The sequence below is a fragment of the Cibotium barometz genome, chromosome 39 (assembly GCF_041138505.1).
Source record: "Cibotium barometz isolate CiBa-2024 chromosome 39, ASM4113850v1, whole genome shotgun sequence".
Lineage (NCBI taxonomy): Eukaryota > Viridiplantae > Streptophyta > Polypodiopsida > Cyatheales > Cibotiaceae > Cibotium > Cibotium barometz.
This window is the reverse complement of record NC_141084.1, coordinates 17618002-17690090: the sequence shown is the minus strand read 5'-3', so window position 1 is coordinate 17690090 and position 72089 is coordinate 17618002. Positions and strand designations below refer to the sequence as shown.

Here is a 72089-nt window from a genome sequence, read left to right as displayed (position 1 = left end):
TATCAGCATAAAACCGTGCCCTATCTTGAGCACTCCTAATAGAATCCCGAACTTCGGTCAACATTTCCTGCATATCACGCAAGAAATCCCTCGATGCATCAAGCTCGATGTCCTTAAGACCGACATCAATAGGTGCCCTAGGTTGATACCCATGCATAAGCATGAACGGACTAAAACCAATAGCTGTATGTTTAAAACTATTATAGGTAAATTCTATCATTGGAAGATATTTTTCCAAATTGATGTTTTCCCAGAGACTATTAACGAAGCATATCCTCTACAATCTGATTCATACGCTCGGTTTGCCCATTAGACTACTGTGGATGATCAGAGGAACTCATACTCAAAGTAGTTTCCTCGTTGTAAACCATTCGGAATAAAGTAGGAAAACATGGCATTATAACAACAGAAACCAAGTATCCATCAGCGGCCCGATGTACCCTACATTTGCTCATGGAATTATCGATGTCCCGAGTTACCCATATCAACATAAAGAGTCATCAACATCTCGATGAGTCACATATGTCCATCCATAAACCATCAGGTTGACTGTATAAATCACCTAAAGTACGGAACTAGAGAAAGAAATGCCAACAAAGAAAAAATCCAAATTTCCTTATCCGAACACAACAAAATAAACTCGTTGAACTCTAAAGAAAAAGATTTCAACAAGTGAATATGCCGACGAGATTACGCTCATCAATACATGCAGGCTATAGATAAAAGAAGTTTATCTAGAGAATGCCTACACTATAGCTTTAAATGAATTCTTAAAATGAGATTGTCTTTGAATGTTGAGGTCAACATGCAAAGCAACAATCCTGAGCCCAAATTATCCCATAAGATAATATATGTGAGGGATCGCTCTAGCGTCCCATACCACCATGATACCACCCATACATACCTTAACAATTTGAAACTCCCTAGTATGCCGTCTAAGAAAAATGAATAAAATCCTGTATAAAAGGAATAAGATAGCCTTATCCCAGACTTTCACATACTAATACCTGTCTCTATATACCTTGCTGAGACCACATCAAGGAATAACTCTTTCTAAGAACATCATTAAAAAAGAATTTTGAATTATTTGTGCCTTAATGATAACTACCCAAAACACAATAAAGTTAGGGTAAAAAAATAACTCACCTAGACACATAAGCAACTAGGTATCCAAGTTAGAATATATACAAGAGTATAAGAAATATACTCTAAAATTACAACACATGAAATTATCCAAAAGATCAAAAGATTTTTATAAAACCATGGATGAAAGCATAGAAGCTCCTCGAATCCATGAAAACCATAGTTGATCATAAAAACCAATGCATACCATCTAATGGTCATTAATCATGCCAAAAGAAGCATTAAAATCGATGGCCAACTCATCAATATGAAGTATATGAACATGGTGTCATTCAAGCAAAACTCCAAAGTAAACAAGTGAAACACGTGTATAACACTCAATAAAAAACCCCTAGACACAAGGATCTAGGCAAAACCTGATGAGTCCATATAAAACTGGAAAAACATCCAATAAAATCCACCAAAACAAATAGATCAACTAACCCTTGATAGAATTTGTCTTAGGCTTAGGAAATTAAGCATAGACCACACTTAAACAAGTGCAAAATAAATTATCATGGAAAAGTGTCAAAGGTGAAACACACTTTGAACGTAAATTATAGCCATCAAAAGAAATTTAGGAACATGTCCAAAAGAAATTGCTAAACAATGGTTTAAAAAATCATGAAAATGTCGTTTAGAATAATCTAAACAAAAATAACTATTAATACAAGGTAAAATCGTATTAATAATATGTGAATAACCCGCATCTATCTCTATGTAAAAATAGTGCATTCTCATAAATTAAATCCTAAAGAACTGTGTGCAAAACAAGAAAACGTTCTTCAACATTAAATAACCCTTGAAAATATTAAATTCTTGAGAAAAAAATTATCATAATTTTTTTTCTAATTTTCTCTAATTTTATAGGGCCTCAAAATACGATAATTTTGAATTCCACCAAACCTATCTTATGGCAAAATACCATTGATATTTTAAAAATACCAATTTTTAGGGTTTTTAAAAATAATTTCTAGAATATTCCTAATTTCTCCTGAGAAACCCATCGTCTCACGAAATTTCCAATTCTGCCCGACAATTCTCAAATCCATTGAAAATTTATAATTTTAATGGATTTTCTAATTTTTTGGGTCAAAAATATATATTTTTTAAAGGAATTTGAATGGTCACGGGCGCTCGAATGGACACACCACATGCCAAACACCAACACCACATTTTCCTCAAATTTAAAATAACCTTTGTTTAATTTTCCACTAACTTTTAGGAATTTTTTAAAATTTTTAATTTACCCTGAATGCATAAGAATACGAATGGTCAAAAAATTTTGGAATTCCAATGGTTTTCCCGGAATACGGAAAGCCAAAAGTTTCGGGAAAATGAAAAGACAAAAAAAATCAGAATGTGAAAGGTCAAAAGTTTCCGGAATCCGAAAGGTCAAAAGATTTTCCGGAATTCGGAAAGCCAAAAGGTTTCGGGAAAGCGAAAAGTCAAGAGATTCCAGAAAAAAAATCACCAAAAAGAAAAATCACCAAAAAAATCAGATAACCTCTCTTTTTTCCCTTTTTTTCAAGCTTTTTTGAAAAGCATTGAGAAGATTTTTTTTTGAAAAAAACTCTTTTTTAATATATTTTAAAAGTAAAAACTAAAACCTTTGTAACTAAGGTTTTTAAAAAACCTTTTAAAAAAGAATTTTTTTGGGGGGAGGGAGGGGGGGATTTTGGCACCGCAGGCTACACTGCAGCCTCCCCCCCCGCGTGTGCCAAATTGAGAGGGAGAGGAGACTCCCTCTATCCTCTCCTTTTTCTCCATTCCATTCTCCCTCCACGGCTGGGTGGGTCGGAGGGAGGGAGGAACCGGTCTCTCCCTCATGGTGGCCAATCAGAGCGGGGGGGCAGAGCGAGGGGGAGGGGGAGAGGGAGAGGGAGAGGGGCAAGTAGCCAAGAGGCGGGTGGGGGGGGACGGAGAGAGGGGGACGCTGGAGAGATTGGGAGGAGGGGCAATGGGAGAGAGAGAGGGGAAGTCGGCCGAGGCGTGGGGAAGAGGGGTAGTCGGCCGAGGCATGGGGGAGAGGGGTAGTCGGCTAAGAGAGGCGAGTGGGGGATGGGGGGAGGTAGGGAGCGAGACAATTGGGACACGGGAGGAGGGGCAAGGAGAGGGAGAGACAGGGGAGGGAACGGGGACCTGAGAGAGCAGGGAAAGGAAGGGGGTGGCCTAGAGGCAGCGGGGCGAGACAGGAGGGAGGCGAGGGTAGAGGGGGGGCAGGGGGCAGGGAGGTGGGTGGCTGAGAGGAAAAGGGCGGGAGGGGCGATGAGAGGGAGGGGGGAGGGAGGGGGTTCTTCTGAATGCTGAGTGGGATGTCTAGAACCCTATGTCCACCATGTCTTCAAATGTGATGTGCATGTAGCCGGGAAGACACCGTAGATAGGTGATGATAATACAACATCATGCCTCTTTCATTTGGTCCCGTGTTGATGTCAAAGTGGAGTTATTATGCTTCAAATCCATCATATCTTTCCCTTGGTTGATCATTAAGGACTACGATTAACTTTAGCAATATGACCAGCCATGATGTTTGGATCAGGAATGTGGTGCCAAGCTCTGATCCATGTGAGCCTTTGTTGTCTTTGGCTTATAATATCTGGGAAGGTAGATGGTGAGAAATGGGAAAAACTGTAGTAGACATGATAATCTATTCTCTTTGCATCATGAAATTGTAGTAGCGTGAGCCTCCGGATCCACCGTGTGAGTAGGCGGAGAACATTGGTATTGAGGACTATATTTCAGAATCGTCAGGTATTCTTTTCGCCAATCCGGTTGTAGACCAAAATCTTCAAATGTGGGGATTGGTATCATCTGTTGTGATGGCTATGTAGCCTCCCTTGTATGTGCCTTGCGTCACCTAGGAAAATGGTAGCTAATCATGAAGGTAACAATCCGGTCGGCTAGGAGGAGTGGTTGACTGGCAACCGGGGGAGAGGGACGACGGCCATGATGTGGGGGGGAGGGGCAATCGGCTAGGCGAGGGGGAGGGGCAAGGGGTGGCCAAGAGGGTGACAATGGGTGGGGGGGAGAGGGGTGGTTGAGGGGGGCAATATGGGGGGAGGGTTAGGGCCTAACCCCAGCCTCGCCAATAACCATACCATATTCAAGGGTTTGTGAGGCAAACCTAACCTTAACCTCCGAACATGGTCATTGCAATCATATTCTCGCCAATTACCATACCATATTCGAGGGTTGCAGCGTAACCCTCAAATTTGGTCGCGCCAATGACCATATTTAAGAAAATATGGTCATTTCCTAACCCTTGAATATGGTCGTTGGCAACCATATTTGAGGTAATCGAACTTTGTCACCAAAACGACCATATTCCTCCGAATATGGTCGCCAAAGTGACCATATTCCTTCAAATATGGTGGTCAACAACAACGACCATATTCAGGGCAATCAAATATTCAGGGCAATCAAATATTCAAATATGGTCGCCAAAGTGACCATATTCCTTCAAATATGGTGGTCAACAACAACGACAATATTCAGGGCAATCAAATATTCCCCTAAATATGATCGTCAAGATGACCATATTCCCCCAAATATGGTCATCGAGACGACCATATTCGATCACCTAGAATATGGTCGCCATATATATTCCCTCGAACATGGTCAACAAACCATATTCCCCCGAATATGGTTGTCGACGACCATATTCGGTCACCCATAACAACCATATTCGGTCACCCATAACAACCATATTTGAGGGAATATGCGATTGAATATGGTCGTCAATACCATAATCGGGGGAATATGGTTGTCGATGATGACCATATTTGACTACACCTTCCCTGCCGCCTCTCCCTCTCTTGCCTTTGGCTACTTGGCCTCAATGTCAATGAAGTGAATTTATCATTTGGATTAGATTCATCATCATCTAGCTAGTCCTCCACTTAAACGTCTCTTTAGAAAAGAAATCGTCTAACATTTTGGAGGCCCCTACTTCTTCCATCCAGCTTGTTCATTCCACTCTTTACACTTCTTGATACATTCTTTTGTCGAGATTGATAATAAAGTATTTCTTATGGCCCTGGTCCTAAAGTCCTATAGGTTAGAAGTCCCACTTCTTTTTGTGGGGCAGTTGGTAACTCCTCATAACAATCACACAAGCCATATCTACTAGACACACTGGGAAATCCTTGTGTGGTTTCCCCCCTTTGTTTTATGGGGTGATGATGTCATTGAATTCATCCACAACCACTCTTTACCATTTACCACTCTTTATGTCATTAAATCCATTTAGGACCACTCTTTACCCCTCTTTATGTCATTGAATCCATCCAAGACCACTCTTTATGTCATTGAATGCATCTAGGACCACTCTAGGAATGAATCCATCCAAGACCACTCTTTATGTCATTGAATCCATCCATGACTACTCTTTATGTCATTGAATGCATCTAGGACCACTCTTTACCACTCTTTATGTTATTGAATCCATCCAATACCACTGTTTATGAAATTGAATCCATCTACCAAGACCAATCTTTACCACTCTTTATGTGGTCTTAAAATGTTGCCTTGCCTTGGCTTCTGTACTTCTTTATACGCTTTGCATGATGGTTAGTGGCCTTGGTGCATGTTGGTTATGTCTCTTATTATACTAGTTCTCTCTTTGAAATGGAGTTAAACTAGTACTTGAGCAGCTTTAACCACAAGACAACATGCAATCCTTGGCAGTGGTGGTAAAATTTTGTTAACCCAATCATCGTCGCAGTGCACAAATGTCTTCAGCCCCACTAGTCATATAGGTAGCTACTATGTTGAGGTAGGTGGATTTGTGTGTTCTTCCCTCTTCTAACTATCACCTAGAAGATCTAGTGCCAAATTAATTAGGGTGATGATAACACCACAAACATACTTATACCTACTCCTACTATTCTCCTCACTCTAGTCATATATACATAAATCAACAACTAATACATCCATTTCGTAAATGAGTATATTCTGCGCAAGTGCACCTTTCAAAAGTATGCCATTTTTATTCCTACTTGTTTACAATGTAAAAACACCTTATGATTTTTATATGTATTGTCAATTTGTTTATTTTGTGGTGGTCTTACTAAGAGGGGTCATTGAAACCACAACATGTTTTGGGTGTCATATCAAGTATTCTACAACTTTTAACAATGTAAACTTACCATTATTCCAATTTTAAAGAATCTCTTTCTCTTTCTTCCCTTTCTCTCCATTATTTCTTTCCCTCTTTTCGAGTGATCTTGCATACTCCCTCCCTCCTCTGACTCATTAATAAATTAATATAATACATGATAATATAATAACAAACACATAAACTATATTGATAAACTAAACTATAATATGAATATTAATTTATTATGATAAATGATACTAATTATCATATGTCATTATTTTAAAAATTGTACATTGTATCATTTGCTACTATAACGCATATTTGTTTGCTACATATTGGTATGTAATATAATACATATTTTTTAACTATATATTGGTATGTAATATCTATTCAAATATTATATTTAGTATAATGTAACATTATATTGATTATTTCGATACAAAACTTCGCAGTGCCTCAAATCTATGTAATATCAATTCAAATATAATAATGTAGCATTTTATTAATTATTTCAATACAAAACTTCAAAGTTCCTCAAATCTACCATGCATGCCCTTGCTCTTCCACATTTTTACATTCACAATTCAAAACTTCAAAGGACGTCAAATTTGCCATGCATGCCCTTGCATTTGTACATTTTCATACATTTGCACCCATTATGAACTCCCTCTAAGGGCCCCTTTGGAGTGTCTACATGCATTTGGGACACCTATGAGTAGATGAACTTGTGTGGAAGGTAAGCATAGTTGGAATGTGTCTTCCTACATAAGAGTTTGCTCATAATAAGTTGGTTTTGTTGCTGGCTTGCTATTCGACCTAATGGTGATGATAATGTGCTATAATCTCGTGGGAGTGAGCTTGATGCATGATGAAAATTATTGTGTGCTTGCATTGATTTTCACTTAAACCCTGTGACAATTTTTAAACCTTATTTGGCATGATTAAGGAGTACGTGATGGGGCCTTGTACGACTTGGGTATCCCATTGTGTGAGCAATATATATCTTTATTCGAGGAATAATTTTTAGCAATCAAATTTTTAAAAAGACAAGAGATTTTTAAAAGTATCTCCAATATAAATATATACATATAAACATGCATGCATCTGCATGCATACATCCATAAATGCATATATGCATACGTTCAACCCTCCTCCCTTCTCTCTCTCTCTCTCTCTCTCTCTCTCTCTCTTACACACACACATACACACACACACATACGTTCAACCCTCCTCCCTTCTCTCTCTCTCTCTCTCTCTCTCTCTCTCTCACACACACACACACACACACACACACACACACACACGTGCATGTGTTCATACAACCCTCCTCTCTTCTGTTTCTCTTTATATTTCCTCCCTTCTCTCTCTCTCTCTCTCTCAAGCAAGAGGATTCCATTCCAAAAGAACACTACCCCTTGAAAGATTCACCCCCTAAAAAACAAGAAGGTTAGGTTTTCTCTTGCTCTTTCTCTAAATACACTTATTATGTTCCCCAAGATAGAAATGGCTCATGCATCTTAGTGTAGGGGATCTTGCATCAAAATTAACCCATCCTTTATTGTTATGTCATCTTAGCTCCAAGGGTTATGTATTTAGACCCCCTTAGATAATACATTAGTAGATCACTACACATAATAAGCCATGTACATACACATAAATAAAGACACACACATATGTACATATATACAACATTGAACAACATTCCTACTTGCCGAAAATTCCCAACATGCTTGTATGGAATGAAGCATCAAGAACTAAAAGCAAAAAGTACTAGAAAACAATCACATTTATAAATGGTGAGTTCATGTAATCTCCCAAACTCGAAGAGCTTTGTGAAAGTATACTTATGAAGCTTAGAATCTTCCACTTCATCATACAAGTATAATAAAATTTTGAAGCTTTGAAGCTTTTGATAAATTTCCAAAGCTTTGAAGCTATTGATAAATTTTGTTTGTGCTAAATTGCACAAATCATTGCATTGGAATCAATAAAATACTAATGATATAGGTCGCATCAACTTGTCAAATATATGAAGAAAATTTGTTTGGAAAATGTGCCTGACTAATTGAGAGTTTCACAAAAATGCAAAGTTGGTTAAAATGTCCAGTAATACTCTCTCCCCTCTTTGATACTATTCAAAACATGAGTTGTGATATGCTTGGAAATCTTTAGCTAGGGAGAAGCACTGATCCACATTGCCAACCTACTTGAAAACATACATACATTTAGATGCATATATAAATACATACATACAAACATATATACACACATACAAACATATATACATAAACATACACACACACTCTTTTTTTAAATAGTGAAACCGCTAATCTTAATTAACTTAATGTAGAACTGCTACCACCCAGAGTGGATGGAAGCTAGAAACAATGGGAAAGCACTTCTAAGATATGCAGAGAAATGTCTCTTATATGATAGGCATCATATAGAGAGGTATGCAAAGAATGCCTAAAAAATGCATACGTATGTCTACACATGTGTGTGTGTGTGTGTGTGTGCGCGCGCGTTGAAATACACACACACACACACATACATATATATAGACATATATACATGTGTGTGTGTGTGTGTGTGTGTGTGTGTGTGTGTGTGTGTGTGTGTGAGAGAGAGAGAGAGAGAGAGAGAGAGAGAATAATGATAGGGATTTTACATACTTGAGACCAACTCAAACAACAAATTGTGTGTGTGTGTGTGTGTGTGTGTGTGTGTGTGTGAGAGAGAGAGAGAGAGAGAGAAAGAGAGAGAGAGAGAGAGAGAGAGAGAATAATGATAGGGATTTTACATACTTGAGACCAACTCAAACAACAAATTGTGTGTGCAACGAGTAATTTAATATCTTTTTTGTAGATTCTTTGAAGAACTCAAGGTAAAAGGACATAGCACCCACTTAATAAATGACTTTGCAAAATTAACCATCCAATGATCTAGATTGGGGTCACCTCAAACAATGAATTGTGTGTGCAACAAGTAATTTAATATCTTTTTTGTAGATTGTGTGCGAGGTAAAAGGACATAGCACCCACGTAATAAATGACTTGCAATTAATCCAACGATCTAGATTGGGGTTAGTTTTCCTTCAAAGTTTTCCACTCTACAAACCACCATGCAACCTTGTATCTTAGTTGATTTTGCATGGTATTAAATCATGAGGGCACCTTGCTGTAGGAGTTAAGATATAAAGGTGGTCAAGCAAACCCCTCCACCATAACTATAATTACATTAGTCTCTTGGCCTTTACACCTGTACTACGAACTAATAAATGTAAAAGGCTCAAGGATAAGAGCATAATAGTTGTCCCTATTACAATCTTTTGAAGCTCCTATATTTTGTAAAATTTAGGGCCTCCATGCTTTATCATGCTGCAACAAAATGTCGGGAGCTCATCACACCTCTTAAGATGCAATCACAATCCAACTGACTACAATCATCCAAATGCTAGTCATTATACCTCCACCTTTGCAAGCATTTATAGTGGACACATGTATGTCTCACCATCTTTTCCACTCTCTGTATTGGTTATAAAAAAAAAACCATCTATTGCCTATGCTATCATCATCTCCTTCTCTAAATAGTGTTATGGTAGCATTGCTTCAAAAATTATAGTTCATGATGATCATGGTACCCTTGGCCTTGGCCTTGCCTTAACACCATCTTCATGATGATCATGGCTAACAATTAAATTAAAGTACCCTTGGCCTTGCCTTAACACCATCTTTATCCACACCCAATTAGGAGCCCCTTATCTTTAAGTGTTAAGATTTTTTTTTTCTAGAGTGAGACCCCTTTATTTCACCCTTAGCTCTAGTGCCCAACACTCCCCATCAAGAGCCTCACTTTATTAGATGTATATAAAGACCTTGGGTGAGGATATAACTAGCCCACAACAACCTATGTGTGATAGGAAATAAGAAATGAAAAATTATGAGAGTGATTCAATCATGTGCTATCTAAGGCGATTTTATATCCCTAAGGCTAAAAGGTGAAATTCTCATAGAAGCCCCCTTGCTCACCTTCTCTTGCCCCTTCCTATGACTCGCACAATCCCTCCCTATGATTGGGGCACTTGAGAGAGCAACATGAAAGTTGTAAAATAGTGTGTTGGCAAATTAACTTCAATTGTTGGTCAGCTAGTCTCAAGTATGCAAACATTAACATGTCCACTCTCAGAGGTCACATTGAAGTTATATATAAAATATATCTGTGATTCAGGAAAAAAAATTATTTAAAAAACATCAGATTTTACCTCTAGATTGAAAGATCATTGACAAAATAAAGACTCCAACATTCCCCTCCCCCCTCCATTCCCCCCCCCTCTCCCCATTCCTCCACAATGTCCTCTGAAAGGGTTGTGAGGGGGCATCAATTAAGAAAATATCTAAGCAAATTCCATTCTAGTTTGATGGAGCATATCATATTATTATTATTATTATTATTATTAGGAAGGCTTGAATTTAATAGGAAATATATATTTACACCCATCTTATGTATACCACACACCGCCGTCTGCAAATTGTACAAGGATGTGCATCCACCATAGTCAGTGTGGAAGGAACCTGTCACGTAGGCTGTAATGCCTGTGTGACCGACGGTAGACCGGATGGCCATGTCCGGGGTTCAGTGGGAGAGGACGCCCATGCGGAGTCATGGACGGCCAGGCTAGTGTGGACGGCAGGCCACACACTATATAGCCTGGGGGATGAGGGGCAATCCTCATTCTTCCTCTATGGCTGGGTGGTGAGCCAGAGGCCGTCCCCTCTTGTGGTAACGCCCGTAGCGGCGTTACGGGAATGTAACACTAGTATCAGAGCGTGGTTCGATGGGATTGTCAGAGCCCGCGCGTGAACGGGGGACCAAAGCCCACTCGTCGGTTTTCATCCACAATCTTCTCACCCTTATCTCGAATGGAGGGTGTGGAGGGAGGCGGCCAAGGAAGAATGGAGGGGAAGAACTCTCTCTCTCTCTCTCTCTCTCTCTCTCTCTCTCTCTCTCTCTCTCTCTCTCCGTCACACACAGCAAGCAATGGAGAAGCAATTTTCGTTTTTTTTTCTCTCTCTGCGTTGAAATGGTCTGCAAACTGAATTCGTTTGGTAGGAGAGAAAAATCGACTCTCTATACTGTGTGGGGGAATGGAGGGGGGGCGAAGCAACAGCCCCACTGCGAAGAGAGAGAAATACTCTTGCGTTGAGTGGGGGGGGCGAAGCAACAGCCCACTGCGAAGAAGGAGAAGTCGCCTCTTGCGTTGAGTGGGGGGGCGAAGAGCAGCCCCACAGCCCCACGCTTTTACTCACGATTTGAAGCTGCTGTTGAATGGCCGAATGGAGGGTTGACCCGCGTGTGGGGGACGACACCAACCCACGACTGCTGGCGAGACAACGTTGAGTGGGTGGGGGCAAAGCTGACCCTCTTTGAAAGGGGAGGCATAGCAGCAGACTCCTGCACCGGCGAAGACCACGTCTGAGTGAATGCTTGCGAATTGAAACCTGTGTAGAGGTGGGGGGGCGCAGACCAATCCCACGAAATTAAAAAAAAACGCGCGTGTGGGGGGGGGCGAAGACCACCAGTCCCACGGCTGCGTCGAAGAGTCTGAAGCGTGTGTGTGGGGCGAAGCAAGCCCAGGGCAAATGGCCAGCCCAGGCGGCTACGCAGGCGTGTGGAGCTGCCACTGTCGACGAAGAGCACAAATGTGCGAAGATTAGCAAATCTGCCCCCGTTGACCTGCGTGTGGGGGGCGACACCAGCCCCAAGGCGAAGAGTAGGCTGCGAAGACCTTGCGTCTGAGGGGGCAGATGCAAACGCGTTGTGGAGCTACTGCTGAGGCCCGGCCAAGCCAGCCAGGCCTATGGGCGGCCAGCGGTGGCGGCGGCGTCGGCCAGCCAGCAGCGGGCGGCGGCGGCCAAAGCAGCCCAGCCACCAGCGTTACAGGCGGCCAGAAAAATATATATAAAATAATAAAAATAATAATTATTCATTTTTTTATTAAAAATGAAACGGGCGGCCAGCCCAGCAGGCGGCAAACCAGGCAGGCGGCCAGGCGGCCATCAACGACCACCAGGCAGCCGACCAGCGCACGAAAGGAGAAAATATATATATATATATATATATATATATATTTTAATTGTTCATTTTTTTAAATTAAAAAAATGAAGCAACGGCCCTAAGGACGCTCCCCACGGGCGGGCGGGTGGCCACGCCCGAAGCGGCAAGGGCCAGCCCGGCCCGTTATTTTTTTATTTATTTTTTTTTTAAAAAAACACACAAAACAATGGTACACCCCCCACGCAAACAAATCCAACACGGTCGTCGTGCCGTGTAGCCGTAGTGCCTGTTTTCCACGAGAGAGACCCACTGCACACGACCGTAGCGTCGCGTGCTAAGAGAGAGACAAAGCCCACGGTCGTAGTGCCGAGTTCTTTGAGAAAAAGACGTTCTATGGCCGTTGTGCCTAGTGAACACGTCTATGACCGTAGCACCTCGAGAATAGCACATGTGGTGATCACACATTTGGTTCAGAGAAACTAAATTTAAGCTGAGCATAGACTTAGTGTTGACCATCAAAGTCACGTAGTTTGGCTATAGTGTAAATCTAAAACTGCGGTGTGTTTTACTTGGGCTAAGAGGACTGGCAATGGCATCAGTTGTGCCCAAATTAGACGAAGTGCTTATCACGAGAAATCAAGGTAAGCCTAATTGAGCCGTAGTGCTCATAACCCTTCACAATCTTTTAACAGATGCTAGAAGATTGTGATAAACTTTGGCAAATGAAAACCATGTACAAGCGGAGTCTTGATGTGGTTACGCCTTGTGTCCAAACAAGTTGCTTACTGTTTGTAGCAACAAGAGAGCTTTGGCCCGAAGAGACAAGCTGGCCCTTGTTAAAAGTAACAAAATAGTGTCACTACTTGAGCCTAGAGAGTAGTGACTAGTTTGATTTAGTCACGTGATTGCCTGGTAAAAGTAATCCCTAAGGTGTGTATTACTTGGGAAAAAGGGGCTCGTAGTGCTGCTAGCAGTACTCAATTGAATAGTTTATCTAGGAGTACTAATCTGAGGGATTAGCATACGCCTAGATAATAATAGCAGATTTAGGATTGATTTGTATAAATCAAAGGTAAATCTGAAGGGGTATAGTCTTGAGATGTAATGCTCAATGCCCTTATAGAAGTTGATCGAAGAGAACTGTTATTTAACTTATTAGCATGGTTTTCTCTTCTTTTTATTGCCATGCGTCGACATCCCACTGCTCGAGAGTTTGTGGGGGGAAAGAGCCTTTTTATACGTCACATCAGTTGGTTGGGTGGTAATTTGATGGTATGGGACATCAAATTCTCACGGAATCGATTGTAGTCTTGGTGGAATGGGACGCCAAGGCTTGTGCATGTAACTTGACTCTTTGGCAGGTCTGTATGTACACTTGTCTGTAGTGATAAAGTGTGCAAAATAAAATTTGAACTTTGAAAATTATCAAATATAGCCATAAGTTGGGATAAAACCCAGTTAGAGAGTTCGGAGAAGCTCTAAGTAGCAAGACCATGATGGTGTACTAGTGCTAACAAAGTGATTTAGTTCCGGAGTGATCTAAATCTAGAGGTTAGCAGTAAGACTAGTTTGGTTGGACAATTTCATGCATGGGGGACGCCCTATAGCATTTTGCAAGTGTAGTCTTGCCTATGTTCAACATAAGTGTGCGATTGTGAGCACATTTTAGTCGCTACCATATGAATTTGGGAAATATATTACTTTCCTACATAAGCAATTGTAATATTGCAAGACAGGCTATTTTGCTTACAAAGTTCATGTGCGTGTAAACCCTATAAGTCGTATGACCCCTAGGGAATGAGTGGAGCATTTCTAGGATTTAATAAGGTTTTACATGGCAATAGTGAGTAGTATCTCACTCCAGATGAGCCTGGTTGTTGTTAGTATCGAATCCGACATATGTAGTGTACATAAACTCACGCTGAGTTAGGATAGGAGGCTAAGCTGGAGAGCTTAGTGGTAAATCCTACTGTATCTGTTGAGTTTTGACTTAACCGGAGTGTTAAGAAGTAAACTCAAAGTCTAGGGCTGAACTGGAGTGTTCGGAGGCAGACATATCTTTTGTTAAATCGGAGAATTTAGCAAAAGATGAGCTTGGGGTGAACCATGGTACCCAGGAAAAAAGCTCTTCACACTAAAATAGTGCACAATAATTTTAGGGTGATAAAAATCCATCGCAGGAATGTTTTACAACTTTCCATAGATGATAGATGAAGACCATGTACTTTACGGAGTTAAAGTACATAGGTGGTGACTTCGGCGCCACATTTTTTTGTAGGAAGTCACCAGTGGTGCGGTTAGGTCAGCCGAGACTCCACAAGACCTATGCACTAGTTTTTAAGTTGACCTCTATGATAAGGACGTCCAAAAATTCGTGTTGTAATACCAGAAATTGTACTGCAATGTGCAATGGAGGGGTCAATTTCTATAGTCACTTCTTAGTAGCAAGTGACTTAAACATCTTGTTATAGATGGTTGTATATGGTACTCCCACTCGGGGGAGGTACGCCATTGGGTACGGAGTTACTCACAGACTAGTATGGAGCTACTAGTGTGATGATAGTGGGTACGTAGTTACTCACTACTAATACATAGCTGCTAATAAAATTAAGATCCTCGAGTGAAAGATACTCTAGATCAACATTTTAAATTACCGAACCACAATCCATGAGTATCGAGATACTCATAAATATGTTGACGTTGCTCAAATCGAGGGACCGATTTGTTCGATGGTATGGAATAAGCAAGGAGAGTGGAGTAACTTAAAAGTTACACATCACTAGTCCTAGTGAGTTGTCGAAATCATCCGTAGTTTGATGATCCCCTCTACCTATCAGATAACATTCAATTTTGCAAGCCCTGGCATTAAATCCGTAGTGATTATGAGTTTGGTGTGAGATATGGTTATGAAGTTCTTACAAGAATACTCGTTTATTTGCTTGTCATTGGTTATAGCTTGGTAGAGATTGCCACCTGTGATGGGTAGGTAGCTTTGCCGCTATAATGAGGGGCAGCAAATAATGTTCTCATAGTTATACTTCATACCAACACCAAACAGGGATAGGATGAAATTCCTAAGTTCATCATCACGAAGTACTGTGATGTTTGCATTTATATTGAATGTATGATGTAATGAGACATTGGGCTTGTGTAATTACCATCAATTACCTATGGCTTCGCAGTAAGCTCAGTCATTATCAATTGATAATGTGGTTATTAGTAGTTTGGAATTTTTCTTGATAAATGGTACAACCCACCCAAATGATTCATGAGTGTGTAACCGCTTATGAAGGGTAATAATATGCAACAATGAAGCACTTTGTTACAAGTGTGAAACCACTGATCTGTTGCAAAGCAGTTTATCGATAGTACCACTGATCTGTTGCAAAGCAGTTTATCGATAGTACCACCATATGTGCATAGACACTATACCACATCTTCGTTGCAAGATGTTTAAAAGTTTCTTGGAAGGACTCAAGAATATAACATATGATATTAAACATGGTCTAGATTTATTCTTGGACCTATGATACTAGCGCGTAGTCCGCTTGAGAGTAGAGTTTTTGAGGACAAAAACCTTTCTTGAGGGAAAGGAGGGATATCCTCAAATATCACATAAACTGGAATAGTTGTGTGAGTCCAGACAATACTGGAAGGGATGTGTCTGGTAATAGCAACAAAGAGTTGTAAGTGATTGGATGTAACTCCAGACACCCGTAGTGGTGCAATAATCTTTATCAAACATCTCCACATACTATATGGTCTGCCCCCGCAGATATAGTATGGCATAAGAGATAGGAAGTTTGATTGTTATATTTAAAGGGAAATCTTCAAAACTTACATTTACTCTGAGTTAGAGTGGAGTTTAACCATCCGTAGATTGATGGTAGTTAGAAACTCAACAAGATTCTAGAGCATATGCTTGTGCAAAGATGTTACTCTAAGAGAGAAAGTATCTCTCAACTTTGGAACTAATCCTTGTGATGCATGATTAGATTGGCTCTAGTTTATTTCTCCTATGGCCGTAGAGCTTTCCAAGGAGAAGTTTTAACAAGTTGGTAATGCAACATGGTAGCGTAGTCTACAAATATCTAGTAGCATAGTCTAAGAACTTGCGCTACTAGAGTGCTCTCCAGTACATTAGCTTCTATGTAATGCAAAATCAAGGCATGAAATTTGCCTTAAGGTTTTGGTTGAAATACCAAATCATGGCTTGTGTGAGCATGATCATGGCTTGTGTGAGCATGATCCTGTCTTTACAGAGGTCTGGCGCGCTGTACGTGTATGCACTTTGTCACAGCCTCGCCCACCGTCCTCGCCAGCACGTAATGCTAGTCCGGAGAGACCGGCCGTAGGTGCGACAGGTAGCGAGGCGAGAGTTAGTCCGGAGAGGCTAGCCGAGCCTTCGGGGTATAGTTTTGATAGTCCATGTGCGGGTCATCCTGGGATTCAGAAGACCTATGCACTACTAAAAAGACAGTTTTATTGGCCTAGTTTGTTTAAGAACGTCCAGACTTATGTGCTGAAATGCAGTAAGTGCCAGGTCAATAAACAGAACGTCTTAAGGTTGGAGGACTACTCCATCCGCTGGAGATTCCTCAAGGGAAATGGGAAAGCATTTCCATGGATTTCATTACCGGTTTACCCAAGACGAGTCGAGGGAATGACTCGGTGTGGGTAGTAGTGGACAACTAAACTGGCAAAGTTTATTGCCACGAAGAAAACTGTAAAAACACCAGAGTTGGCAAAACTCTTTATTGAACATCTCTGCAAGCTATATGGCCTGCCCGCAGATATAGTGTCGGATAGAGATAGAAAGTTCAACAGTCATTTTTGGAGAGAAATCTTCAAAAAGTTGGATACTACTCTGGGTATGAGTACGGCAGATCATCCGGAGTCTGATGGTCAAACTCAAAAAAAAAAAACCAAATTCTGGAGGATACGTTGCGTATGTTAGTAAAAAGCAATCTAATTGGGAAGAGTACTTGCCCTTATTAGAGTTTGCCTATAACATCTCCAAACACTCAGCGACTGGATTTACACCATTCATGTCAATGTATGGATTCCAGCCGAAATCTCCGATGGCTGTAGGCCTGGAAAAGGAGAAGATTCAATCTGTCCTCAAGGAGTTCCTTGATAAATGAATGATATGCTCAAAGCTGCACGCGAGAGCATCGTAGCGCACAGGATCGCGCTAATACATTTGCCGATAAAGGACGCAGACAAGTGACCTTTGCAGAAGGTGACTTTGTATTTTTAAAGGTTCCTGCGCAGACAGCAACCATGCAAACGGGAAAGTGTGATAAACTTTCTCCTAGATATTGCGGTCCTTTCAAGGTCCTTAAGAAGATTGGGGACGTAGCCTACAAACTTGAGTTACCGGAGAGTTCTCAAGTTCATCCTGTCTTCCATGTTAGTAAACTGAAGAAATCAGTTCACGGGTTAGAGAACGTAGTTTCTCTAGATATTTTGGTGGAATTGATCACTCCACCAAAGATACCACATGAACCGGAAAGGATTCTTGGGTATCGAGACAGACAAACCCGACATAAAGTGTACCCATAGGGATAAGGAGGTGGCAACCTGGGAACGCCGTAGTGCAATCCAAAAGGTTTCCCCAGTTTGTTTTCGAGGACGGAAACTCTTCTTAAGGGGGGGGTAATGTCACGTAGGCTGTAATGCCTGTATGACCGACGGTAGATCGGATGGCCATGTCCGGGGTTCAGTGGGAGAGGACGCCCATGCGGAGTCATGGGCGGCCAAGCTAGTGTGGACGGCAGGCCACACACTATATAGCCTGGGGGATGAGGGGCAATCCTCATTCTTCCTCTATGGCTGGGTGGTGAGCCAGAGGCCGTCCCCTCTTGTGGTAACGCCCGTAGCGACGTTACGGGAATGTAACAGAACCCCACATTCTCTATAATGTCCTCGGAAAGGGTTGTGTGGGGATAACACTTAAAAAATACCTAAGCACATTTCATTCTAATTTGATGGAGCATATCATATTATTATTATTATTATTTATTTTAGGAAGGCTTGAATTTAATACGAAATGAATATTTACACCCTGCTTGTGTATACAACTCACACACTATTGCTAGTAATTTGTACAAGGATGTGTATCCACCGTATATTCAGTGAGGATGGAACCCAGGACTTTAAGATATCCCTCATCCTTTTCTACCAACAACTGAGCTACTACCATGCATTATTTTTATAATTAGTAGTATATATCTATTCTATTACGCATAGGTTTTTCCCCCTACCACTCGTCACTCTCTCTAGCATCTCCTCTCCTCCTCGTCTACCCATGTGGCAAAGGTGCACAAAGGGGTAGATTGTGCGCGGGTGAAGGTAGTGCCATAAACAGAGTGTGGGTGTAGAACATATGTGTGCGCATACACACAAGTGCACATGACACACATACACACACATACACACAACACACATGCACAACACACACACACACATACATACACATGCAAATATGCGGGCATACACACACACACACACGTGCACGTATGCATGCACACATGCATACACAAGTGCACATGCACGTATATACATGTACACACGCATGCACATATATACACGTGCATCCACACACATGCACGCATACACTCTCTTGCATATGTACACATAGAGATGTATACACGTGCATACATAGAAGCGCATGCACACACAAGCACAAACATAGTGTTGTACGCACACATGGGATTTTGTCGACACACAATCATACGCATGCACATTTTATGCTGATACACAAAGTCTCAACATGAGGGTAATGTGAGAGCCGCCTTTATTAAGGCTTTAATACATAAAGGTGCACTCACACAGACATATGTGCATATACATTATTGACACATAAAGGCCGTGTGTACATAGAGAGTTGGCACGCACACACTTAACACGCACATGCGTACATATGCACATGCATACATATGCACATATATACTTCCACGTGTGTGCACATACATGAACATACATAATCGACGCATGCACAATCACACACACTTGCATATGCACATAAAATCGACACATACACACACATATATGCACACACTTGCATGGTTGCACACACACACTTGCACATATATGCACTACACACATATATACACATGCACATGCACGTGCATGCACACACTCGAGTGTGCAAACATACACACACACACACGTGCAAACACACATAGATATTAACCTCTCTCAAATATTTACTGCTATTCAAATTATTTAAACATTTAAAACACTTTCAACTTCAATATAAGGACTCTCTCAAACACACACGGCGAACACACACACACAAGTTTCAACTATCACTCTCTCTCACACACACACACACACACACACACACAAACTTAAGACACACCAAAATAATTATCCGTCTCGTCCTCTCTCTCTCTCTCTCTCTCACACACACACACACACACACACACACTTTTCCTTTTTGAATAACTAAAATATTTACCCCTCTCAAATATTTACCTCTCTCTCTTTTTCTCATACACATGACACACACACACACTTTTGCTACACAAATAACTAAAATATTTCAAAATACTATCAATTTAGAAAAAAATATTCACTAAAATATTTCTCTCTCATATACATGACACACACACACACACACACACACACACACACATTTTTGCTATTCAAATAACTAAAATACTTTATAATACTTTCACCTTTAAAAAAAACACACAGACACACACACACACACCCCACAAACACAATCACACACATGGCAAAGTTAATGCAATAACTCTCTCTCTCTCTCTCTCTCTCTCTCTCTCTCTCTCTCTCTCACACACACACACACACACACACACACACACACACTTGCTATTCAAAATTTTAAAAAAATAATAAACTTCCATAATATGGCATTTTATTAAAAAACATTTCAATAACTTCCATATTTCCAATATATTTTGAAATTCTTTTACCTTATAAACACACACACACACACACACACATGGCGAAGTTAATGCTATAACTCTCTCTCTCTCTCTCTCTCTCTCTCTCTCACACACACACACACACACACACACACACACACACACACTTGTAGTTTAAATCAAAATTTTTCACCCCCTCTCTCTCTCTCTCTCTCTCTCTCTCTCTCTCTCTCTCTCCCCCCCCCCCCACAAACACACTTTCTATTCGAATAACTAAATTATGTTTGTTTGCAAACAAAAATTATGTAAAAGATTATGCATAAAGTTTTATTGGGGGAGTATTTCACCTCCACTTTAGATCTCTTTCGAAAAGGCATAACTATAACAAAGAAAGATTACTGTCACCTCTTGTGACATTTGACCAACAATTGAAGCAAGCTCATCATGACATAAGGCTGTTACGTATCTCCTATGTCATTTGATCACCAGCTTAAGTATAAATATTAAGACTTGTGCTTAAGCTTAATTTTTAAGCTTTATGGATAAGATTATTACATAATGCATTAAACTATGTGTAAGCATTATGTATCAAGATAATGCACATGTTTGTGCAGAAAACATAATCCATGTCTATGCCTTAGGCATAAGGCTATGTGTAAGCATTATATATCAAGCTAATGCAATGCACATATTTGTGCAGAAAACATAATCCACATGTATACCTTATCCATTACATTACTCTCATGTAAAAGACATGTTCATTGCATAAGCCTAATGCATAATCGTAATGCAAACAACTTATGCATTCCATATTTGGTTTAGGTATTAGCATCATGCATTATGGTAAAGTATAGAACATAATACATATGTATATGTCTTACGTATAAGCATATCTATAAGCATTATGCATAATGCTTATGCATATTCTATCAAATAGAGAATGCATTACACACTACATAAATCTTGTGAGATGCTTATGCATACCCTAATTCTTTATGAAATGAATGATTCATAAAGCTTTATTCACTCATGTATGCATAAAGCTATGGGAAAAGATTTAGTTATAAAGCATAAACCTTAATGAAGCTTCACACATAAGCATGCATAGAGCTCGCGAGTCTAAGAGCATAGTTATATTTGTTTTGTTTACAGAGCATAATTATTCAAATCAAAATTTTTCTGGCTACCGCCTTCTCTGTCTAACCATGCACAACCATCGCCTCCTCTGTCTAACCATGCACGTTGTTGCCTTCACTCGGGAATGAGACAGTAAGAGAGAGCGAGAGGAAACTTACCACCAGCAACAACAACAACAGCACGTCAGGCGACCACCAGTAAAAAAACTTTGAAGAGAAGAGTGCAAGGAGGCTGACCAGTATGAAACTTGAAGCAGAGCGCGAGGAGGCTGACCACCATATCCTGCATAAAAAAGAAGAAGAATTAGACAGCATGGGGTGTGAGAGAGAGAGAGAGAGAGAGAGAGAGAGAGAGAGAGAGGAAATTCAACATGTACATGTAGGCTAACCACCTTCTCGGTCTAACCATGCAAGCTGTCGTAAAGAGAGCAAGAGCAAACTTACCAGTAGAGAGTAACCAGTGCGCAGAGAGAGCGAGGAGTCTCAGCACCGAGTCCTACCAGAGCCTGCAGACGAAAAAGCACAATAGTCTCACCACGACAGAGCCAGCATGGGCTAAGAGAGGGAGAGAGGAACAAACTAGGTATCATGCAGGCGACTAAATCGTGAAGGAGAGGAGTTAAAGGCCGAGGAGCGGGATTCAAATCTCTGTGTTGGCCACCTACATGAAACTAAACGAAGGCAGCTGCTGGCACAATCAAGTTTTGCACATTCCTTCAACCTTCTTCTGCATGGCAGAGGCGGGGTCTCTTCTGCACTGCACAGTCGGGTCTGGGGGCCTCTTCTGCATGGTATAGGTGGCTTGTAGAGGGGTAGCCCAACCGCCTGCAACGTGGCAGTTGGGAATAGCCCTATAATATACAGGGCATAGGGGAGGTGGGGCCTCTTCTGCTCTGTGCAGAAGGCTTGAAGGCGGGTCTGAGAGGCCTCTTTTGCATGGCACAAGCGGCTCGTAGAGGGGTAGCCCAACCGCCTAAAAACGTGCCACGTGGCGATTGGGAATAACCCTATAATATCCTCTAAAAGCCATCTTCTATCCTCTTCAGGCTCCTCCCCTCCCCTCCTGTGAGAAAGTGTAAAAAGGGCATACTGTGTTCGAGTGGCGCAGCGTGCGGGTGCAGAACTAGTTATATATTAAAAGCGTCCTCTTCGATTTTCTTCTGCATAGGCTTGGCACTTGCTACAATGCAGCAGCGCGTTCGAGCAACACCGGAGAGGGAGGTGGCCCATCAGGACACCATGGAACAGGTCGTGGCGCTCAACCCTTACAATCCCGACATCCTCCCTGAACTCGAGACCTACGTGCAGGAGCAGGTGCCCCCTCCTTGTTTTTTCATAGCACAAAAACTAAAAGAGATCGATGTCTCTGATATTGCTAAGCCAATCTGGGCTATGTCAGACATAATAATCTCCAAGGTCCTCTCCCCTAAGCACTAAACGTGTGAGAGGTGCTCAGGCCAAGGGGGTTTTTTTTTTCGGTTTGTTATTCCAAGAACCTTTTTTAATCTTTGCAGGTTGTCTATCAGACTTAGAGCTTGGATGCCAACTTGTTACGCTTGTATCAGGTAGGGGCTTTATCTTCAGAGGCCATGGGCTGCTCCCTTCTCTGTTAGTGCTTTTGTTTAAATGGCTTAGCCATGATTGTGTGCACTTGCATGTAAGTGTTTTGATTATTTTGTTTAGGCTTTATCTGTTTTTCTTCACCGTTTCTTCAACAAGCTTCTGTCTTCAACTGGGTCGCCTTTTACCAGCTGCAAAAATCGAGCTTTCTAGGACTGATTTTTTGTTGAGATATAGGCTCAACAAGTATCTATGAGCAATGTATCATGCGTCATCACTTCAGATATTATTTGCTGCCATTTTTCTGTGCTCTTGCATGGTTGTTCAAGTTTCTTGAACAAATGAATTATCATAAGAAATTTTCACTCATAGCGGAAAGGGCATAAGGAAACATTCTTATGCTACAAGCAACCCTAGCAACATTTTCAGCCCACAGGTGGAACAAATTCTTCCATAAGTGCCATTGCATGCCTCCAAGGGAGAGAGTGTAGTCCTTCCAATGATAACTTAGGTACTGAAATCCTTTAACAGCGTAAGATTGTCCAATGATGATCATTTATCATGTAGAAGTTGCTTGTTGAAGCCATAATATTCCTAGTCTTATGTCATATGGACTTTTTGCAAAAGATAATATTTACATGGAGCTACTTCTTAAAAGCAAAAAACAGGACTGTATTAGTATATGCCACATAACTAGCTTATTTTTTTTGGTGGGGGGGTTCACCATTTTGGACATTTCTCATTTTTTATTTGTGGATGGGCTTTTGAAGGTGTCAAGACATCCAAAGGGCTATGATGTACAACCCTTGGGAATGGAGCATTATCAAGTAACAAGGAGCCAGGCACCCTTGGTTTTGTTGCGAGTGCTTGGAAGGATGACATGGACTTTAGAATGGTAGCGAAGCCTTTGGGAAACTCAAGCGACACGTGGGACGTAGACTCACACATGCATATATACATATCACACACACACACACACACACACACACACACACACACACTTTAATCTTCTAAGTTCTATGATCTATCTAACTTCAAGAGAAAGAATAAGAGTTATACCTCTCAGGAGACAATAATGTACAAGCATCGAGGGCTTCTCCAATCTTGTCCATGAACTCATAGAGGAGGCCAATGATACTCTCCTCCATGTTTGTGAGTCGAAGGACACTATACATGGGATTGAGTGTCTTGACAAGTGCTTGCGCATCATTCCACCAAGTCTCCCTCATGACCATACGAGAAAATGAAACCGACTTTGGTGCATCTTTGTCATCCCATGTTGCCCACTCACGACATACCACTGTGCGCATTAGGCTAGGGCGCACCCTCACGAGCCTCTCCACCACAATGAATATGTAGGCCAAGCGGGTTTTGGATGGCTTCAAGAGCTCAAGATCAGAATTGGCCTCTATACATGCTCAGCACTTTCGGCCTCTTGGGTGACAAAGTTCACCATACTAGAGGCTATAGAAAAAATGTTTCTCACCCAATCCAGCTTTCAAGAGCTCAAGATCAGAATTGGCCTCTATACATGCTCGGCACTTTCGGCATCTTGGTGACAAAGTTCACCATACTAGAGGCTATAGAAAAAATGTTTCTCACCCAATCTAGCTTTCCCACATCTTGTATCATCAAATCAAGGCTATGTGCAGCACAAGGTGTCCATACAATCTTGGGGAACTCTTCTTCAAGCATCCTTCCCATGGAAACACAATTTGATCCATTGTCTGTTATCACTTGCACAATGTTGTCTGGGCCAATCTCTTGTATAGCCTGGCGTATATGCCTGAAGATGAACTCCCCTGTCACCATTGTCGTCGCCACAGAGGCATCAATGGCACGAATAGATAGTGTGCCTTTGCATGAGGAGACTAGAATGTTATAAACACTCTTCTTCACATCAGACCAACCATCACATAGCAAAGTATATCCATGACCCCACATGACAACCCCACTATCATTGGTTGGCGAAGGCATGGAGCACCCATCAACCTTGGGCTTCACACTATCCTCTCTTAGGGGATCGTGAATAACGCAGTCTTGTTTATCTTCCAGCCTTATTGCAGGTGGCACGTAAAATCATAGCTATCCCACTGGCTTCACTTGCCCAAAGTCGTCATCGCCAAGCGACTCCATGTCATTACTATCGGATGACTTTGTGGAATTACTGCGCATTGACTCCATACATTTGTGCAGGAAAAGCAGAAGGGAGTGACGAAGCTGACAAAGGGCAGCCAGGAAGAGGAAAAGTACAAGGATGCGTGCCTTGGGAGAGCCGGGGAAGGGGCAAACCAGGCGTGCTTGCCAGTGGGTTAGAGTCCGGAGAGACGCCATGCCTCCACTTGGTGAAGTACACGGGAGCCCTAGAAGCCCTGTATTGCAAGGGACTCAATGATATGGTCCTCTCCGCGAGAGAGGCCGAGTTGAACTCGATCTGGATGTAGCCGTTGTCGAGGAATTGGATTCCCACGATGTGTCCTTGCTCGCCAACAAGTGTGGCTTGGAGGAGGTCGAGAACCTGGCTATGGGCAGTGATACTGCGGATGCACTTGCAGCTGAAAGTTTCCAACGAGCTTTGGAAAATTTGTAGTTCACAATTATGATAGATCCCAAATTCACTGCACAATTATGGCAATTAGTGTTTTCCAAATTGGAAACAAGTCTGAGCATTTCATCTTCGGATCACTCCGAGTCGGATAGTCAGACAAAGAGGATGAGGCTGACTATGGAGAATATGCTGAGGGCATAGTCACCATTTGGCTGTCCAAGTGGACTTTCCTTGTTTTGTGCCAAGGTATGGGAGGCCAAGGAGATTCATGTCACCTGTACCGAGCCCCGGATTTGTGTCACCTACGGGGGGCTAGGCCTTGGCAACAACGTGGAACCCATTGTCAGGGATCCCATTATAGGCTTCCTAGTGAGCTAGTTTCGTGCGTGGGAAGACCTGCTATTTATAGGTTCCAGGAACGGGAGATATATCCATTGCATAATGCATGTGCACTCATCTTTGCTTGCTTGAAATTGGTTTCGTGTGACTGCGTGCGGCAGGGGACACCCACCCTGGTGAACCGTGTGAATGCCCCGTATTCTGACATGGTTTGTGGTATGTGAACAGGTGGTAAGTATCCATTTAAACCCTTGTTTATTATTCTAAAGGTTTTATAACCTTTGTAGGGCCAGTGTCTTGGACCCAAGGCCCATGAATGGCCAGCCCAAGCTTTTGGCATCCCCTTTGGTCCTTTTAAGCCCTCACGTGGTCCAATTTAACGAGGGGGCACCTTACAAAGGTGGCTTCATTAAAGGTGGGGCCTTGCCACGTGTCACAAGGGAATAGGACCCCTACCAACCTTGCCAACTCTCATCTCTCTCCTCCCTCCTCACGTATCCAAGAAGCAGAACTCTCTCTCTCTCTCTCTCTCTCTCTCTCTCTCACCTAGTTTTTCCTATGTAAATCGACTTCCACAGAAGCTCAAAAGAAAAGCTGCCAGCCTGCACCCTATTGTCGTACTTGCGCTGTACCCAACTGCACCTTACTGCTGTAATATACTGGCTGTACTCGACTGTACTTGCTGTCCTACTGCCCATGGTTGTACTCGAACTGTACCTACTATCCGTACTTCGTGTACTTGCTCTGAACTAGCCGAGTCTGCAATTGTATCTGTTGTGTACCTGTTGAGCATGCATACAAGCCTTGTTGTACTGATCCACAGTCCTAAGCCTGATTAAAAACATTGATGCTGATTAAACATAATTAAGACAGAGGAGAGAGAAGAAGAGAGAGAGTGGTGTCAAGGTTTTTTGTATTTTAATATGGTACAAAAAGGTTGCATAAATGCTTGTACATGCTTTAGGCCTTGGTCAGCCCCATAGGGGTGACCTTGGCCCCCTCTACATATTATGCTTATATATGTGTGGGATGCTAGTCGTGTACTTGGTGCTCATAGTAGCTAGGAAACGCGTTTCCTACAGGGAAGGAAACGTGGAAACGTTTCCTTGTAGGAAACACGTTTTTTTCAAGCAAATTTTGTGACTTTTTTTTTGCCCCAAATCTAACCTTGAAATTTGTTTGACTCTTTTGATAAAGTTTTTTCTGGTTTTCGTGTGCCGCTTTCCCTCATCAGGGCTGATTTATTTGTATTGTTTATGGACATTGGGCCATGACTATTGATTCATTATGATTCATGTGACATGAACACTTTAAACTTATAAGTTTTAACCTATGTAGTGTCATGTATGTTTTTTTTTGTGTGTGGCATGGAATGATGGATGATTGGATCATGGATCATGGATTATGGATAGTGGACCATGGTCTTTGAATCATGATCATTTGACATTGATGATGGATGATTATATGGTTTTTGTTATTTGTGATTCAAAGACTATAGGCTTCAAATTGATGTTTCCATGTATTCTATGCATTTAGTGTTATTTTTACATATTTTATGCAGTATATATTTGAAATTTTGTACATGCAAAAACCTGTAGGTAGGAAACTTGTAGGAAACTTTGGGTTGATTTTATGAAACCCGTTTGAAACGTGTTCGAAACTTTTAGGAAGCCCGTTTCAAAACCCCCCCCCCTAACTACTATGTTGGTGCACTGTATGAGTACCTATTTGTGTACCCATACCCCGAAGACTTGTATGAGAGCTTCTGCGAGCTGAGTGAACCAAGCTCTAGTATGAGAGCTTCTACGAGTTGAGTGAACCAAGCTTTAGTACGAGAGCGCTTGTTCGTGCATTGTCTCGGAACAACAGTTACATGTTCACTCAGTTCCAGGTGTATGAGGCTGGTTGGTTAGGTCACTCTTTTCGATGAGTTGGGCATTGACATCTACACTGACGATTACTTGTTTGGGTAACATTTACTCATTATTTGCATTGCATGGAATATGTGGCTGGAGAGCACTCGGAACTTTGTATACAGATTAAATACTCCAATAATATACAACAATGTCACTGGGGCGGCCCCAGTGGTGTACTTTCATATTTAAGACTTGACGAGCTTGTTCTTCACGAGATGGTGCCTAGGAACATTCACACCTAACTGTTGTTATTATTGCAGTATTAGAGCATGGTTACTTCCATCTTCTCAGTGGGGAAATGATCGTTTGGGCATTGGGTTCCGTGTGCACAACTCTCATACACTATGGACAGCCATGCATAGAGTGAGCAAGGGCCTAGTTCACATGGCTAGCCAAGTGGTACACATGCTTGGGTAAGAGGCATACGCAATGTTATGTGCATAGGGACAACACTCTCAAGGCAAATGGGAGGTGCATGGAGATGCCCCAAATTTGTTGAAGGCCGAGATGGAACGCATAAAGAGGCAATTGTATGCCAAGGAGGAAGAGCTGAAGATGCTTTATGAGAACTTGTAGGTTCATAAACTTATGGAGGTGACAAAGGCCAAGTTTATGGTTGCACACACTATGGACTCTATGGCTAGGGAATTGGGTGTGAACCCTCAAGAGATAGCCCTCAACTATCTCATACCTAAAGGAGATGTGGTCAAAGGCAAAGCAGGTGAACTCTATGTCAAAGGACTCCCGCATGTGGAGACAGGTGATGATTTGTCTCGTAGGATCAAGTATTATGTACACAAGGATGAGGTTTTAGTGACTTCAAAGCAAGCCTCTACCCCGCATGGGTGAGGAAAAGAAAGAGATGTGCATGCAAGAGAGAGTGGCAAACAAGATGGAAATGTATATGTGATGCATGCTTCCCATGGGAAAAGTGATAGGCATGACGATGCCAAGAGGCTGAAGGAATTTAAGGCAGGTGATAAGTCCGTCAAGTTTAAAGCTTATCATGGTGAGTATGATGCAAGCAAGGCAATGGCTTTCATAGCCTAGTTTGATATTGCCTTCAGTGAAGAGGAGTTATCTGAGAAGTCAAAGATTCACCATGTGAGCATGTTTCTAAAGGGCTCGGCTGCCCATTGGTGGATCATTGAAGAGCTTTGTAGTAGCCCTGTTCACAAACATGAGAGCACTTCAAAGAGAGGTTCTATGCATAGTTCTTGCCTCCCAATGCTCTGGAGAAGATTATGAGCAAATGGGATAAGATAGAGTAGAAGACAATGAGTGTGTGCAAGCTTATGTGAACAAATTTTGGAAGATCTATTTGGAGGTCTCACCATTTTTGTTCGTGGGTGAATGCAAGAAGAAACCGAAGTTCAAGTTTGGGCTTCAATTGGTTTATAAATCCAGTCTTGATATGCATCACAATGCTATCTTGCAGGACTACATAGCAACCGCTCTTGCCACAGTGCAGTTAGAGCACAAATTGTAGGGTTCTGGTAAACAGGATCATGTTTTCAAGGGCAAAGAGAGGGCTGGTCATAACCTGCAAAAGGCTAAACCTTATGTGAAAGATGCGAAAAGTGGAGGAAGGCTGTAAATTTGTGCTCCCAAAGATGCCTCTTAGAAAAAAGACAAGTTTAGCTTAACCCGGAGCAAAGAGACTAATATGCTAAAGAGGGAAAATGCTTCTCATGTGGCAGCCAGGATCACATGTTTCGTGAGTGTCTTGCAATCAAAGATTAATGTGCATGCCATTCCTAATGTGCAAGGGAATACATGGAATGATGATAAAGAGAGGGTGGTTTGCAAAGCTTGGGGATGGCTTAATTAAGTATGAGCTTGCAATCTTAATGTTTGATGATTGTACCGCAGGTAATTTCATCTTTGTAGAGATGGCAGCTGCATTGAACACAAATTGAAGTGGAGGCTGCCTTTGTGGGAAAGCAAGTGCAAGTGACCCCTATCATTGGGAAGTTATGCATTTATATACAAGGGTATCTTGATCATGAAAATTTCTTGGTTGCACCATTGCATGAATGTGATGTATTACTGGGAAAGCCGTGGCATCACGGCATTGAGCCACACAAGGAGTATAAGACAAACAAGATTACTTTTATGTGTAGAGGCCGCATGCATGTTATTGATGCTGGCCAAGAGGGAAGCTCCATCCCAGTTGTATCTCATGTTTAGATTAATAAGTTGTATCTCATGTTTAGATTAATAAATCAATGAAAAAGAGTGTTTCTGCATACTTGGTTTTTGTACGCGACATTGTTTAATGTGATGATGTATAGGTAAACACTCTTACGAGTGAGATGCTGAAATTTTTGGACGTATTCAAGGATTGTTTTGCAGAGGCTTTGCAAGGAGAATTACCTCATGAATGATCCGAGGATCACTGCATTGATTTGGAGCCGGGTAGTTCCCCGCCAAATAGACTTGCATATAGGGTAAGTGGAGCACAGCAAGAAGAGATCATGAAGCAAGTGACCGAATTGTTGGACCGAGGCTTAGTTCAGTCAAGTTCTTCGCCATATTGTTCACCTATCTTGCTAGTGTAGAAGGACGGTTCCTTCCATATGTGTGGATTATCGGGCTCTAAACAAACTTACCATCAAGAACCGGTTTCCAATCCCATGCATAGATTACATCCTCGATAAACTTAATGGGTCTGCATGTTTCAATGTGAATGGGTCTGCATGTTTTAGTCGCATTGATCTTAAGAGTGGATATCACTAGGTGCGTGTGGCACCATAGGATGTGCACAAAACGGCATTCAGGACATCATTTGATTTGTATGAGTTTTTGGTTATGCCATTTGGACTCACGAATGTCTTGGCCACGTTTAACAGAATGATGGATCACATTTTTTGTGAACATTAGAAATTCACAGGTGTGTTTTTCGATGATATATTGGTGTTCTCCAAGAATGAGGAAGAACACCGCAAACACGTGGCTAGTGTTTGAAGAGCTTCATAAGCATAGCTCTTCATCAATGTGAAGAAGAGTGAATTTTTCCTCTCAGAGATTCACTATTTGGGGTACGTTGTGTCGAAGGATGGTGTCATGATGGATCTTGCAAAGATAGAGGCCATTTGGAATTGGCTTGAGCTATCTTCCGTACATGAAGCACGAAGCTTTTTGGGTTTATGTTCATACTACATGCAATTTATCAAGCACTTTGCATGGATTGCTTCACCATTGCATGAGCTCACTAAGAAGAAGGCAATCTTTTTTTTTTCCAAGAAAAAAGATCCTTCTATTAGTTACCAAGAAAAAGAGCCATAATGGCTAAGTACAAACTCGTCTCCAAATGGGAAGCGAGAGTCCAGAAGCATAAAAGGGAAGGATGCTCTTCTCCTTCGGCTGGCCGCTCTAGGAGGTGAAGACTATCTCGTACAATGGGGAGTGGGGGGCGGGGAACAACCACAAAGGTGGTCTAGACTCTATAGTGGTAAGTGGACTCGCCACCACTGTCAGTAAGAAAGGGATGGTGACGCCAGATCCTCAGGAAGACTTCTCTGCGCTTCCGCATGCGGTCTGAGCCACCTTGAAGCCTCCCCCACTAACCACGAAGGTATGAATGATATCTAGCCAAATGCTCCGGATGGACTCCGCTGGGGTAGGGTGCGGGTGCCTTCGATGGCTTTGTTGCATCGAGCTCTCCATATGTGCTACGCAACAATACTGTTGCAAATCTCCCATCTTTGGCTAAACTTGGAGACCAATGACCTGAAGGTGGAGATGGAACTAGCACTACAAAAATACGAAGGTGAGAGACCTAAAGGGCTAGTCCCCGACTCTCGTCCTCATATGACATGACAACCGCGGCCTTAGTGGCCCAAGCAACTGTGCCCCATGTAACAATGCGGAGGGGGCCCTATCCATAGTGTGTAGGATCCGTTGCTAACTCTGCAGAGCATTCGGGCAATTCCAAAGACAATAACGTTGGGACTCCTGGGAATGGCCACACCTTGGACATAATCCTGGCCTACCGCCAATGGCCAACCAAGTGCCAACTGCCAAGCACGGATGTGCCAGCTGCCACATGAAGAGAGTGATCTTGTGACCGAAAACTATCCCACAGCCTCTTCTAGAAATCTGAGAGAAATTGCGGCGAGAGGCCTTGGGACTGCTAGCATCCTGCTATTGTTAGTGTGCCCTCAACCTCGGGATCTGAATGCTATGGCCTAGCCTTGTAGTGTATCCCCTGAAATCCTAAGGGAGGCGTTGCTCTCTCTAAATGCCATTGAGGTCCAATGGAGAAGGTGAGTAAGGCGGAGCTCTCACCCGTGCCATGAATTGCCAGGGTATATCATGGCTGGTGAACACGTCCAGCCACTACGAGGGAGGAGGGCTCGGTATCGGGGCCAGGCACCCTAGGAGGGATGGAGGAGTCGATGTCGAGGCTAAGTCTGTCCTTGCTCCGGATCCCACAAGATTCCTCTCCTCGGCCGTTGGGGGTCTCTTTGAATGTAAAGCCAATCTCCGAGTGACCTAGGGGGCCTGTTCTCAAAGCTCCCCATGACACGTGTTGGTGAGCCCCAAGCATGTGACCACTAGGCAGACGGACCAAGGGATTCTAGATCAGAGGCTGTCGGAGATGCTCCTCGGAGGCTATCGGAGGTGATTGCTAAAGGGCTGGCCTGAGATGATCGCAAGCACGCATGAGACTGGTTGCAAATCTGTCCTCAAATGCTGAGCTAAAGCCACGAGCTTGCATCTCTGTGAAAATCCATCTCGTGCTCTGAGGCCAAGGGCCTCCTAGAATCGGGATGCGGGTGGATATCCTAGCTAGGAGGAAGTCCTTCCGAGGCTCACCACCCGGAAGAAGGCCTCAAACAATCAACTTGCCCAAAAGGGCACGGCTTTGAATGCAGGGTTGATGATGCCTAGGCCTCCTTTGTGTCGTGGCTGAATGATCACTTTCCAGCCACCTTGGCCCGAGCAGGCCTCTTGTTGTTCAGTCCACAGAATGTTGCGGATCAACCATTGAACTTGACCGATACAGGCCCGAGAGAAAGGCCAATAGAAGGTGATGTACCACATGGTGGCGAGAAGAACGTGGTTCGCCACCACAACCTAGCCAGCTGAAGAAAGCCTGGCTGAACTCCAGTGTAGTTGCTTCTCTCGAATGCTGAGAAGAAGAGGAGCTAGTTGTTGCTCAGGGGAGATATCAATGCCATGATCCATCTTTTGGACTCACCAATGCATCAGTGACGTTCAACAAGATGATGTCTTGGGTTTTTCAGAATCTCATTGGCAAATCCATCTTCATCTTTCTAGTCTCTAGATGACATCCTTATCTTCTCAGGGACTACAGAGCAGCATGAGTGAAACGTGGCAAAAGTTTTACAACTCTTGCAAGACAGTGAGTTGTTTATTAATGCCAAGAAGAGTGAGTTTGGTATTGGAAATACATTACTTGGGATACATCATTAGCTCATCATGTATTAGCCTCAATCCTGAAAAGGTGCAGGCCATACTCAATTGGGATATTCCCAAGATAGCCCAAGAAATTCGTCATTTGTGGGTCTTTGTTAGGCCTACAACACGTATATGGACAAGTTTTCTGACCTTGTAGCACCTCTCCCCGACTTGCTCAAGGGCGTGAAGACTCCGCTCCGCGCCAGAAAGTGTCTGTTTACATGCAAGGCTCTAGAGGTGTTCCAGGCATTGAAGAAAGTTGTCTCTCAGTCACTAGTCTTAAAGTTTGCATCTGAAACCGGCCTCTGGTAGAAACAAAAGTGCGGTAGACTAGCAGTCACCCGTCCACTTGTAGTCTAGATATGAAAACAAAATAGATTGGAGCTAGAGTGCCCCAAATCTGAAAATAGAATGACACCTGTTGGCCCCAAAGCTTGGCGCCCCTTGCGGTATTTCTTTATTCAATTTCAAAAATATGTAAGGCTGAGTACACCAAAACCAGCCAAGAGAATACACTTGTATGTCCAATCTGGCAGCCCACAATACCTCTTAGCACAGAGGATTCACACACACAGATCTGTGTCTCAAAGCAACACTCTGTGCTTCCCTCTGATCAGCCAAGTCCATTAAGCAGGACTGCCTTGAGCATACATCTGGCATATCTCATGCACATGGTTCAACAACTCAGCACAACATACATTCATTGTTCAGTCTCTGTCTCCACCCTTTTCAATCTGCCATACCCCTCCTCTCACAAGGGGCCAGATAGCTCAAATCTGCAACAACAGACATAAGCCAATGGAAAGAGAGATAGATGAACAAATTCAGAGCTTACCAAAATCAGCTCGTGGATCTGCACCGGAAGAAGTGATTGTACTAGTCTGTACTTACACACTTGTTTCAACAACTTTGCTTCACACGTGTGGGTGTACTTGCTTGTACCTTCCTCTCTTGCATCCACCTCAGTGCTGTATCTGCAGCTCTCTGATGCTGCGCCAACTGTTCCAAGAAAAACTCCGCCTGTACCAAGAAGAGCGCCGCCTGCAGCTGTACGGCTCTGTCTGTACCAGAAAAAAAACGCCGCCTGCAGCTGTACTGGTGCGCCTGCTCCTGCTGTACCTGACTGTACTTGATGGTACAGTTCTGTACCTGCAGTACAGCCACCTGTCAACAGTCGTACAGGTAATTGTACCTGCTGTCCGTACAGTTGTACAGCGCCGCCTATACCTGCTCAAACCCCTGTCTACGCCGCCTGTACCAGCAAGTCATGCAGCAGAGAAGACAGCCGTACTGTACTTGCAGTCATAAAGGGTGTACGGGCTGCACACGTGGACTGTACGGCTGGTTTGCACAGAAAAAAACAGCAGCAGAAAACAGCAAAACAGTAGTCCCACGTTGCTTCTCCTCTCCTCCATGCCTAGACTTGCACGATTGCCCAAAAGCTAGAGAGAGAGTGAAGAGAGAGAGGCATGCACTCCAAAAGTGGAGTTGCCCTCTCTCCAAACTTGTCCTAGGGCCCCAACTTTAATAATTATTAAAGTTCCCTAGGGGCCTCTAAGGCCTAGGGGCAACCATACATAAAACATTAAAATATTAATGTTCTAGTTCCCCCCTTCACACCTAGGGATGTCCACACATCATTATCTCTGTCCGGGCACCTTACATGTGAATCATTTAATATTTTGACTCAGCAACCACCATGCCCACACTTGTGCTGTTCCATTTTCACAGGGCCATGACATACCCCCCTCTTGAAAAATGGCAAGCGTCCTCGATTGCATTCGGGTGATACAGCAAAATATGTAAAGTGAAATATACAATATGGCAAGATCAGCGTCCCAATCTCTCTAAGCCATGCACATGTATCAATATCATTCACTGCAAACCAATGGCGTAGTAGTAGTCCAAGTTGTATACCACTGTGAACCAAACACAACCACAATATCCCATGTGACTAGTACACATATATCATAGAAGTCCCATAAACAGATGTACTGTCAGCCATCAGTACCTTCGGGTGAGATAAAAACTGCACCAAGCGACCTCTAGATGTCATCTGAGCCTGTCTGTATCAAGGGAGTGGAGGTGCTACCCCCCTCTTGAGCATCAGGTAATGCTCCATACCCATGCTCTGCTAAACCTGAATGAGCCACAACAAGAGTCGGCTCTAACTCAAAGGCATCGAGATAAAGCTGCAAAACCTGAGGTGAATCTGTTAAGTCACCTTCCTCCATCCACTTCGCATCCATCGGTGAATAGTTCTTGAACTTCACAAGATAGCGACGGGAAACTTTACCTCGTACCTTTCTTTCCTTATGTGCCAGTATCTGCACTGGAATCAGAACCTCATCAAGTTCCTCAACTTCCGGCTGAGCCTCATCTGATACATCCTCAGGCACATCCCCACGGAAAGGTCCAAGGAGACTCACGTGAAAAGCATTGTGAATCCTCCAGTGATCTGGTAGCTTCAAACGATAGGCTACCTCACCAATCTTTTCCAATACCTGAAAAGGCCCATAATAACGCATGCTCAATTTAGGGAATAAGCGCTCTTTACCCTTCATCTTCTTGAGTCTAGCCTTTTCAAAGCGCAAAAGAACCCAATCACCCAATGCAAACTCTAAAGCACGTCTGTGACGGTCTATGGCTTTCTTTTGCTTCTGCTGAGTTTTCTGGAGTGCCAACTTAACTCTCCGATAAGCTTCATCCATGTTTTCCACATACTGATCAGCCTCAAAAATCTTATCCTTTGTGTGCAAAATGGGTGGTACCTTCTTCCCCCCTTCCACAATCTCAAAAGGCGCTTTGCCTGTCGAGGTATAGACAGTGTTGTTATATGCGAACTCCACTAAAGGAAGATACTTTTCCCATTGTTGCTTGTGCTCTGACACATAACACTTAAGAAGATCCAACACTGTAGAGTTAGCCTCTTCCGACTGACCATCTGTTTGTGGATGAAATGACGATGAAAACTTGAGAGTTGTACCCATGTTGTCAAACAACCCTCTCCAGAATAAACTCGTCATCCGTGGATCACGGTCACTAATGATAGACGAAGGCAAGCCATGATACTTGAAGATGTTTGCCATGAACAACTTCACCATATGATCCACTTTGATCGTCTTATGCACGGGAATAAAATGAGCCTGCTTACTGAACCTGCATATGATAGTCCAAATGTCATCATCGCCCGTTTGTGTCTGTGGAAGATCAAATATAAAATCCATGGCAATGCTCTCCCAAGGTCTATCTGGAATAGGTAAAGGCTGTAGTAACCCTGGTGTCTTTTGACGGTCAAACTTTACCTTCTGACATACGATGCATTGCCTCACAAAGGCATCAACATCTTCTCAAGGTTGGCCAATAAAAGAAAGTCGCCACTGCTTTTACCGTGGCGTCAATACCTCTATGACTTGCATACGGTGGAGCATGACTTTCAATCATAACCTTGAGTCGCGATGGCCTGGTAACAGAGTCTGCCATGCATCAATAAAAATCCATCTCTGAGAGTATAGTGCTCATGCCGCTAACCCTCAGACATCTGATCATACAACTTTTCAAAGTCCTCATCATGGGCATACTGCTCTTTCATTTCATCAAGCTCATGATGATAAGCAAGTGAAACTGCAGAGACCTGTGGCTTGTGTGACAAAGCATCTGCCACTACATTCTTTTTGCCTTCCACATGCACAATCTGGAAGTGAAACATAGACAAAAAGTTTGCCCAACGCATATGCTTCTCTGAAAGCTTAGTCTGCGTGAGGAAATAACGCAAGGTCTGATGATCTGTCTGCACAGTGAAATCAGCCCCAAGCAAGTAGTGTTTCCATGTAGAAAGAGTGTGAATGACAACCAACATCTCTTTCTCATAAACCTATAAATGCTTCTCGGTATCTTGCAATATTCTACTCTCATAGGCGATCACATGTCCCTCTTGCATGAGAACTGCACCAATGCTACTTCCGCATGCATCACACTGGACAACAAAAGCCTTTCGGAGGTCCGGTAACACCAATACTGGATCCGAAGTAAGCTTTTCTTTGAGCTTTTTGAATGCTGTAATTTCTCGATCAGCCCATCTAAACGGAGTTGCCTTCTTTGTCAAGGCATGAAGAGGCGAAGCAATTTCAGCAAAGTACTGTATGTACCGCCTGTAATAGGAGCACAATCCTAGAAAGCTGCGTACATCATGCATGGTCCTCAAAGCTGGCCAATTAAGAATTGCTTCCACCTTTGCTGGATCCATACGGACTCCATGCTTAGACACAATATGCCCCAAGAAATGTATCTCTGGCAAGAAAAACTCACTCTTCTTGCCATTAACAACCAGCCTATGGTTCCTGAGTTCTGCAAACACAATGGCCAAATGCCTTCTATGCTCTTCCTCAGTTTGTGAATGCACAATCATATCATCAAAGAATGTGTCCACAAACGCTCTATGAGGCCTAAAAATCCTGTCCGTCATTCTGTTAAATGTGGCAGGTGCATTTGTCAAACCAAAGGGCATAACCAAAAACTCATACAACCCAAACGTGGTTCGGAATGCCGTCTTATGCACATCCTTGGGTCTAATTCGTACCTGATGATACCCGCTTTTCAAGTCAATGCGACTAAAGACTGTGGAGCCCTGTAAGCGGTCCAAAATGTCATCCATCCTCGGTATGGAGAATCGATTCTTGATGGTATTCTTGTTCAGCGCCCTGTAGTCAATACACATGCGCTAAGAACCATCCTTCTTTTGCACTAGGAGTACAGGTGAGCAAAAGGGTGATGAGCTAGGCTGTATCAACCCTTTATTCAAAAGCTCCTGCACCTGACTCATAATCTCTGTTGGGCTGCACTAACACGGTACGGCGGTCTATTTGGTGGAGTACTACCAGGAATTAGATCAATGGCATGATCTTCTGGCCTCCCCGGAGGAAGTTCTCCTGGCAATGACTCGGAAAAACAATCTTGGAACCCACATAAGAAATCAGTCCTGTCCTTATCTAACATAGACAAATTAGACTTAGACTCATCATCTTGTGCATCCTTTACATAAATCAAGTACGCGGAAAGATGCTTTTTCATTACTGATGAAATTGCCGAAGCAGATACAATAGGAACAGATTCCGCTTTAAGTTTCACATCCAATACATGTTCTTTCCCTCTATGAGTCAAAGTGATTTTCCTATTATATGTATCCACCACCGCATGTACTCTGTGGCACCATGGCATACCCAACAAAACATCACAGCCATCAAGTGGCATGATGAAGAACTCTTCGCTGTCCACATAACCCTGCAAATGAAGGCGTAGCTTCCCAATGATAGGAGTAACGGGTTCTGCATACCCTGGACAAACCATGTTAGCCTCATAACCGCCCGTCAGATTTTTGAAGGCCGGTTTCAAAGTCAATTGTTCCAACAGTTAGGGAAATAATTGAATACGTCCATAGTAAGAAAAACCCCATTGCCGATGCTCTCAGTTGTAAAGGCAGGATTCAAACATTGTAGGAAATGCTCTCAGTGTAAAGGCATGATTCAAACATTGCAAGAGTCCACTGTGCTGGAAATTCAAGGAGAAGACTTGGAAAGCATGAAGGCATAGTATCCGGATTCGGAAGAATTCGGGACATAGTATCAGTTGGTCCTCATTCCGAACTAGGCCACTATAGTATACAGGATGGCTAGTTGTTTTTTAAGAACTGCCTATGTGTACTCAAAGAAAAGTGCCAAGTCCTTCTCCATGATGTCCATGATTCTCTTGTCGGAGGTCATAGAGGTATCAATAGTACCTTGGAGAAGTTAGAAACGTCATTTTATTGGCCCAAAATGTGACGGGATGTCTACCAACACATTTAGGAAGCACACACAGTCCTCTCCAATCTTGATGGTCACCCATTTATCTTGTCCGGTGACAATGATGCGTGAGTCAACCACTACCGGCAATAGTTGCTCATTGACAGAAATGCATACTCCGCCTTGTGTCTCAGAGAGGCCAAAAGAATGGGACGAGAAGGTGTGACTCTTTCCGTGCAGGATCTTCCCGTAGCTGTGGGTATGTCCCTCTCAAAGATGGTGCACTTGAATGAAGAGAATGTTAATGGGTCTGCCAACTATTGCGTTGTGAAGCTCCTCTCTAAGGACACCACGCCTCTGAAAGCACTGTGGACCCCCCAAACCGTGAATGTTCCATGAGACAATCCGCATAACTAAGATGTGGTGGAGGTGGAACTGTCGGATTTCCCCTTGACTCGAAGAGTCTTGGGCGTGGGTTTCGATGGAGAGTAGTCACTGTCACTAGGGAGGTTGCAGCTTGCGGAAGCCAGCGGAACAGCAACTTCAACCGATTTGACTCGCCTGCGAGCTCCGCTCTCCCCCCCCCCCCCTGCTTCTCGCCATCGCGCCTCACTTTCCCCCCCCGCCAGCCCTCCGCGGTCTCCTCCGCCCTCTCCCCCGCCTTCTTCTTCGCGCCCCTCTACGCCACCTCCCCTCCGCCTTCTGCCTCGCGTTTCTCCCCCGCCTTCACCCCCCCGCCTCCACTCCCCCGCCTCCCTCCTCTTCTCCGCTTTCTTCCCCCCCCGCCTTCTCTTCCTTCGCCTCCCTCCTTGCTGCATTCCCCGCCTCTCCCCCCGCCGTTTACTTCCTTCCCCATTCCTTTTTCCTCCGCCTCTCTAACATCCTTCGCCTCCCCCTCTCTTCTCTCCCCCGCCACCTTTCCCCCCCCCGCCCTCTTTCTCCTCCCTTCAGTCCCGCCCCTCCGCCCACCGTTAACTCCTCCCCGCCTCAGCCCCCCCCCCCCCCCCCCCGGCGCCCCGCCCCCTTATCCTGTAGCCCTCCGCTTCTCTTTTTTCCTCGCAGGGCTGTGTCCCTCCCGTTGGTGACCCCGGTTTCTGGCTTTTTCCCTCTGGAGGACTCCATGGAAGTCGCTCCGACTAACCCTGCCGATTCCGGTCTCCGTCTGGAGTTCACAGCTGAAGATCTTCAGTTGTTTGTTTCCACAGTTTCCGCTCTTGAGGCCTCCTCCTTGGTCTGCAAGATAGTGGGTAGCCGTCCGATGCGGAGAGAGCTTCGCGACCTTCTGCAAGGCAGCCTTGTTGGCGTGCCCGCCAAGATCGTCAGCGTGGATTTTTTGGGACGTGGCTACTATCAGGTGGATTTCGAGTCCCCACAGGCAGCTCAGATGGTGCTGGCTCGGAGCCCCATTGCCCTCCGCTCTTCCCGGGCGTTCCTGGCGCGATGGACTCATGGTTTCGACCCCGCTTCTGACCCGCTAGCAGGCGCGACAGGTTTCCCCGCCACTATCTGTTTTCCTGGACTCCGTAGGGAGTACTTGCCCCTCTTGTCATCCATTGGCAAGGCGTTCGGGCAGGTGGTGGAGACGCCTCAGACAGCGGCTTCAGTGATTGCTCGGGCAGCAGGACTCCCGGCCATTCGGGTTGTGGTTCCGTCACCGGAGTCCCTCCCGAAGACGATCCTTCTCCCTTGTCTTTCTGGAGGACATATGATACAGCGCGTGGAGTATTCGGGCCTCCCCGGCCAGTGTTACATATGTCGGGAGATGGGCCATCTCGCACGCGCCTGTCCCCGCAAGGGGGCTCATCCTTCACGTTATGCCGCCTCCGGACCCCCTGCAGGAGACCCGAGGGGTGGCCATCCACTTCAGAGACCGGACATCCCTGGCTCGTCACAGCAGGCGCCATCATCTGACGAGCAGGCCCCGGCGGAGGATGCCGCGCAGTCCCAGGAGGCTGGAGGATGGCAGGAGGTTCGCCGGCGGAAACGCCCGGCCCGCAGGGACCGTCGTCGCAGACGCCAGCAGCAGGCAGCACAGGCTGGCGGACAGGCGACTCCGGCTGGCGTACAGGCACCTATCCGCACTTATGCTCCTGTCAGGGATAGGCGGCCAGCAGGTCCCACCCCGATGGACGAGGATTCAGACTTAGTGCCCGTTGAGGCCGCTGGTGGAGCCTCCCACGTGGAGACCCCGCTCCCGCCTCCCCCCGCGGGGGGCCCCCCACCCTCCTTGGAGCAGATTCCTGAGGATCCTGGGCCGCACTCTTCGACCCCCGGCTCCCCTTCCCCTCACTCGGAGAGCACTCCTTCCACCCTTCCTTCTCCCCCCCCAGCCCCCCCTCTCCCGCCTCCCCCGGCGGCCCCCCCTGACACCTATCCTCTGGCAGATGCCTCTCCATCCTCTCCTCGCTCTCCCCCCTCCTCGCCACGAGCCCCCATCCCTCCCTCGGCCTCTCCTGGATACTTCGCCAGACCACCCACTGCCCCGGGGCAGCGCAGCTGGGTAGGCCAGAGCTCAGTCCAGCGGCTGTTCCACCGCCACTCCGGGCCGGTGGAGATGGCGATCCTCGCCTCGCCCGCCACAGAGTTCTCTCCAGCCTCCCCTGGGGGGCCCCCGCGAGTGATGGGGCTACCAGTGGATTACGGTTTTTTCAGGTGCCTCCAGCTGGATGTGGGCCCGTTCGAGACACTGGTCGCGCCCTTGCGAGTTTGCGTGGTGTGCCATCCCTCTCGTTCTCCCTCTGTGGTGAGCAGCATGGTGGTTTTCTCCTTTCCTCTCAGTGTTGCCCCAGACACAGCATGGGATTGTAACTCTGTAGAGGAAGTTTTGCGTGATCAGATACTGGAGTTTTCTCACCACTTCAGTGACTTGGGGCTCACGGACCTATTGCAGACTCGATTACACTCAGCCCGCATGAGCCTGTTTGGTATAGGAGACTGGCGGGCGGATCCGGTCCACACCTCAGTTGAGGCGGTGCTTCTGATTCTCCTCCATGCTGCCCCGAGGGTGCAGCCTACCTTTAGATACATATATGCAGAGGATTGGTCTCACGCCTATGCCCTGGACAGGGCGAAGGCGGAGTGGGGCTGGACACAGAGACAGGTCACCCTCTTTTTGGAGAGACTCCGCACACCCGGACAGACAGTGATTATTCTCCCTCCAAGCCGGCGCCCAAGACTCACAGAGTGGAGGGCAGATCATCCGGGCCGGCTGAGAGGGGTGAGCCAGTGGAGGCTGCTTCACTTGCCATAGCTCATCCATGAGGATCCTCTCATGGAACATCCAGGGTCTCGGTGGACATCGCTGCTACATTGGCCGGGGCAGACTTCGCCAGGAGATCCAGAGGGCTCTCGTTGGAGGACCCATCGATATCCTTTTCATCCAGGAGCACCACCTTTCTGCCGGGCGTACCCGCACCTGCGGGAAGATCTTGCCAGGCAGGAGTCACACTTTTTGGTCACCGGCATATGGCTCCCAGGGGAACCAGGGTGGAGTATGCATCTCAGTCAGCGAGCAGCTTCTATCTGAAGTTGTGGACTCTGGCATTCTGGTCCAGGGTCGTGCGCAGTGGATCATCCTTCGGGTTGGGGAAGACCGCATTGGCTTCCTCAACTTCTACGCCCCTAATGGGGCGACCGGGAGAGCCGAGTTCTGGAGCACCATTAGGCAGTCCCTCCCCTTGGCAGACCATTGGTGCCTCGGAGGGGATTGCAACATGCTGGAGGATGCAGAGGACAGGATGGGGGGCAGCCAGGAGACCATTCATGGGCCGGAGCTAGCTGCCTGGGAGGAACTAGTGCTTCAGGTGAGAGGCCAGGATCCGTGGAGTCTCCCGGAGTTTGGCAGGTTGCAGGGGAGCCTATCTTTCTCGCGCTCGGATAGACGGGCCACAGGGGTTAATCTATCCCGCATTGACAGGTTTTACATTGATGAGTGGGCCTGTGGCACAGTGGGCATACTTGCAGGCTCCTCGTTTTCAGATCACTATCCAGTGCTTCTCCAGATCGAGGACCCCACGAGAGGAGAGCAGGGCCAGAGCGTCCGGATTCCAGATTGTCTCATAGAGGAGCCCGAGATTGCGATCAGAGTTGAGCAGGTCTGGCAGGAGCTGCAGTTCAGGAGAGGATCGGCAGCCAGCGACCTTGCCAGTGGCTTGCAGGAGATTAGCCAGATGCTCAGACAGGCTGCCTTGGACCGGCTGGAGGCTTTCAGAGAGCAGGAGAGGAGCCTACGGAGGAGTCTAGCGTCCCTCCAGAGACTCCAGGAGAGGGATCCTACGAGCCCTTGGATCTCAGAGCAGATGGAGTCAGCTCGCACGGAGATCAGATCCATCGAGGAGAGGAGGGTGGAGTTCCGATTCCATGCTCGGGCTTCTTTTTGGACACAGGCTGGGGACAGAGTGACTCGAGATTTCTTTGAGGCAACAGGGCCTCGTTTCAGACGAGAGGGTCTCAGGCGTCTCCGGCAGGCTGATGGCCAGGTTGTGGTGGATCCCCCCAGGGTTCGGGCTATAGCCACAGATTTTTACAGGGACCTTCTCTCTGCTGAGCCAGCAGATGATAGGGTGAGAGAGGCTCGGGAGGAAGTCTGGAGCTTCACGAGACCGGTTGTGCCGGCCCATTTACAGCACTCCCTTCTCTCTCCCTTCTTGGATACGGAACTGGAGGAGGCTCTTCAGGCATTACCTCGGGGCAAATGCCCAGGAGAGGACGGTCTTTTGGTGGCTTTCTTCCAGAGGTACTGGGGCCTCTTACACAGGGGCTTCAGATTGGCATTCCAAGAGATTATGGAGTCAGGAGTCATGCCGGACAGCATGGCTGAGGGTTTGATCCACTTGATCCCCAAAGAGGGAGGAGACAGGGCACAGATGGGAGATGATCAGCAGCATGACGGCTTGGCACATATGGAGAGCCCGATGCAGGGAGGCCATTGACCGCCAGGCGACTCCACCGGCGGAGGTCATACAGGCCCTCTGGGTGGACATCATTCACACCTTGATGAGAGGACACTGGGGGAAACTCCAGGGCGACTCGGATCGCATGAGAGGGCGCCGCAAGGCTTTCCTCCACACTTGGCACCCTGGCCCTTTCCTCACCGCGAGGGGCGAGGATGTCACTTGGCACTACAGGCCTCCAGTCTGGCTTTTCTCACCTTCCATATGTACTACTAGGTAGCCCCCCCCAGAGAGCGGCCAGCCACGGGGGTGGAGCTCAGGAGTTCACTGTGTTTTATCCCTCCTTGCGAGGTGAGCTTTGTAGCCTTATGGCGTTTTCTCATTAACTAATAGAAGGATCTTTTTCCCGGGAAAAAAAAAAAAAAAAAAGAGAGTAGTCACTGTCGGTCGTGGGGCGAAGCCGTGCCAAATGGGCACGAATTCTGCCCTCCATGTGGAGCCACTGTGTTCGAGCCTTGGGATATGAATACTTTGGACTCCATGTGTCACAATGCAGGTATTTGGATTCTGTAGGAGGGGGGAAGAGGGACTGCCAGTGAAACATGAAGAAACACAAAAAGCAGCACTTGTAGGCTTGAGGACACCATCTCCCCTTCTTGATCTCTGTGGCCCGAGCCACCCAAGTCCATTCGAGCCAAAGGCAAGATGTGGGTAAGCACATCAGTGATACGTAGGTCATGCAAATGGTGCAAGAGCTCTATTGCCTGCCCTTGAATAGTGACAGACACCGACTCCATGCTCCAATCTGTCCCCAGTGCTGCACTCAGCGGGAAGGAGAAGATCATCATGCCACTCTTTGGGGTGGACGGTCTGGACTGATATAACACCACATATATGAATGGGAGCCACCATCTCCACGAACATACCAACTCCTTCGACAGGAGGAGGGGAGGAGGGGGTTTTGTACAACTGAAGCAGAGGGAGTTGTAGGGGGAAGAGTTGGAGAGCAGACGGCCCCCGGGGGGTGGATGATGGGGGATGGGAAAGGGCTAAGAATGGGGGGGGGGAGGGCTGACGAAGGTTCTTGTCACCAGCCTGGACATTTCCCAGTCTGAAAGGGGTCTGGTGGACTCTAGGATGTTTAAATATTTGGAAAGTACAAGCTTTGGGAATGGGGGATTATCCTAGAATACAAAGGACCACACTCCTAAAATTTAGGAGAGTTGCTATTTTTGGCCCGACTCCGATGGAAATTCTGTTCACGTCATTACATCTGGAATTGAGTAGATACCAAGAGTTGGCAAAGTGCCTATGACAGAATATCTACCAGTTGGGATATTTTTAGAGGTAAAGATTATGGAAGGACCCATCTCTTAGATTGGGACATGTGGCAAGAAAGTGGACCAAAGTGAGACAAGTGGCCTGACACTTGTTAGAAAAAGGATCAAAGTGAGACAAGTGGCCTCACACTATTGTGTGGCTCTCCACTTGTCATCGTAACCTTCTCTTGCCATTTTAGCTCATGGGAGGCCCAAATCTATAAATTGGAGCCCTCTCTCTTCATTAATAGAGGCTCTCTTGCTCCACACTAGCCTCTACCACCGTTACAGGTTGCCCTAATGATGGCTACTCTCTTTCTCTCTCACTTGAAGGCTGCCCATGAAGAATACCGGCTGTTGGGGACTGTTTTGGAGGCTTCCATCGCGAAGAAATACTGAAGGCAAGGGTATTTAATCATTTATTATGATTTCTAGCCATTGTACTTGTTGTACCAACATTTGTACTTGCTGTACCACCCATTGTACCGGCTCGGGGGGGTCACTCATATAAATATGTAAGTATCACGTGGGTTCAACAGAAGGACATTTTAAATATTTAAAACTTACAGAAATATATTTACGGAGGGGATTTATTCATTGTATTTTAAAAGAAAATTACAGATTTGAATAGGAAAGGATACATTATATTCACTAAAAAATTCACAGATAAGGGACTTTTTAAATAGACCTTGAACGCACGTGATATAGAGGATTTATATATAGTGACCCCCCCGAGTGTACCGGCTATACCAGCTTTTGTACTTGATGTACTTGCTGTACCAGCCACCGTACCAGTTGTACTAGCCACTGTATCGGCTATACCAACCATTGTACTTGCTATACCGGCTGAATGGAGAGTTGTACTTGCTGTACCCTTTCTATTGCATGAAGACCCGTGGTTTTTGGGGAAGAATCAGTACCCACACGGAGGTATATGGATTATATTGTTGGCTCGGCATTTCTATAGGCTATGTTCCGGCTTGGTTGCCTTGTGTTGGGCTGTGTTATGGCATTTGTATAGGGATAATCCGGCATCTCCCGTGGGGAGAGTAAGGCCCTCAAAGCTTGTACATGATATTATTCTCCTTGGGTAATAAAATACTCCAAGGGGGGGGTCGGCCCATTCCGGCCTCTATGCGGTGTCACACGTGCAAGCTCCATTTTCAGCATTTGTGGATGTTTTGTCTAGCTTTATGTTTTATGCAAAGTGATGATGGATATGTGTTAAGGCTGTGGCCATGTTTAAGTGTTTTAACATGCATTGATGGTATCAACAAGTGTGAAAAAGGCCCTAGTCCCCCGAGCACCCGCCGCGAGTTACATTGGTATCAGAGCATAGGCTTTCTTGGAAGCGGAGGCTTCCTTCTATCAATAAGGAAGAGAAAAGATCTCAAGTGGGGACCACACTTACCATCATTGCTGTTAAGCATGGCCAGCGGCTTCATAGCTTATGAAGCAAGAGCATGAGCAGTAGACAGCTTGTTGATCTAAGGATTTATGAATTCACAAAATTTTATCGTGGAAATGTGAAGTTGGCTTTATGTGCACACGTTTAGCACTCTTTCCATATGGATATTGTGGATTATATTATCAAGCTTACAAGCAAGCTATATGGAGATATATCTCAGGATATCTTAAGGATATGGTGACGAGGTATTTCTTTTGGCTTCATGACCAACCTGGCAAAGAAAAGCTAAGTATACTTTGAGTTTGCAAAGTTAGTGCTTTTGCTATGAAGTGTTTTTGATGTTCACTAACCCTTGTATAGCTATGCAAGGAGAAAGGTGGTGTTGTTTGCCTTGAGATGGTTTCAGGGAAACATTGTTTATGGCTCCCTTTAATGGGATGAATTCTTTTCATGGCTCCCTTTATTGGGATGGAATATATCTAAGGAGATTTCTTTCTTGGACGAGATTTATATAGATATTGGGCTTAACAGGCAATTTCTATGGACGAATCTGTCCGAGTTTATAGAGAAGAAATCTTTGGTTATCTCATGGATATGATGCTTTTATGGATAAAGTCCACCTCTACTCCAAGGTGTGTGGTTAGGACGGAGTATGTGGTAAGAGTTATGATATACAAGGATTATGGTATACAGGTCTATGGATTCTTGGACTTCTTTTCTAGGGATTTGGATCCATCCTCAGGTTTATGGATTATGTTTATGACTCCCTTTTACTAGGATGGATTATTCCTTTTGGCTCCCTTTATTTGGGATGCATTAGACTTATGAAACTCATGATTCACATACCCTGTGTAGTGTTCTCTTGTCCTACGTGCTCTCTTGAAGATTGTTTCTACCATGTGAGGGTGGAACAATAGAGAGCAGATGGAAGGGAACATGGGCACTTCAAAGGGTAGTGACAAGCACAACATACCCTGTGTAGTGTTCTCTTGTCCTACGTGCTCTCTTGAAGATTGTTTCTACCATGTGAGGGTGGAACAATAGAGAGCAAATGGAAGGGAACATGGGCACTTGAGAGGGTAGTGTGAGTTGGTGGCCGAAATGCCTACAAACTATTGGTGGCCAAAATGCCTAAAAACTATGTGTAGCAGAAATGCTTATGGAACACCAGGTTATCTATGCGTGCGAGTGATTGTTTTATCTTGTTACTTGAGCCCACCTCTCATCCAAGGTGTGTGGTCAGAGTACCAACACGGAGTGCAAGTGGTAAAGTGGACATGACGGGACTTATGTCTATGCCAAGGGTCATGTGGACCGATGTCTTGTTGGCACGAGACTTATTTTGTCTCGCCCATTTACTTGGGACATGGATTATGATATCTGGACTTATGGGACTATTTTGTCTCGCCCATTTACTTGGGACATGGATTATGATATCTGGACTTATGGGACTGATTTGTCTCGCCCATTTATCTTGGGACATGATTATGATATGTGGACTTATGGGATTGTTTTTGTCTCACCTATCTATCTTGGGACATGATTTTGATATTGGTATTATGGAGACTTATTTAGTCTCGCCCATTTCTTTGGGACATGGATTCTTCAGTTATATTGGATTTTTGAGACTGTCTCGTCTCGCCCAATCGATGGGACATGATTATATCTTGAATATATGGCTTGAAGCTTAAAGTTGCGGACAACTTTTAAGAAGCTGGGGAGGATGTCACCAGCCTGGACATTTCCCAGTCTGAAAGGGGTCTGGTGGACTCTAGTATGTTTAAATATTTGGAAAGTACAAGCTTTGGGAATGGGGGATTATCCTAGAATACAAAGGACCACACTCCTAAAATTTAGGAGAGTTGCTATTTTTGGCCCGACTCCGATGGAAATTCTGTTCGCGTCATTACATCTGGAATTGAGTAGATACCAAGAGTTGGCAAAGTGCCTATGACAGAATATCTACCAGTTGGGATATTTTTAGAGGTAAAGATTATGGAAGGACCCATCTCTTAGATTGGGACATGTGGCAAGAAAGTGGACCAAAGTGAGACAAGTGGCCTGACACTTGTTAGAAAAAGGATCAAAGTGAGACAAGTGGCCTCACACTATTGTGTGGCTCTCCACTTGTCATCGTAACCTTCTCTTGCCATTTTAGCTCATGGGAGGCCCAAATCTATAAATTGGAGCCCTCTCTCTTCATTAATAGAGGCTCTCTTGCTCCACACTAGCCTCTACCACCGTTACAGGTTGCCCTAATGATGGCTACTCTCTTTCTCTCTCACTTGAAGGCTGCCCATGAAGAATACCGGCTGTTGGGGACTGTTTTGGAGGCTTCCATCGTGAAGAAATACTGAAGGCAAGGGTATTTAATCATTTATTATGATTTCTAGCCATTGTACTTGTTGTACCAACATTTGTACTTGCTGTACCACCCATTGTACCGGTTGTACCAGCTTTTGTACTTGATGTACTTGCTATACCAGCCACCGTACCAGTTGTACTAGCCACTGTATCGGCTATACCAACCATTGTACTTGCTATACCGGCTGAATGGAGAGTTGTACTTGCTGTACCCTTTCTATTGCATGAAGACCCGTGGTTTTTGGGGAAGAATCAGTACCCACATGGAGGTATATGGATTATATTGTTGGCTCGGCATTTCTATAGGCTATGTTCCGGCTTGGTTGCCTTGTGTTGGGCTGTGTTATGGCATTTGTATAGGGATAATCCGGCATCTCCCGTGGGGAGAGTAAGGCCCTCAAAGCTTGTACATGATATTATTCTCCTTGGGTAATAAAATACTCCAAGGGGGGGGTCGGCCCATTCCGGCCTCTATGCGGTGTCACACGTGCAAGCTCCATTTTCAGCATTTGTGGATGTTTTGTCTAGCTTTATGTTTTATGCAAAGTGATGATGGATATGTGTTAAGGCTGTGGCCATGTTTAAGTGTTTTAACATGCATTGATGGTATCAACAAGTGTGAAAAAGGCCCTAGTCCCCCGGGCACCCGCCGCGAGTTGCAGTTCTGATCTCCACGAACATACCAGATCCGTCGACGTGAGGAGGGGTTTTCGGTACAACTGGAGCAGAGGGGGCTGCAGGGGGGAAGAGTTGGAGGGTAGACGGCCCCCCGGGGGTGGATGATGAGGGGTGGGCAAGGGCTAAGAAGGGAGGATAGGGCGGGAAGGGTTCACTTGCAAGGGGTGGGAGGTTGGGGCTGCGAGGTCGGCTTGCCGAAGGCTCTGAAGGGTCAGAGAGGCTCTTGGGAAACTGAAAGCCTAGAGAGGGATCTTGACGAGTTAATGGTCTCCAGATGGGGGTTGGGGGATCACTGTCGGGGGGTTGTTGAGTTAAATGTTCATAACGGTTTTCTGACGCAATCGTATCCTTCTGTGTCATGGCTGCCTGGTGGCATCGCACTGCTTTGGAAGTCGGTCGACTGTTCCGCCTCGGACCAGCAGTCTGCCACTCATGCAACGGGCTTAACCGAGGTCGGATCTTGGTGCTTTGGTACGTCGGGGCCTGTGTCCCTCCCACCCCCCTGAGGAGGATGTGAACTGGGGCCCCGAGGAGGAGGGGGAGGAAGGGACGACTGGAGGCGTCCTCCCGGACTGCCAACAAGGACAAGCTCTAGCAAGGTGTCCTATCTGTCGCCTGTTGAAACATTGCCTGGGAGGCCATAGTACTCAACTCTCAGCAAAATAGGTCCCCCCCAAGGATATGGCATGAGGCATTGACTCCAGAGAAGCTATGCAGTTTCTGTCACTCTCCCAATAGCACCACCAATCACCAAGAGGAGAGGAAGGTGTTCCTTCCTGTGAGATCCCTGTTCCCCACCGATCATCAACGGATTCGGGTACTAGCAGCGGAAGTAGCACTTCTCGCACGGGACAGGGGTCCCACATTCGGGGCCTCGTCCACGGATATCCGGACAAGAGACTAATCCGTCGGTTTATCCAAAACCGAACCCGGAAAAAACTTCCCTTACCCGGAAAGCACGGGCGATTCCACCAGGATAATTTTTTTACTCTAACGTAGTCAAGATCATTACTGATCACGCTGATCCAACTGCACCTATAAAGATACTCGGTCGGATCAAGGAAGAAACTTGCACTTGGATCATTGGGATCAACGCTTTTTTCCCCATCAAGAGGCAGAGCCGTTGATTCCTATCCATAGAACAATTACTATCCGGGACTTACTTCATCTATCGTAATAACAGAAATTGAGTCTCGGTTTACGGATCCATCAGTCCAGCCTAACCCCATCCGATCCCATGGGTTAGCCAACCGCCCAGCCACTGTAGTGATGGGATCCAATTTGGAATTTGGTTAGGTTTTGTCCCGGGTACCAAGGAAGAGAGTTCCAAGGCCCCCTAGCCGGAAGTTCATGCAACATAAAATTAGGCACACCACTTACACACCCAATATGAAATTGCCTTTTTCTTATCATCAGCTAACTTTAAAACAATCCTTTAATGAAACCATAGTACCACTGATCACAATCTCCCAATTTATCCAGTTGATTCATAATTTCCCATCATTCCTTCATCAGAGTATCTATGGCATCATTGGCAACTAGAACGCTCACCACCTGTCCACACAGAGGCCGTTTCCATAGTTCCTAGCCCATAATACTCGGCAATATAATCACTTATCAAGATGGACTCTCGTTGAAGATCAGCAAGATCAACCAACAGATCCATATAAAAGAGCCATGGACTCATCCGTTGAGGACCAGCAAGGTCAGTCAACCAGATCCATGCCCGGTTTCACAAAACAACTCTTACTCCTTGTTCCAATATCTTCCTCGACGCACGCGTGGATATCCTAGGCGACCCAGAGCCCGAGCACCGTATGGTCAGCACCCTCTAGGATCCTTCGCAGGTGACCTAGCGCTTCACTCATAGGCCGCTTCCTTGGTCCCTCATCCACCGTACCGGAAGCTCACCATTTTAATCGAACCGAGGCTGGTCAAGACCTCAGTCGACCTTGCTACGCGAGACGTCCTCCATTGACTCTCCGTCAGCAGTTGCAACTTTATCAGTTAGGTCTCCACGACCTTAATCACAAGACGGTCAAAATGCTTCCCCAGCATTCTTGACATAAAACAACCATTTACAAACAGCATTTACAAACAGTTTACAAATACAGTTTCTATATTAACTCTCATTTTTTCACATTATCCCTCATTAATCCACATTACTTATTCCACATTCCATGTATATGTGTACTCATCCAATCACCTCCTTTTCCATCTCTTCACTTCAGATTCCTTCACATCACATATCATATATTCACATCCATATCCACATCCATACATCCACATCCACATCCACATTCACATCCATACATCCACATCTACATGCTTATCTCCATTTTCACATCCTCATTTATACATCCACATCCCATATCCACATTCATACATACACATCCATATCCACATCCACATCCACATCCACATTCACATCCATGCATCCACATCTACATGCTTACCTCCATTTTCACATCCTCATTTATACATCCACATCCCATATCCACATTCATACATACACATCCATACATCCACATCTACATCCACATACATACATACATCTACATCCACATTCCACATTCACATCTATACATCCACATCTACATTCACATTCACATACATCCACATCCACATTCCCATACATCCACATCTATACATCCACATTCCACATTCACATCTACATTCACATTCACATACATGCATCCACATCTACATGCTTACCTCCATTTTCACATCCTTATTTATACATCCACATCCCATATCCACATTCATACATACACATCCATACATCCACATCTACATCCACATACATACATACATACATCCACATCCACATTCCACATTCACATCTATACATCCACATCTACATTCACATTCACATACATCCACATCCACATTCCCATACATCCACATCTATACATCCACATTCCACATTCACATCTACATTCACATTCACATACATCCACATCTACATTCACATTCACATACATCCACATCCATTCACATCTATACATCCACATTCCACATTCACATCTACATTCACATTCACATACATCCACATCTACATTCACATTCACATACATCCACATCCATTCACATCTATACATCCACATCTACATCCACATTTACATCTATGCATATACATCTTCATGCATATATCCATTTTCGTGTTCATACATCCACACTCCCATCTCCATATCCACACATCCACATACATACATCCATTTTCACATTCCCATTTATATAACCCCATATACCTTCACATCTAATCTTTTACATCACATCCATTCTCGCCCTATCACAACCCATATACATCTTATCCTATCACATACACTTCTTACCTCATCCCCCCATACACATCTTAATTCATCTTATCACATCCTAACTTATTTCATAAGCATCTTATCACCTCTTATCACACCTCTTATCACATCCTATCACTTTCCATACGCATCTTATCAATTCTTATCACATCTCATACACCTCTTATCACATCTTATCACATTTCATATCTTTTTTTTTTTAAAAAGAGAATTCTTTTATTTGATATAAGATTTCTCTACACATTTATTTATACATAAATTCCATTTAAGGAGACTAACACTTTCGAATTTAAAATCAATCTTTTATGCATCTTCTTATGCATGATTTCAATTTGGTAGGGAATTATACTTTTAGAATAAAAGAATTTCTCTTATGCATCTAAGTTAAGCATAAAATCCATTTATGAGAAAAATCATACTTTTAGTATAAAAAGAATATCTTTTATGCATACCTATATGCATGAAATCCAATATGATAAAAGTAACACTTTTGATATAAAATTTTTTCCTTTATGCATACTTCTATGCATGAAAATTAAAAATGATAAAAGTAACACTTTTGATATAAAAATTTTCTTTTATGCATACTTTTATGTATGAAATAAAAATGGTAAAAATAACACTTTTTTTGATATAAAAATTTATCCATTATGCCTAATATTAAAATTCAATTTCTCCATGATTGTAATGAAATTCTTTCAATTAATCTAGGATGATAATTCCTAGAATATGGTAGGAAGTCCTCTTTTTATGCTTTGAATGAGATTATTTTATGCATAATTTTTATAAAAATTTTGCCATAGCTTCGCTGCTATGACTGATAAATCTCAATTTTTCTAAGGGATAATGCTTATCATTAAGAAAATAATTAAAATAATCTCTAATTGGATTATCAATCCATAATGGATTGAATCATTAATATACATAAACTAAAAGCATAGAAAAAAGCCATTAATTTGGCCTCAAGCATAGCTTAATCTTGGGTTAAGGAAAAGCTTTATGAAAAGCTTGATTTGGATTGAGAATGGTTCATGAGTATGACCATTTCTTGAGTGAGAGAGAGAATTTACATAAAAATCATTAGAATTTAAACATAAATGAAAATTAACTTCAATAGCATTATGTAACTCTTCACTACTATTCAAACTTCAATAGCATTAAAAAAAACCATACCAATTAAACTTCTCAAGCTTGAGAGGGGTTGAGAAGAGAGAAACATTGAGAAATTATAGAAAGATCAATATTCACTAATTACCTTACAACTTGCTTGATTCTTTGTTCACGGTAGAGGTCCCCAACCAATCAATTGGTTAAGTATGTTGATGGAGCCACTAATGGGGATTGAAGAAAGAGGGAAGCTCCAAAAACTAGTGAATTATTAAATGAATTCACAGTTTCTGGCTTAGGTGGAGTAGAGTAACGATGCATAAACACTATATATTTTTCAACAAGGGGGAGGCTTCTATTTATAGGAAAAATTGAGCTCCTAACCAAACAAACTGATTCTAGAATTTTCTAAATCAGTTTGGTCAATATTTGACCATTTTTAGGTCAGTTAAGCTAACTTTTTGGAACTAGACTTAAATGAGGAGAGAGGAGAGATGAAATATCTCAATTTTTATGAGTTTAAAACTCATTCAAGCATGTGAAATATGCACCTCCTTTAAAGAACTCCCTTTCCTTACATATGTCATATTTTTAATATTGCTCATAGTTTTTTACTAATAAACCTTGTACATTTTCAACTCTTCATCTTATGTGAAATATGCACCTCCTTTAAAGAACTCCCCTTCCTTACATATGTCATACTTTTAATATTGCTCATAATTTTTTTACTAATAAACCTTGTACATTTTCAACTCTTCATCTTATGTGAAATATGCACCTCCTTTAAAGAATTCCCCTTCCTTACATATGTCATACTTTTAATATTACTCATAATTTTTTTACTAATAAACCTTGTACATTTTCAACTCTTCATCTTATGTGAAATATGCACCTCCTTTAAAGAATTCCCCTTCCTTACATATGTCATATTTTTAATATTGCTCATAGTTTTTTACCAATAAACCTTGTACATTTTCAACTCTTCACCTCATGTGAGCATTTACTCATTTTTGGGTATTTTCTTTTTACAAGTTGGATTTATCTCCTCCCTACACATGGATTGATGCTATTGGTCCATAGGAACCTTAATTGGACCATAATCCAAAAATTTCTGAAAATCTAGACCCTTAGACTAAGGTCCTTGATACACATTTCCAATTAATTCCAATTGCACATTGGAAAGTTCTTTTTGAATTTCTGTTTCAGGGAAACTTATTTTAATAAGATGAGATAATTTTCTATCCAAAAATATTAAAAATCTGAATATTCTCTCTCTAGAATATTTTCTCTCTCTAAGTTAAAACAGTTAGAAACAAGTCTTTTATATTTCTGAAGAGGGATTGATTATAGAAGAAGATACTAGACATCAAAAAGGGGTTTGGGGGAGGAATCTTACATTCTACCCCACTTAAAAAACGCGAGATGTCCTCATCTCGCAACTTGTGATAATTTCGCAAGATTCACGAATATGAGACTTAAAGAAAAATTTTAATCAAGATTAACCACCAAGATAAGTCTTAAAGAGAGCAAGATTCAAAATACGAACAAGATTTAAACTTTATTCATTCTCGAAACTTATACAGTAAAGATAGAGGAACTCTTTACACTTCCATAAGCCCGTCCATCATATGATCACAAAAGCAGCACTCACAAGCTGCACAAGTATAGGGTAACTCATCTATGGGAATGATTCTGCTGGTTATTGCCGCACCTATCTCAGTGGTATGAGGTGATCTAACAAAAGGACCTCTGAGAGGCAAGCCAAAAACGGGGTAAAGGCATATCTTCTCATGAGGAAGAAAACACGCCAGTAAGAAGACCCGCTCAGAAAACCCAGGATGTCTTGATCTCATGACGCAGTAGTATCGGGGACCCAAACCCAAAGCTTCAATAACCATGGCCAAGCGGACATTGTTACGGAAGTGCTGCTGACCCCAGGGTGTTACCCTAGTTATGTCTTGATAGGTCCGCCATTTTGTCTGCGCTACAGAAGTTCCCAAGTGAGGGAAAAGTGAGCGCTCATACTGCTCTATAAAATCTTTCTTCACAGACTCCCTTGCGTCTTGAAGGTGAGAAATCATCATGGATAAAACTAATTCTTGTTGCCAAGCCATGAAGGAGATTAAGAAAGAAAGGAGATCGATGGAAGTAAGATTACTGTGAACGACAAGTAAAAGTTACGACTTATATAAAGGAAGGAGCTAGCGTAACTTAGAAGCCAACGGTAACTTGCCACTGAAGTTTTACCGTCTTTCCATGATTTGGGTTTGGCACAATTTTCTATAGAAGGCATTAAGAACTTTGAGATGAGGAGATAAAAGAAGTTCGTAAGTTAAATCACCTACTTTCTTTGGTCCACAATATCTGGGAGATAACTTCTTATACTTCCCAAGAGATAAAGAACTTCTTTTGGGTCGTACTCGAGACCAAAACCTTGATATCCAAAACATCGATTCTCACTTCTGAACTCGTTGTTCTGAATCCTTAAAACAGGTGGGACTCTTGAGAAGTATTCAGGAAAAAGGTTCTTCCTTTTTAAACAGAATCTTTCTTTTATTTTAGAGAGGGAATAATTATAAGATCAAAAAGGGAGATTCTTACTCCTGTATACCTCTAAGGCTGGGGGAGAATCTTACATTCTACCCCACTTGAAAAGTGCGAGATGTCCTCATCTCATAAAGTAGAGGACAACTCTTTTTCTTAAGATCCAATTTTATTCTGGGGTTCCTTATATTCTGGTCAACCTAACAGAATACTGGGATAAATATCCCTTAGAACTCATCATTAAATAACAATTCATTCAGATCATATCATTCATATCTTTAACATGATAAAGGTTCATTAGACCGAAAAATTTCCTTCTGAGCATTCCTCCACGGGAATTTCAGTCAAGTAAGTTCTCAATTTGTCATCCCTTAACTTGATCTAACGGTCAAGTGTTAACAGTAGCAATTTGACAGCACAATCCACTAATCTCATAGTGATTTGCTGAATCATTTTCATCATTTATCATTACAGGGACTCGTCCCAATCATCCACCTTGTGGTTTCGCTCAGCTTATTACATTTCAATCCATTTTCAGGGATCATCATTTTTCAATCAGAATCCAAATCAATTCATCGGTTTCCAAACAGAACTAAAAATCATATCAACCACATTCGAAATCATCATCTGGATAGCATTAACGCTTATAATTTCAAGTCTTAGATTTACTCGTATATACTGTCAGTAAAGAGCTGCAGTTATACTCTCGGTATATACGGTAGTCACGGCCCTTGGAATTATAAGGTAAATACCATCATGTCTAGGCCTCAAGCAAGTCAGGGATTCTATATAATTGCGGTACTTCCATCTGAAGACCCAATTACCAAATTATGAATTTCAGTTTGAATATCGAATTGTATGAATTATATCACACAATTACAACCTTTTTTGTGCTTCTTGATAAATTTTTGACATATTTGGTTTCTCAGTTGATCTTTATTAACCAAATGCTCTGATACCAACTGTGAGATCCCTGTTCCCCACTGATCAACGGATTCGGGTACTAGCAGCGGAAGTAGCACTTCTCGCACGGGACAGGGGTCCCACATTCGGGGCCTCGTCCACGGATATCCGGACAAGAGACTAATCCGTCGGTTTATCCAAAACCGAACCCGGAAAAAACTTCCCTTACCCGGAAAGCACGGGCGATTCCACCAGGATAATTTTTTTACTCTAACGTAGTCAAGATCATTACTGATCACGCTGATCCAACTGCACCTATAAAGATACTCGGTCGGATCAAGGAAGAAACTTGCACTTGGATCATTGGGATCAACGCTTTTTTCCCCATCAAGAGGCACAGCCGTTGATTCCTATCCATAGAACAATTACTATCCGGGACTTACTTCATCTATCGTAATAACAGAAATTGAGTCTCGGTTTACGGATCCATCAGTCCAGCCTAACCCCATCCGATCCCATGGGTTAGCCAATCGCCCAACCACTGTAGTGATGGGATCCAATTTGGAATTTGGTTAGGTTTTGTCCCGGGTACCAAGGAAGAGAGTTCCAAGGCCCCCTAGCCGGAAGTTCATGCAACATAAAATTAGGCACACCACTTACACACCCAATATGAAATTGCCTTTTTCTTATCATCAGCTAACTTTAAAACAATCCTTTAATGAAACCATAGTACCACTGATCACAATCTCCCAATTTATCCAGTTGATTCATAATTTCTCATCATTCCTTCATCAGAGTATCTATGGCATCATTGGCAACTAGAACGCTCACCACCTGTCCACACAGAGGCCGTTTCCATAGTTCCTAGCCCATAATACTCGGCAATATAATCACTTATCAAGATGGACTCTCGTTGAAGATCAGCAAGATCAACCAACAGATCCATATAAAAGAGCCATGGACTCATCCGTTGAGGACCAGCAAGGTCAGTCAACCAGATCCATGCCCGGTTTCACAAAACAACTCTTACTCCTTGTTCCAATATCTTCCTCGACGCACGCGTGGGTATCCTAGGCGACCCAGAGCCCGAGCACCGTATGGTCAGCACCCTCTAGGATCCTTCGCAGGTGACCTAGCGCTTCACTCATAGGCCGCTTCCTTGGTCCCTCATCCACCGTACCGGAAGCTCACCATTTTAATCGAACCGAGGCTGGTCAAGACCTCGGTCGACCTTGCTACGCGAGACGTCCTCCATTGACTCTCCGTCAGCAGTTGCAACTTTATCAGTTAGGTCTCCACGACCTTAATCACAAGACGGTCAAAATGCTTCCCCAGCATTCTTGACATAAAACAACCATTTACAAACAGCATTTACAAACAGTTTACAAATACAGTTTCTATATTAACTCTCATTTTTCCACATTATCCCTCATTAATCCACATTACTTATTCCACATTCCATGTATATGTGTACTCATCCAATCACCTCCTTTTCCATCTCTTCACTTCAGATTCCTTCACATCACATATCATATATTCACATCCATATCCACATCCATACATCCACATCCACATCCACATTCACATCCATACATCCACATCTACATGCTTATCTCCATTTTCACATCCTCATTTATACATCCACATCCCATATCCACATTCATACATACACATCCATATCCACATCCACATCCACATCCACATTCACATCCATGCATCCACATCTACATGCTTACCTCCATTTTCACATCCTCATTTATACATCCACATCCCATATCCACATTCATACATACACATCCATACATCCACATCTACATCCACATACATACATACATCTACATCCACATTCCACATTCACATCTATACATCCACATCTACATTCACATTCACATACATCCACATCCACATTCCCATACATCCACATCTATACATCCACATTCCACATTCACATCTACATTCACATTCACATACATGCATCCACATCTACATGCTTACCTCCATTTTCACATCCTTATTTATACATCCACATCCCATATCCACATTCATACATACACATCCATATATCCACATCTACATCCACATACATACATACATACATCCACATCCACATTCCACATTCACATCTATACATCCACATCTACATTCACATTCACATACATCCACATCCACATTCCCATACATCCACATCTATACATCCACATTCCACATTCACATCTACATTCACATTCACATACATCCACATCTACATTCACATTCACATACATCCACATCCATTCACATCTATACATCCACATTCCACATTCACATCTACATTCACATTCACATACATCCACATCTACATTCACATTCACATACATCCACATCCATTCACATCTATACATCCACATCTACATCCACATTTACATCTATGCATATACATCTTCATGCATATATCCATTTTCGTGTTCATACATCCACACTCCCATCTCCATATCCACACATCCACATACATACATCCATTTTCACATTCCCATTTATATAACCCCATATACCTTCACATCTAATCTTTTACATCACATCCATTCTCGCCCTATCACAACCCATATACATCTTATCCTATCACATACACTTCTTACCTCATCCCCCCATACACATCTTAATTCATCTTATCACATCCTAACTTATTTCATAAGCATCTTATCACCTCTTATCACACCTCTTATCACATCCTATCACTTTCCATACGCATCTTATCAATTCTTATCACATCTCATACACCTCTTATCACATCTTATCACATTTCATATCTTTTTTTTTTTTAAAAGAGAATTCTTTTATTTGATATAAGATTTCTCTACACATTTATTTATACATAAATTCCATTTAAGGAGACTAACACTTTCGAATTTAAAATCAATCTTTTATGCATCTTCTTATGCATGATTTCAATTTGGTAGGGAATTATACTTTTAGAATAAAAGAATTTCTCTTATGCATCTAAGTTAAGCATAAAATCCATTTATGAGAAAAATCATACTTTTAGTATAAAAAGAATATCTTTTATGCATACCTATATGCATGAAATCCAATATGATAAAAGTAACACTTTTGATATAAAATTTTTTCCTTTATGCATACTTCTATGCATGAAAATTAAAAATGATAAAAGTAACACTTTTGATATAAAAATTTTCTTTTATGCATACTTTTATGTATGAAATAAAAATGGTAAAAATAACACTTTTTTTGATATAAAAATTTATCCATTATGCCTAATATTAAAATTCAATTTCTCCATGATTGTAATGAAATTCTTTCAATTAATCTAGGATGATAATTCCTAGAATATGGTAGGAAGTCCTCTTTTTATGCTTTGAATGAGATTATTTTATGCATAATTTTTATAAAAATTTTGCCATAGCTTCGCTGCTATGACTGATAAATCTCAATTTTTCTAAGGGATAATGCTTATCATTAAGAAAATAATTAAAATAATCTCTAATTGGATTATCAATCCATAATGGATTGAATCATTAATATACATAAACTAAAAGCATAGAAAAAAGCCATTAATTTGGCCTCAAGCATAGCTTAATCTTGGGTTAAGAAAAAGCTTTATGAAAAGCTTGATTTGGATTGAGAATGGTTCATGAGTATGACCATTTCTTGAGTGAGAGAGAGAATTTACATAAAAATCATTAGAATTTAAACATAAATGAAAATTAACTTCAATAGCATTATGTAACTCTTCACTACTATTCAAACTTCAATAGCATTAAAAAAAACCATACCAATTAAACTTCTCAAGCTTGAGAGGGGTTGAGAAGAGAGAAACATTGAGAAATTATAAAAAGATCAATATTCACTAATTACCTTACAACTTGCTTGATTCTTTGTTCACGGTAGAGGTCCCCAACCAATCAATTGGTTTAGTATGTTGATGGAGCCACTAATGGGGATTGAAGAAAGAGGAAAGCTCCAAAAACTAGTGAATTATTAAATGAATTCACAGTTTCTGGCTTAGGTGGAGTAGAGTAACGATGCATAAACACTATATATTTTTCAACAAGGGGGAGGCTTCTATTTATAGGAAAAATTGAGCTCCTAACCAAACAAACTGATTCTAGAATTTTCTAAATCAGTTTGGTCAATATTTGACCATTTTTAGGTCAGTTAAGCTAACTTTTTGGAACTAGACTTAAATGAGGAGAGAGGAGAGATGAAATATCTCAATTTTTATGAGTTTAAAACTCATTCAAGCATGTGAAATATGCACCTCCTTTAAAGAACTCCCTTTCCTTACATATGTCATATTTTTAATATTGCTCATAGTTTTTTACTAATAAACCTTGTACATTTTCAACTCTTCATCTTATGTGAAATATGCACCTCCTTTAAAGAACTCCCCTTCCTTACATATGTCATACTTTTAATATTGCTCATAATTTTTTTACTAATAAACCTTGTACATTTTCAACTCTTCATCTTATGTGAAATATGCACCTCCTTTAAAGAATTCCCCTTCCTTACATATGTCATACTTTTAATATTACTCATAATTTTTTTACTAATAAACCTTGTACATTTTCAACTCTTCATCTTATGTGAAATATGCACCTCCTTTAAAGAATTACCCTTCCTTACATATGTCATATTTTTAATATTGCTCATAGTTTTTTACCAATAAACCTTGTACATTTTCAACTCTTCACCTCATGTGAGCATTTACTCATTTTTGGGTATTTTCTTTTTACAAGTTGGATTTATCTCCTCCCTACACATGGATTGATGCTATTGGTCCATAGGAACCTTAATTGGACCATAATCCAAAAATTTCTGAAAATCTAGACCCTTAGACTAAGGTCCTTTATACACATTTCCAATTAATTCCAATTGCACATTGGAAAGTTCTTTTTGAATTTCTGTTTCAGGGAAACTTATTTTAATAAGATGAGATAATTTTCTATCCAAAAATATTAAAAATCTGAATATTCTCTCTCTAGAATATTTTCTCTCTCTAAGTTAAAACAGTTAGAAACAAGTCTTTTATATTTCTGAAGAGGGATTGATTATAGAAGAAGATACTAGACATCAAAAAGGGGTTTGGGGGAGGAATCTTACACTTCCTAAGACCTGGAAAGCAGACTGTCATGGGAAAGCTTGAAGTACCGGCTGAATGGAGAGTTGTACTTGCTGTACCAGCTCTATTGCATGAAGACCCGTGGTTTTTGGGGAAGAATCAGTACCAACACGGAGGTATATGGATTACGTTGTTGGCTCGGCATTTCTACAACCTATGTTTCAGCTTGGTTGCCTCGTGTTGGGCTGTGTTATGGCATTTGTATATAGATAATCCGGCATCTCCCGTGGGGAGAGCAAGGCCCTCAAAGCTTGTACATGATATTCTCCTTGGGTAATAAAATACTCCAAGGCGGGGGGGGGGGGGGGGGGTCGGCCCATTTCGGCCTCTATGCGGTGTCACTCGTGCAAGCTCCATTTTCAGCATTTGTGGATGTTTTGTCTAGCTTTTATGTTTCATGCAAAGTGATGAAGGATATATGTTAAGGTTGTGTTTTACGCAAAGTGATGATGGATATGTGTTAAGGTTGTGGCTATGTTTAAATGTTTTAATATGCTTTGATGGTATCGACAAGTGTGTCAAAGGCCCTAGTCCCCCGGGCACCCGCCGCGAGTCACAGAGGGATTCGGTCCACTCTCCAGGATCATTGACTTCTAGGACCAACGTTGCCTGGGTCTCTTCCTGCTTGAGCTCCGCAGACATAGGGACACCTTCTTGAGACACAGGCCTCAGCCACCCCGCCCCCTCCCTCGACAGCCAACCATCACCAGTTTCTTCCGGACCCAGGAGGTGGAGAACACCGACACAGTGGATCTTGTGGACCCTCTACGAGCTGCTCTGGACCTACCTCGCCCGAGAGGAGTTACCTCGGATCGAGCCTCTACACTCCAGTGTGCGCGACGCCCTCGACCCCCCCCCCCCCTTGTCGGTCACGATCACCTCATCAGCTCCAGATCCAGGACATGCTCCACTGCCATTGAGCTACCTTTCCATGTGACATAGCTGAGGGAGACCTCTCGGCAATACTCGTCAGCCCCATGCTTGACATTTTGGAGAGTGGTATACCATCTAATCGGAGTTGAGGTTGCTCCCATGTTTTTATGTTCTCAGTATTCCATAACGAGTTTCCATGGAGAGTTTTGTATCACCCCAGTGAGATAGCTATATTTATGTTTTCATTCTGTTTTATTTTCCATTCCATGATGAGATATGCCATGGACATTATTGTATCACTTTGGTCTCATAGGCCCATTGGGTCTTTAGTAGACGCTTAATATATCTTTCTTTCTTTCTTTCTTTCTCTCTTCTCTCCATCTCTCTTGCTTGCGTTTTGCATCAAGATGTTCCTAAAAGGGGTCTAGGGCTAAAAGAAGACTCCTAGAGCTTCCACATGTGATACTTCCGTAATCTCATGTTTTATCTTAGACATAAAGGCCTTGATGCATTCTAATCTATAAATCTCAATTTTAGAAGTAGACACAAAGTCTTAAGCGTCAAATTCTGTAAAGAGCTTGAACTTGAGAAATAATTTGGTGCCAATAGTTTTTGGACTGGTGAGTAGATTTAGATGTGGTGCCCAAGAGTAATTGGTGGCAAGGTGGATGACTGCTTGACCCAATGTGATGGCAAAGTCAATAAACAATGCATCTACAAAATGTGATGGCAAAGTCAATAAACAATGCATCTACGTGGAAGTACAACAAAAGGGTGTAAGGAGATCAAAAGAGATGCTTAAGCTCTTGTTGTGCAAGAAATTGTGACAAGCCTCTATATGAAGTCAATATAGGAGAGCTTCTTACCCTTGCCATGTGGCAAATGACTAGGACTGTTTACTATAAGAAGGTTGAATTTTGGTCAAGATTATGCATTCTTTTAAGATGATGATCTTTTCTTTTATTATGTGGTCTCATGTAACATGTGGAAGCTTCGTGGAAGAATCGGTAACTTCAATGCTCAGAATTCAGCAATCATTCACAACGAATGTAATGTACAATGCTGAAGAATATGTGCAGAAAATAGAGAGAGAGAGAGAGAGAGAGAGGGAGAAGAGGACACAGTATTGGGTCCCAAATACCCCCACCACAAATGGTGAATAAGCTTTATTAGAATGATGTAAATCTGAAAATAAAGACTGAATCATGACCTGCACTTTTCACCTTGGCTTGAGCACTTCCCCTTGGCTGTCCTGGCCCTTGGAACACACCACATATTGTGAAATATGAGATGGTCAAACTGATTTCTCGGTTGGGTATTTACACCCCTTCAGACTGCTGGTGGGCTAACCCAAACAGGGGTCAACCTGTTGAAATTCATCACGACCAAATCAAATAGCATTAAATGCTGCTTTTTGCCATCGTTTCACACTGGACAGCCAACTGGCCATTCTGTGCATGGACTGGGCTGCTGGACAGCCTTGTGCAAGCAGTGTGGGCTGCCCCCACACCTGGCTGCCTGGCTGTGGGCAGGGGCCAGGGGCCTGTCGGCTGCCTGGCCAGGCCCCCTAGGGCTGGCCAACAGCCTGCCCAGCCCACACTAGGGCTGGTGGGCTAGGCCTGGGGCCCTCCTGGCCCCTTGGGGTAGCTCTAAGCTTGTCCCATGCCCACTGCAAGAGCACTAAGCCCTCTTTTGGGGTAGCCCTATGGGCTGGACCCCTTTTCTACATGCAAATCCTACATGCTTCTATAGACATGTGGTGTCTAGTTGCAAACCCAGCACGCAGATCATCTGACATCATTCCCAGAGGGAGACTCACAGTACGGACTGGCACTGCTTCATGTGCAGGACAATGCACACTTGACCTCGGACGCGTAGAGTGGAACCTTGGCTGACTCGTCCTGGAGTTGGCTCACATGGGACCAGTTTCCACTCTAGGAACTGCACCTTCTTGTTCAGATATGTCTACGTGGCATCCAAGTGCGGGATGCACGTGACATCTCATTCACCTGATCTCCGAACTTTAAGAAGTGAGGATTGAGTAGAGAATGAATATAATTTTTAATTTAAAAAAGAAATCTCATGAAATATACAAATATCTTTGCATTGGTCATCATACTGTGAACCTTTCTGATGCTTGTGTTGAGACATATCTTCAGTTCTGAGGTGACTTTCTCCTCAAGATTCACTAACTTGTTATTTTGACGAGAGAGAGAGAGAGAGAGAGAGAGAGAGAGAGAGAGAGATGACTTGTTATTTTGTGGATTCTTTCAGCTGGACGTTCTTCCACCCAACTGGCATAATCATCTAGAGTTGAAGAAGAATACTGCTGACAACTTTCTTTTGGAACATGTTGCCAAGCTCTTCCCCGTCTTAACATGAGGTAGCTTTTACAAGGGCTTTTCGTGGGATGCAGTGTCATGGAAGTTGCTGTCTAGAGCAGCAGTGAGAGAAGTTTGAACTTGTAGTCAGCTTTCAAAGTGCTAATGCTTGATGAGATTTCTGATCATTAGTGATCTATGTACCTGTGAGGCTTCTCTATGCAGACGTTAGATGGCTTGAATCATGTGTGGTAGTCATCTAAAATTTTGAAATTTTCTCCACACGAATTGCTTGCGTTCTGAATGGAATGTTTTTTTTATAGTTATTATGATCACCTTATATTCTTTTTTTCAATCTTTTCTGATATTTAGCCAATGCTAGTGTTTCAGGAGAATGTCACTGTGGCAAAGGCCAATGCTAGCGTTCAGGAGAATGTCAGTGTGGAGGAGGACGCTGTTAATATAGACACAACTGTGGATGTCACTGTGGAAAATGCCAGTGTTTAGGAGAATGTCAAATGTCATTGTGGAGGAGAATGCCACTGTGGAGGAGGCTGTTAATATAGAGACAGCTGTGGATGTCACTGTGGAAAATTCCAGTGTTCAAGAGAATGTCAATGTAAGTGTGGAGGAGAATGCCACTGTGGAGGAGGCTGTCAATATAGACACAGTTGCGGATGTCATTGTGGAAAATGCGAGTGTTTAGGAGAATGTCAATGTCAGTGTGGAGGAGGATAATAGCCATTGTGGTGCCAATGCGAACGTTGAGGACAATGTCGCTGTGGAACAAGATAATGCCAGTGTGGAGGAGGACAATGTCGTTGAAGAACAAGTGTGGAGGAGGATGTTAACATGGACACAGAACAGGACAATGGTCTTGCAGCAATCCCATGTCAGGTTATATGTACGTCCTTGTGTGTGAAGACTCCATGCATATTGCTCGATGTCAATGGTATGCTAGTGAAAAGGTATAGAATAACATATAATCGAGGAGTCCCTCAAACATGGATTGATGGTAAAGTATCCAATCTATATCACATCATCACTCCCCCAAAGGAGGATAGAAAGCCTTAGTTTCAATATGTTGTAAGGCGTGATGCTCTCAGAGTCCTCTTTGCAGTTGCGGCACACTTTCATGTTGCCTTATGGACTAGTATAGTTAAGGATAACCTATATGCAGTGTTGAAGGCATGTTTTCTTGAACTACAAAGATTCTTTTTTGTGGATATTTTACCACAAGAGGGATGCCAGGTTGCACCATTCACCTTCAGAGACGTGACAGGTATTCCCATCTCTGATTCCACAGACAAACCAATATTTTTGAAGGTGATTAAGGATGGCTTCTTGTTATGGCACCCACGGTTTTTTGCCCAAGACACTTTGTTGATCGATGACACACGGTACAAAAGCATGAAGAACCCCTGGGAATGTTGTATATGTCCACCCTCATTTGAACTGGAGGATGAATCTTAAGTACCAGAATTCTTGACGAGGACCTTGTTTCTATGGATGGTCAAGTGGAGGTGTGCTAAGGATCCCTGGCGTTGTGCATGTGATAACATGATGCATAATCCTAAGGATAAGGTATCTGCTGCTATCATCGAATACTATGTACGCTCGCAGCGACGATAGCAATGAAATATGCAAGTGCTAACCAAGCACTACATTGGGAGGCTTTTTGTATACACCCCCATTATCCTTTTTGTATACACCCTCATTTTTGTAACAGCCATTAACTTGAATATAATACAACTGGCGAAGTTATTATATGATTTATGGCTCGACTGGAATTAGCAGATCTTGTTTTGTCTATGCTATTTTTTCTTGCTTAATCCTTGGTTCTATGTCTTGTGCATTGTGTTGTGTTGTATGGTACGTGCTATATAGCACAACCAGAGAGTGAACTTAGATTGAGAGTGGCATTGTGTTGTACTGTATAGTACAGGAATTGTGCTATATAGCACAACTAGACATGGTGAACTTAGGGTGAGAGAGGCAATGTGTTATGTTGTATAGTACAAGAATTGTGCTATATAGCACTAGACATGGTGAACTTAGGGTAAGAGGGGCATTGTGTTGTGCTGTATAGTACAGGAATTGTGCTATATAGCACAAGTAGACATGGTGAACTTAGGGTGAGAGGGGCAATGTGTTGTGTTGTATAGTACAGGAATTGTGCTATATAGCATAACCAGACTTTGCAAAGGTTTTGTTAATGACAACCTCCACAAATCAAATTTAAGAAATGACCTGCATACAAATCAGATTTAACAATTCAGGTTTAAGAAATGATAACTTGCATACATATTTGATTGCACATGAGACTCTCTCAACAATGTTTTTGCAAGGTTTCAAAGAAAGGTTACTATATAAAAAGGATACATATAAAAGCTTTCAAGCAGTCTCATACGGCATGGCATTGTAAATGGACTCGTGAAGTTGAGGGGATAAATAATACATCTTAGAGGCAGCATCCACAAGGGGCATGTCAAACTTGATTGACCTAACTAGGTGAGAATATGTGTGGCTCACACCCTTGTCATTGAGCAGTTTGTAGTGATTGGGATTCTCCATTTGCTGCTTATAATAAAGACCTGTGACAACATGTGCCTCTAGCGCACTTGTTTTTTCAAATGTCCTTAAGAACATTCTGTCTTCCACCTTGCTTTTACACATTTCAGCACATAGAAATCTATTCCTTCTACGTTATTAGCCTCTACGTTGACTGCATTTTTGTCTCCCTTGACAAGAAGTTGGCCAAGCATATCCAATGATCCCTTAAACATGGGTCTCTCATTTTCAAACTCAGCCACCCTATCTAGTATATTGATTGGTTCTTGCATATCTTCCATGTCCAACGTTTCTGTTATAGGCTTGAGAATAATATGTGACCATTCTTGGACATACGACTTGTTAGAGCATGATCTCCAATGACCAGCTATACATGCATTGTAGAAACAAGCCAAATTTCTTGTTTTCAATTGTGTCGGGTCTAGTTTGCAAAACCCACACATAAAATGTAGGGATTGTGTCCCCTTGAGTGTTGCACATTCCCATGCATTAGACCTGTCCACATCATCTGCACTTACTAACCAAAACTTTCGGTGAATTTGGGGACCATTGCTAGTACTGCAGGCATACGAGCTACTTGCACCATGAGACATAGTTTTCGTTAAGAAAGCTACAACGTCAGCAACATTTTGAAGAACTACACCATCAGACTTGAGGTGTTTGTGCGTTAATGTCCTCTTCACTATTGCACCAGCACCGTCATGTTCTCCCTTGCCATGGCCTAAAGCAAAAAAATTCCAAGTCATCTCCACACCTGTCAGTTTGTAAAAGCGACCAACAAAATAGAATGGTCAGGCAGCTTTAAACTGTGAAGTCGCACCATTAGACCACACCTTGTGCTTTTGAAATTTCAAACCCTGGTCTTCAACCAACTGATTATGAAATTGGAAGCAATGTTGCACAAAGAGAGTATTATGTTTCTTATCATCAGAGAGATAGAAATGCATCTCCTTGATTATGCTTTGGTCGTTGCTTGTACTACGCCTATATGTAATGTGAACAAGGATTGTGCATTGATCCGAGTGCCAATGCATGGACTGTATTTCATTTTGCTGTTTGAATGAGTAGTTCTCAGTAAAATGACATCTGTAGGGAAATTCTTGAGACACTCCCTGTATTGATCAGCTTGCCATCTGTACGTGAAGTTATGCTTAATGAACTTTGATGTGTGGTGTTTCAGCATCACTAACAACTCTTTGATAACAACCTGCTTGATGGAGAACACTTTTCGTTGTATGGTTACATCATGTCTTTTTTGAACTTGAATATCGTCAAAGACCTAAACACTGACTGTCTTTGTTGTCTCCTTTTCTTCGTGTGGACACAAGCATAGCTTTTTAACACCGCATTTATTGCATTGCTCCATGATACATCTGAACTGATGGTATATGGAATCCTCCTCCTTTTTGCATAGACAAGATTCCCATAGTTCTGTAATTCCAGACACGACGTGCTTGTGTGCAACACATTTTTCCTTGGCTGCCACTGATTTGCAAACAATACAACAATTACATTTGCACAAGCTTCCATGAAAGCCAAAAGCATCTGAGTGCATCCAATTGAAGACATCTTTTAGGTATAACATTTGTATGTGGTACACACAGCAACATATGTTCCAGTCCTTTAGCTTGTGCACAAAGAAAGGTTTGAGCTTCTCGAATGAGTGTTTGGCCAATTTGTAGATGAGGATAAGCAGACTTGAACCTCAAAAAATACTCCGTCTGCAAGGAACATAGACCATGAAGAATTTGCAGATGAGGATAAGCACATGCACAGTGGTATATAGCACATGCACAATGCTATGTATTCACAAAACAGGTAAGCTATATAGTACATGGTTATGCATTAGTACTGTGCTATATAGCTCTTATTGATTGCTATGTAGTACATGTAAGCTATATAGCACATACACATTGCTATTTGTGAATCTTAAGACTTATGCATCGTTGTACAAATGCTATATAATTGGTTCAGTGCTATATAACTGGTTGAGTGTGTTGTAGAGAGTGCTATATAGTACATGGTTACGCAATAGAACCCCAGGCTTTAATGATGTGTGCTATATTAGGGGCGGTCATTGAACATGTGCTATGTAACTGGTTAATTGTGCTATATAGCTCGTAGTGATTGCTATGTACTTCATGGTCATGCAAAATAGCCCTGGGGCTAGTAGTCAAGGTGCTATACCAAGGTGTTGTGAGCTATTAGTCAATGTGCTCTATGAGTAATTCTTTCAGCTATATAGCCCGTGCACAGTGCTATTTGTGAATCTTAGAACTATTTAGCTCGTAGAGAGTGCTATTTACTAGATGATCATGCTATATTAGGGATGGTCATTCAACATGTGCTATGTAATTGGTTTAACTATGCTATATAGCTCGTAAAGAGTGCTATTTACTACATGATTATGCTATATTAGGGATGGTCATTCAACATGTGCTATGTAATTGGTTAACTATGCTATATAGCTTGTAGAGACTCCTATTTACGACATAATCATGCAAAATAGCCTTGTGCATTAGTCAATGTGCTATACCAGGGTGTTGTGAGCTATATAGCATTCTTCAATGAGTAATCCATGACCTCTACACCATGATATGCAAGACATGAATAACAAACTACGCTCTTATCCACAGTGGAGGTATATACTTGAGATTCATCCAACAAGTGTACCGGATGTTCGATTGATATTCGAAGCTGACAAACATCTTTCTTGTTTGGAGACACCCTTGTATGCTCCGTCCAAAAATTCACTACTGTTTCCTTGACCTCTTCAGTTTGCCTAGAATGGGAACTCTTTCTTTTACATGCTTCCAGTGGCAATGGAGAAGCCTGAGCATCACTACTAGCTCTACTTACTGCAGCATAAAGGTTTCTTGGGTGAATGTTAAGAAGCTTTGTAGCTTGAAGAAGGTTGAGGTCTTTGTCATCATATCTGAAAACGTGATTTAATCCATGAACAAACATTGTTAGAGTGCTGCGCTTCAAAAACAATTCATCCGAGGATCGTGGAGTCTTCAACACCTGTAATGAGCTATTGATTGCAGAAACCAAAAAAGAGATTTTTTGATTTGTCCTCTGTATATGGTAGAATCTGTTCATTATTGAGGACTTGCTTAACGATATCTGCCATGTAATTTTTCCCGTAAGGTTTTAGCTCTGTCAAAATGTGCTCAACTAGGTGCTTTGCACATTTTTGTTTCCTTAATTCAATGTCTTCCTCTTTGTCTATGACCTGTGATTGGTTCTATAACTAATGCATTTTTCGATACTCCCTCTTCGTAAAAGCTCTATACCTTCTAACTGCATCCTGTTCATCTTCAGTGAGAAGCTGATTTCTTGAAGAATGGGAACATGCTTGAAATGAAATGAAATGTGTCTGTGAAGAGTTGCTTGCAACCATCAAATGCGCAACAGAACATCCTTCTTGATTTGAAGGCTTCCATTAAACAAAACCAAGGATAGATATGGAAATAGTCTCAAGTAGATATGGAAATATCCTGTTGATGTGTGTGTGTGTGTGTGTGTGTGTGTGTGTGTGAGAGAGAGAGAGAGAGAGAGAGAGAGAGAGAGAGAGAGGTTCTTTATACGGCTCTCTGTGTGATGACGAGGAGATGGGCAGAGAGAGATGGGTACACATAGGGAGGGGGAAGCAACAAAGGCTTTTGAAGAAAGAGGAAACCCACGTAGCAATACGTGGGAGTTTCGAATCCGAGATGGACAGAGAGAGATAGGTACAGAGGGGGAGGGGGAAGCAACAAAGGCTTCTGAAGAAAGAGGAAACCCATGTAG

At 43.0% G+C, this 72089-nt stretch overlaps 1 long non-coding RNA gene across 1 annotated transcript; it reads left to right on the top strand.

Annotated features, from left to right (window-relative positions):
* The first annotated feature begins 22387 nt into the window (after nt 1–22387).
* Nucleotides 22388–66012, top strand: LOC147615808 (uncharacterized). Its single transcript, XR_015262579.1, has 3 exons — nt 22388–22625; nt 22826–22876; nt 65680–66012. It is a non-coding gene; the product is annotated as an uncharacterized LOC147615808 (long non-coding RNA).
* The last annotated feature ends 6077 nt before the right edge of the window (nt 66013–72089 follow it).